The 72,089-nt window shown below is 40.1% G+C and overlaps 2 protein-coding genes across 5 annotated transcripts in view; both read right to left on the bottom strand.

Annotated features, from left to right (window-relative positions):
* Positions 1-4,294: 4,294 nt before the first annotated feature.
* On the bottom strand, positions 4,295-22,426 carry IL22RA2 (interleukin 22 receptor subunit alpha 2). Of its 2 annotated transcripts, XM_015137361.3 has the most exons (5): positions 22,301-22,426; positions 18,965-19,100; positions 15,594-15,772; positions 8,112-8,281; positions 4,295-6,243 (listed from the first exon to the last, which is right to left on the bottom strand). In XM_015137361.3, the coding sequence occupies exons 1-5, from the start codon at positions 22,359-22,361 to the stop codon at positions 6,094-6,096; spliced, it is 696 nt and encodes a 231-aa protein (XP_014992847.1). In that variant the 5' UTR covers positions 22,362-22,426; the 3' UTR covers positions 4,295-6,093. The 2 variants fall into 2 exon arrangements, with proteins under 2 accessions (XP_014992847.1, XP_028702987.1); XM_028847154.2 differs by lacking the exon at positions 8,112-8,281.
* Positions 22,427-56,134: 33,708 nt separating this feature from the next.
* Positions 56,135-72,089, bottom strand: part of IFNGR1 (interferon gamma receptor 1) — a 20,032-nt gene continuing 4,077 nt past the window's right edge. The window contains exons 2-9 of one of the 3 annotated variants that reach the window (XM_077998269.1): positions 71,873-71,911; positions 70,556-70,636; positions 65,691-65,805; positions 64,677-64,849; positions 62,881-63,053; positions 62,037-62,223; positions 59,244-59,371; positions 56,135-57,292 (exon numbers count right to left, since the gene is read on the bottom strand). In XM_077998269.1, coding sequence (XP_077854395.1) covers positions 56,687-57,292; positions 59,244-59,371; positions 62,037-62,223; positions 62,881-63,053; positions 64,677-64,849; positions 65,691-65,805; positions 70,556-70,595 — 1,422 coding nt within the window. In that variant the 5' untranslated portion in view covers positions 70,596-70,636; positions 71,873-71,911 and the 3' untranslated portion in view covers positions 56,135-56,686. 3 annotated transcript variants of the gene reach the window in all.

Raw genomic sequence — 72,089 nt, forward strand, 5'->3', positions numbered from 1 at the left:
TGGAATATTATTCAGCCTTTAAAAAGAGGAAAATGAGGAAATCTTGCCATTTTCCATAACATGGATTGACCTGGAGGACATTATACTAGGAGAAATAAGCCAGAGACAAAAAGAAAAATATTGTATAATTTCACTTATATGTGGTATTCTCCCCAAAAGATCAAATATATAGAGAGAATGAAACAGGGTTACCAGTGCTGAAGTCTGGGAGCAGAGAATGGGGAGATCTAGGTAAAACGTTACAAAGTAGCAAATATAAAGAATAAACAGGTCAAAAAATGTGATGTACAACAACATGTGGATTAAAATTAATAATAGTGTTATATATAGGATTTTTTTCTAAACTAAGTAGATTATAGTTGCTTGCCACAAGGGGAAACATGGAATATTAGCTCATTTTGCATTGCTATAAAGGAATACCTGAGGCTAGGTGATTTATAAATAAAAGAGATTGATTTGGCTCACCATTCTACAAACTGTACAAGAGGCTCATGGTTCCACACACGGCAGCTTCTGCTTCTGATGAAAGCTTCAGGAAGCTTTCAATCATGGTGGAAGGTGAAGGGTAGCAGGTGTGTCGCATGATGAAGGTGGGAGCAAGAGAGCAAGGCGTAAGTTCCCAGGCTGTTTAAGAATCAGCTTTCATGTGAACAAATAGAGAAAGAACCCATTCATTACTGCAAAGAGGACACCAAGCCATTCATGAAAGATCCTCCCCCAGGACCTAAACACCTCCGACCAAGCCTCACCTCCAGCACTGGGGATCACATTTCAACATGAGGTTTGGAGGGGACAAATTATATCAAATGGTGACTGAGAAGATGAATACATTGATTTGTTCCACTATAGTAACCATTTTACTACACACATATATCTTATAACATCACGTTTTAGACCTTAAATATACGCAATACAATTTTTTTTGAAGCTAGTTAGATATGGAGCTTAGCAATGAGTGAATGTTTGCCAGTGATTGTGTAGACTTCAGAGCTCTTTCTAGTGAGTACAGATGGCCTCCAACTTACTATGGTTCGACTTAAGATTTTTTGACTTACAATGGATTCATCAGGATGTAACCTCATTATAAGTTGAGGAGCATCCATATGTACCTCCATTCATGCTGGATAAATAGATTCTTTGTGTTTTTTTTTGTTTTTTTTTTGTATTTTTTTGAGACAGAGTCGTGCTGTGTCACCAGGCTGGAGTGCAGTGGTGCGATCTTGGCTCTTTGCACCCTCTGCCTTCCGGGTTCAAGCAATTCTCTTGCCTCAGCCTCCCGAGTAGCTGGGACTAGAGTTGCAGCTATTTTTAATATTTTTGTATTTTTAATAAAGACAGGGTTTCACCATGTTGGCCCGGATGGTCTCAATCTCTTAACCTTGTAATCCACCTGCCTCAGCCTCCCAAAGTGCTGGGATTATAGGCATGAGCCACAGCACCTGGCCAGCAAATAGACTCTTTAAGGCACTGCTCTTCTTTGTCCCTGAGAGCAGACAACCACCCACCACCTGACCAGCTGCCTTATCAGATCTCCCTGTCCCATGCTCTCTTATCTAACATTCACCCTTCAACATACGGGAAGAAGAGTCCCGGAGTTCAACAGGGCAAAACTGACATTTTAAAAAGGAATTTTAATTAAGAGACTATAGGGAAATCTCTATGTACAAAGGCTGAGAGGAAGTTCTAAAGGGTCTGATAGAAAGAGAATAAGTTGTGGAATTAGACAGATACGGTTTCCAGACCTTGGCAAATCACTCAACCCATCAGAGGCTCACCTGTAAAGTAGAAACAATCATGACTAGCTTGTAGGCAGTAGGAAGAAATAGAAAACAGTGTACGTGCAAGTGTCACCTTGGGCAGGCCAAAGCCTAAACTTGCTGAGAAATATGCCTGAGGAAACGACCGTCACTATATCCTCTCTTACAGCCAGTTTGCAGGATTGGGGTGAGACTCTTTGTCACCATTTGCTTGCTCTTGTGAGCAGGCAGACCTTTAGCCAGACCCCTCAAAAGACAGGTGAGGGAGAACCCAGGGGCTTCAAATCCTTGTGAGGATGGCGAAGAGGGTCTCTCACCTGCCAGAGTGTTATTCCAAGCAACTGGCAGTAGCCACAGCCCTGTCTTCACAGGGGAACGTAGGGACTAGGGGTGCTTAATCCTCACTAGGAGCTGTGTGTTCCCTGTTGAACCATTTCTCCAAATTTCTGTATTACATCTTGTGTGTCTATTGGAATCTTTCCTTCAGTCTCATTGGCACAAAAGAAGTTAGCTCTTTTCTGTTGCCCCCTCCTTCAAACAACTTTGATCTAACCCCAGGTGAAATAGGCTCATCTGCCTGTCGGGTGTATTAGTCAGGGTTTCTTAAGGGACAGGACTGATAGGATAGATGTATACATGAAAGGGAGTTTATTAAGGAGTATTGACTCACACAGTCACAAAATGAAATCCCACAATAGGCCGTATGCAAGCTGAGGAGCAGGGAAGCCAGTCCGAGTCTCAAAACCTCAGAAGTGACGGTGCAGCCTTCAGTCTGTGGCTGAAGGCCTGAGAGCCCGTGGCAAGCCACTGGTTTAAGTCCAGGAGTCCAAAAGCTGAAGAACTTGGAGTCTGATGTTCGAGGGCGGGAAGCATCCAGCACGGGAGAAAGGTGGAGGCCAGAAGACTCAGCAAGTCTGTTCTTTCCATCTTCTTCGACCTGCTTTACTCTAGCTGCGCTGGCAGCTGCTCGGATGGTGCCCACCTAGATTGAGGGTGGGTTTGCCTCTCCCAGTCACTGACTCAAATTTTAATCTCTATTGGCAATACCCTCGTCGACACGTCCAGGAATAATACTTCAATCCAATCAAGTTGACACTCAATATTAACCCTCACATCCTGGTTTTTCTTGGTTTTATCTACTTGCCTCAACCTTTTTAGAGAAGACTCTAAAATTCTTTTTTGTCAATATGGATATGTCTTTTTTCCATACCCAATTTTACTCCCTCTCTTCTTTTGAAGAAAATCTGGGACAGGACTTCTGGACTTGAGCACCAGCCAGGGAGAAGAAACAATACCTAGGAAGTGACACTCAGTTGGAGGAAGAACGATTATTCTAGAATTGCTCTCTGCTGTGGCACCAGAACTGCAGGAGATCTGGTCTCTGCACATGTTGATGTCTGCATCCCGGTAAAAAATGGCTCACTTTCCCACCCTTACCCATGGAGGAAGATGAGGCAGCCAGTTGTAAGAAATTACAAGAAAAGCCTCCCTCCTGACTCCTGACCCACCCCTCTCATGCTCTCAGTGCTTCTACTCTTGCTTCATTAATTTATCCAGCAAATACTAATTGTCTACTAGGTACCAAGTTCTGTTATAGATAATGAAGATATAGCTGTGGAAAAAGAACTAGAAACCTGCCTTTCCATTCTAGTGGAAGAGTAGGAAGATAAACAATAAACAAGGTCAACAAGCAAACTATAGCATGTCAGGTGATTTAAGTGCCAGGAAGGAAACTGAGTGGTACAGATCACTGCAGAGGGTAGGTTGCAATTTTAAATTGAATAGTGAAGTTAGCCTCACTGATAAGGCAGTCTTCCAGCAAAGATCTGACAGAGGTGAGGAAGTGAATCTATGGAAACCTGGGGATACAGCCTTCCAGCAAATAGCAGGTGCAAAAACCCAGAAGCCTAGGGCATTGGTATTTGAGGGCAAACAAGAGGTCTGTGTGCTGGAGCAGAGTGAGCAAGGTGAGAATTAGAGAGTGAGGACGGGGAGATTATGAGGAAAGGAAACAGGTCATACAGTGCCTTGGAGGCCATTATGAAGACTTTGGTTTTTACCCTTATGAGATGGGAAGCCATTGGTGGTTTTAGAGCAGGAAAGTGACATGATCTGATTTATGTTCCAAGGCTCATGCCGGCTGCCCTGTTAAGACAAAACTGGAGGGAGACAAGCAAAATGGGGACACCAGTGAGGTAGCCATAGTGACCATCCAGAGATTTCTGGATGGTGGCCTGGAATAGGTAGTTCTGAGAAGTGTTGTATTTTGGAGGTAGATCAATAGAATTTATTGGTGCATTGAATATATATGATGTGAAAAAAAGTGGGGAGACAAAGATAACCTCAACGCTTTTGGCCTGAGCAGCTGTAATTTGTGATTGCATTTGATCACATGGCAAGCTCAGTCGGGCTCAACACTGTTTGCTCCTTCCTAGTTGGAACTTCGTGTGGGCCTAAGATGTTAAACTAGAATTTCATCTGGCAGACGTAAACATTGTATTCTTCTTTTAAAAGCTCAAATAACAAATATTCTAAAATGCAAAGCAAAAAATTAAAGGATTTATTGAAATCGTGTGACAATATATCCCTAACACAATGAAGAAGATGACAATTATGATTTTCACAGAGTATTTTGCACTTGCCTAAGCACAAAAGCAAAACCAGAGCAAGGCAAACAACATACAAACAAAATTTGATGCTATCTAATAACTTTCATGAAACAACCATAAATGAATTTTGTTTTATTAAATCAGGCTTCAGGACTACTGAATTGCATTCACTAAAATGCTGTTTGAAATTTTACTTACTCCCCACCCACCCCATTACTCTTAATTCATTGCCCTCCCCACAAGAGGACAAAATGCAAAAAAGTTAGTAAGCAAGATATAAATAATAATTCAAAAACAGAGATCAAAGTAAATTTTTTTTTCAGTCTCTGCATCTATGCTCAAATCAATGTTTTCTGAGCATACAGGGAAGCAAGGAAACCAATTCTCTAGCTCTTGCTCTGCCTCTTATTCTCCTCCAGCCCCCAATACATTTCTGAATATTTTTAAATCCATTTATCACTGAGTACTTGTATATAACCAGAAGCACTGACTATATTGTTAATCATACTTTGGAGCAATTTTCATGGGGAATTGTACAAATGTTCTTTGATACGTATCTCCTCACTAGAAAGACAACCTTAAACATAATAAAGACTTAGCCTGAAGTGAAGAAGGCAACTTTCTGTTGACCACACTGAGCCTTAGGTCACCAGATTTCTACTCAGGAGAGGCAGTGGGCAGGAGGGGCCAGTTTGGAGGGCTTTGTTTAGCTCTATAATCTCTGTAGGCACCCACCAACACCAGTCCTTCTCCTACTACCCACTGTGTGCTTCCAGCTTCAAGCTGAGTTCTCTGCATGGACTGCAGCAGTTCCCAATAAACCATCATTCATGGGATCCTCCTGTATAGAGATGAGGAAGGTGCCACAAGCAAGACATACTTGGCCAGAAAGGTTGAGTAATGAGGTCTCTTTTCTTCTTTGTCACTAAAAAAATTACATTTAATTTTGAGGATAAAGATAAATTATTCTAAGACAGGATTAAAAACTAAACAAAACAAAAACAAACATAGAAAAGAAAACCTTAATGCATCTTTTAAATGAGGGACAGTTGTATAGAGTAGACTTCCTTGTTGTTGATAGTTTTAATTCAGATATCAATCTAGAAATCATAAGTTTTTTCCCCCAACACCTGTTCTTATTTACCTAAAGTAGAATTTAAAACAAAATTTCGATTCATTAAGTAGAAATATTTAATAATAATAAATACATAAAAATATATTCATATAAAACAGAAATGCATGAAAAATATTCATCTATATAGAAATTTTAAATTGTCATAGCAATGTCAATTTAATTGGCTCAATAAGAGAGTGAAAACCTATTGCTTCAGGACTGCTTCAGTCTGTAACGCTATTTTAAAAAACTTATTTCAACATTTTCTTAAATACTATTCATTGGTTGTTAAATTTTTATTTTGCTGTCTTAGAATGAAGGTTGTTATTAGGGATGTTACATTCAGAGATAAAGTTCCAAATTTCATAGAACCCTTTATTCTCTGCCTCGTCTTTACATTTCAATTTTTTGGGGGAATGTCGTTCAAATATAGTTTACAAATGAAATATAAAGGATGAAAGAATGGGTAAACAAAGAAGTCCCCAAGGTATAACAGTGAATATTGCTTTAAGAAAATACAAAAACAACTTTAAATAAGATCCTTCAAACACGAGTCATCCCATTCTCAGGGAGCTTCAGAATTTCCACATGGCTGAGTGCCAAATTCCACAAGTCATGGCATTTCCACACATCTCTCTTCACTTCTCTGACTTCTTCTGTCTAACATGGGCTGATATATTTCAGCCACTACACAGTAGCTGGAATGTGGTGGTAGAGCTTCAATTTCAACAACTCTGTGAGCCCCTTCATAAACCTTTTGCTCCTATACACAAGAGAGAAAATAATCAGTTGGTAAATGGCTGTCATTAAGTCACAGCTGTATTTTTGTTTAAATTAACAAGTTGTACATGGTCACAGCGGTAGATGGGTTGTGGGGTTTCTTCCCAGACACACCCTTCTTTCCTAGAGTCCTAGGCCATAGCCTAGGTAAAGGTAAAGGGACAAGGCAAGTAGCTGTGTAGGTGCAACTTGACTTCTCCTTGAGGGCTGCTGGCTGGTTGACCCTGTGGTCCGAGTCTTCTTTTTAAGAATTTTGTTTGTTGTATGAGACACAGTTTCACTCCATCGCCTAGCCTGGAGTACAGTGGCACTATCTCGGCTCACAGCAACCTCTGCCTCTCAGGTTCAAGGGATTCTCGTGCCTCAGCCTACCAAGTAGGTGGGATTGCAGATGCACACCACCACGCCAGGCTAATTTTTGTACTTTCAGTAGAGACGGAGTTTCACCATGTTGGCCAGGCAGGTCTTGAACTCCTGACCTCGAATGATCTGCCTGCCTCAGCCTCCCAAAGTGCTGGGATTACAGGCATGAGCCACCCGACTTGGCTTTCTTTTTAAGAATTTAAAGTATGCAGCGAGAATGGTGTGCAGCGAGATGAGCAGAGATAACTACAGGTATGCAACTGTGGCCACAGAGAGACAGAAAGTCCAAGAGACAGAGCAGGATCCCTTAGAACTGACTTCTGTTTCCCTTCCCAGTCACCACTAAGCCTGCCGGCACTCTAAGTCCTGCCTCTGTCCCTGAGATTGCTTGCCTATCTCCTAATAATCCTTCCCTCCTTTGTTTCTAAACAAGTTGGACTGTGGTTTCTGCTCCTTACAACAAAAACCCCTAATCTTAGATGACACCAAAAAAGGAACAAATTCAATTATCCACCAAGTCCAGACAGAAGCACCGATGGTAGATTAGAATACCACAGCAAGGCCGGGCATGTTGGCTCATGTTTGTAATGCCACCAGTTTGAGAGGCCAAGGCAGGCGGATCAGTTGAGCCCAGTAATTTAAGACCAGCCCAGGCAACATGGCTAGAGCCTGTCCCTACTAAAAGTACAAAAAACAATAGCTGGGTATGGTGGCATGTACCTGTAGTCCCAGCTACTTGGGAGGCTGAGGTGGGAGGATCATTTGAGCCCAGGATGTTGAGGCTGCTGTGAGCTGTGATTGCATTGCTACACTCCAGCCTGGATGACAGAGTCAGACAGACCCTGTGTCAAAAAAAAAAAAAAAAAAAAAAAAAAAAAAGCAAAACTGGCACAAAAATAATCATGTGATTCAAAAGCTATTTTAAAATAAGGTGTGAGGCTGGGCATAGTGGCTCATGCCAGCCTGGGCAACATAGTGAGATCTCGCCTCTACAAGAAAAAAAAAAAAAAGCTGGATGTGATGGTGCATGCTTGTAGTCCCAGCTCCTCAGGAGGCTGAAGCAGGAGGATCACTTAAGCCCATACGTTAGAGGCTACAGTGAGCTATGATCACCACTGTACTCCAGCATGGGTGACAGAGTGAGACCTGGTCTAAAAATAAATAAAATAAATAAATAAATAAAGTATGCGAAGCCCATAAAAATGATTATTTGTGGCAGTCACATGGAATTAAATACTGTTAATACCAATCTTTAGATATGCAGGGAAAACTGTGGAGACAAACCAAAGGATGGAAAGGGCACACACACATTCTGATGGTGATGCCAGCACCAACGGTGGATCAATACTGGTTGAGAGTAAGAAGGAATTAAAGATAAGGAAAAATAAAAGGAGGCAGAGTAGCAGAAGAGGACATCTCATATGACCAAAATACTGGTTAAATAAACAAAAGAGAAAACACTAAATATATCTATTCATCTGAACTTACCTTTTCTAGTGAATTGTTAATTATAAAAACTCGGTATACTAGTTCATAGTAATCTTCTATAGATATATTTTTTTCCTTTTGGTATCTTTGTGGTAAATTTGGAGCATGGAGAATTACCAACAAAGATCCATTGACTTGGGTTATGTTCATGACTGGAGGATCTATTTTTGCTGGAGAAAAAAAGTAAAACTTTGAGAAATCATCAAATGAATGTATTATATACAGACACATTATGTATAATGACAAATCAGCTTGGTGGGAGGATCACCTGAGCCCACGGAGGCTGAGGTTGCAGTGAGCTATGGTCATGCCACTGCACTACAGCTTGTGCGGCATAGTGAGACCCATGTCAAAAAACAAAAACAAAAAGAAAAAAGAAAATTGCACGTGTATTTGAATCTCAAACCTTTATAAATTTAGGGGGTGTTAGATTCTTAGCAGAGTAAAGACGGAAACATACAAATTACTTTCCTCTGTTTATTGGAAGGGCTTTCTTAGTCCGCCTTTTGTTTGTTTGTTTGGTTGGTTGCTTTTGGGTTTTTCCTGAGACAGGATCTCATTATGTTGCCCAGGCTGGTCTCCAACTCCTGTACTCAAGTGATTCTCCTTCAGCTTCCTGAGTAGCTGAGATTACAGGTGTATGCCACCACACCTAGGCTAGTCTGATTTTTTATTGACAGTGTAGCCCTTGGAGGTTCTAAGATTTTTGTGTGGGTATTAGTTATAACTCCCTACCTTGTGCTGGCCTAAAACCTTGTCTTTTGTCTTGGGAGTGGCTGTTACCACTCAGGGTCTAGTTACCACATCCAGCAAACGCCCTCAGGGCAGCTGGGTCACTATGTCGATCCTCTGGTTCCCCTTTGATTTCCATGTACTTTGTTTTGGCCCCCCGAGGATTCCCTTTATTTTCATTATTGCCTTTCTGTGGAGTTTGGAGAATGTGTTTTATTTTATCCAGAATTTCTAAGTGTTTTAGAAGAAGAGAGTTTCCTACTCCTAGGCTATTTAATTTGGAACCATAAGTTTTTAAATCACTTTCCAACTATATTGGAATAATGTGATAGTTAACTTTAAATACACATGTCCTTTTTGTAGTCAGGCACATATTTCAGGCATTGGCCTATCAGTGAGTCAGCTGCGGACATCTCAGGGCTCCTGGCTTATGATCGGTGATGCTAGATTTCTTGACCCATTCACTGGATTGTGATTGTGTTACAAGACCAAGTCAAGATTATTTGACCTCATAGCACTTTACTCGTTAACAGGTCTCTCCTTGAAATATTACCTTCCCACACTATTCATGAATGTATCAGCCCACAGATTTCCTCCTACCTCTTTGGCTATTGCTTCTTAGTCTCCTTTTAAGATTTTTCTTACTCAGGCATCTTTGGGTGAGAATCCCTCAATATCTGGTCTTACTCAAAACTGCCTATCACTACTCTCTCCCTAGGCAATCCTATCAATGCCCACTGTACTGTATGCATGAAATGACTCACAGATTTTTGTCTCTAATAGACTTTACCTTTGAGTCTTGGATCTGAAGAGATTGTCCCTTGGATCTCTCAAAAGCATCTTAAACTTAACGTATTCAAAACCAAACTTATAATCTCTATTGCCTTGCATCCCACCAAACTGGTCTTTTTCATCAAACCCCATCAAAAACATCTCAGCCATTATGCATGCAAGAAAATTAGAAGTAGTCTTTGGCGTGTTCTCTTCACCATTATATTCAATCTATCACCTGGTCCTGCCAATTTTTCTTACTAAATGTCCCTCCAGGAATAAATTTTCTCTAGTCCTTTTCATCAGCCAAATTCTGTCTCCTGTAGACTATTATTAGTAACCTACTACTTCACTTATCCGCATCCAACCTGTTCCCCCAAATATAGTCAAAATGACCTTTCCTATACACAAGTCTGATCATATGGCTCTCGAGTAAAATTACTTTTTTCTGGAGGAAGTCACAACTCTTTAAAAAATTATTGTACATGCCCTACCTTTCCAGTCCCACCTCATTATAGACCCCTTCCTGCATGTTCTTCTTCAATATACTGCTTGTCTTTCAGTCCCTTGCATTTGCTATGCCAGAGAGCCTTTGCAAACGCTGTTCCCTTGCTTGGAATGCTCTGTTCTTTGCCTCAAGTGATCCTCCCACCTCGGCCTCCCAAAGCACCGGGATTACAGGCATGGAGCCAATGCACCTGGCTTTCACATCTATTTTTAATCCAAGCAATTCAAGGGTCAAATAATACTGAAATATAAGTATTAAATGCTGCTTTTAACTGAAGAAAGTTTATTTTGTTTTATTTTTAATGTTTTTAAAATATTGCTTTGTCTCTAGATAGAAACCATAAATCATAACTTCTTAATCTAAGATAATATCCTGCTGCTCAAAAACAGGTGTCAGAGGAGCCAATGCATGCAGCTGGCTCATTAGTCTATATCACAGATGCCAGGAACATGCTGTCCTGAGGACCTAGAAACATGTTTTTTGAAATATGTCCTTCAGAAGTTCTTAGGAGCTGTGGTAAGAGAGTGCAAAGCTGGGGGCGAGGAAGCAGCTGAGTGGGTGATTCTCTCACTATTGCATCAACAAGAGTAGTAGCTATAGACTGGGTTTCTTACTCTTCTACTAAGAGGCCTGAAATCAAATGACTTTTTAAAGGACCCAGTCTAAAGCTTTTTTCTTTTCTTTTCTGATTTTTTTAGGGAGAGTGGTTATACAGAAAACACACAAACCCTTCTTAACTCAATACTATCCCAATTTAAATAGAATTGAGCTAAAGCTGTGTCAGTCAATGTCTTTGGTTATTCTTACCTGACTGGCCTAATGGCTTAGACTGAAGGAAGTTTTGTTTGATAAGTTAATTTGAATGTGACCCTATTTCTAGGCTTGAATATAATAATCAAACTGATCTGTGAATTCCCTTCACTGCTGTTCATCAGTTTAGTCATGAAATCTCCTTTTCCTCACTAGACAATTGCTGGTTGAGTGTATTGGCCTTGAGTTTCAATGTATCCAAGAAACAACGTGAGAGTTACCATGAATTAGTTTGCTCAACTCTATTCCACCTTCTTGCTAATTAGAGAGTTGGGGGGAAATGCATCTAGCATTTTGGACATGATCCAATTAATTTGGTTCTAATTGGACCTTGCACCAGTTAGAAGAGGTGTATGGATGGATCCCTAAGTACTAGGGTACAGAATGTGAATATTTCTGTGGCCATATGAATGCAAGGCAAAAGGCTCATACTGAAAAGCAGTCTTAAAAAATCTAGGTGGTTAGAGAATTGTAAGGAACCCATAATAGTCAAAACAATCTTGAAAAAGACATACAAAGAGGAGGGCTCACCCTTCCCAATTTCAAAGCTTACTACAAAGCAACAATAATCAAAATAGTGTGGTATGGGCACAATGATAAATGTATAGATCAATAGAATAGAATTGAATGTCTGGAAATAAACCACACTTCTATGGTCCATTGATTTTCAACAAGTGTGCCAAGAACACTCAATGGGGATAATTTTCAACAAAAGGTGCTGGGACAACTGGATAGTCATATGTCAAAAAATAATATTGGACCCTTACCTCACACCATATACAAAAATTAACTCAAAATGAATCAGACTTAAATGTAAGACATAAAACTATAAAACTCTTAGAAGAAAATATAGGGTAAATCTGCATGATTTTGGATTTGGCAAAGGATTCTTAGATATGACACCAAAAGCACAAGCAACAAAAGAAGAAATAGATAAATTGGATTTCATCAAAGTTTAAAACTTGGTATCAAGTGATACCGTCAAGAAAGTAAAAAAGACAACCCACAAAATGGGAGGAGCTAGCTGAGAATCATATATCTGATAAGACATTGGTATGCAGAATATATAAAGAACTCTTACAACTCAAAAATCAAAAGATACGATTAAATTTTTTAAATGGGCAAAGGATCTCAATGTACAATTCTCCAGAGAAGGTACAAAATAGCCAATACACATAAAAAAGAAGCTCAACATCATTAATTAGCAGGTAAATGCAAATAAAAACCACTTGAGATACCATTTTATATCCATTAGGATGGCTATAATCAAAAAAGATTGGTAAAAATGTGAAAAAATCGGCCGGGCGTGGTGGCTCAAGCCTGTAATCCCAGCACTTTGGGAGGCCGAGACGGGCGGATCATGAGGTCAGGAGATCGAGACCATCCTGGCTAACACAGTGAAACCCCGTCTCTACTAAAAAATACAAAAAACTAGCCGGGCGAGGTGGTGGGTGCCTGTAGTCCCAGCTGCTTGGGAGGCTGAGGCAGGAGAATGGCATAAACCCGGGAGGCAGAGCTTGCAGTGAGCTGAGATCCGGCCACTGCACTCCAGCCTGGGCGACAGAGCAAGACTCTGTCTCAAAAAAAAAAAAAAAAAAAAGTGGAAAAATCAAAGCTCTCATATATTGCTGATGGGAATGTAAAATAGTGCAGATGCTTTGAAAACAGTCTGGCATTTTCTCAAATGATTAAACATAGAGTTACTTTGAGACCCAGCAATTCCACTCCTATGTATATATCGAAGAGAAATATGTATGCCCAGCTGTGCGTGGTGGCACATGCCTGATAGTCCTTGCTACTTGGGAGGCTGAGGTAGAAGGATTGCTGGAGTCCAGGGGTTCAAGACTAAAGTGAGCTATGATTGTGCCACTGCACTCCAGCCTAGGTGACAGAGTAGGATCCTGTCTTTCAAAAAAACAAACAAGAAAAAAACCAAAAAAACTCCCACACAAAAATTTTTACATGACTGTTTATAGCAACATTATTCATAATGGCCAAAAAGTAGAAACTACCCAAATGTCTATCAACTGAGGAACAGATAAATAATATGTGGTATATCCATATAATGTACTATTATTTGGCCACAAAAAGGAATGAAGTACTGATACATACTACAATCTGAATGAACTTTGAAAACATGTTAAGTGAAAGAAGCTGGTCAAAAAAAAATCATGTATGTTATGAGTCTATCCAGAACAGGGAACTCTATAGAGACAGAAAGATTAATAGTTGCCAGGGCTGCGGGCTAGGGGAATGGCAAGACTGGAAGGTGATAGCCAAAGGGTATGGAGTTGCTTTTTGAGGTGATAAAAATGTTCTAAAATTGACCATGAATGATGGTGGTACATATTTGTGAATATAGTAAAAACCATTAAACTGTATGCTATATGCTTAAAGTATAAGCTGTGTGAATTATACCTCAATAAGGCTGTTTTAAAAAATCTAAGTGGATGCAGTGACAATCTATTTCCCCAGTGTCCTATAGTTGCTCTATGGACTCTTGAACAAAATAGTTACATGATGGAGGATATATATAGACTTAACAATATGGATCTCCTCTTACCAAATTTGGTCTGACCTTCAGAGTATCACTGCAGAGTGATCTTCCTTTCCAGGAAGGAAGATCAATGTTGAACCCCTAGTATAGTGCTATATTCCAGGGGCTCTCATCTTCCATCTCGTTGCAGGTAGGTTTTTTTTTGTTCCCTTCCAAAACGGAGGGGGCAAGAGACACTGGTTATAGTTTTTCTTTACTGCTGGGTATAGATTCTGGTTACAGATTCTGTTTATAGATTTTTATTTACTGCTTCAATGCTTTTATCAGCAGACCCCTCATCACTCCTGGGACCACACATACACCCATAGATGTAGTCAATGCCTTATTCATGAGCATAGTACTCCACAATATATTGCTTATGACAAAGAACTTAAGTTAATGTGAAAAGAGTGAAGTAAGGTCTCAAGACCCACAGGACAAATATATATCATATATTTGTCACTCAGAAATCCATGACTTTATAGGAAGGTGAAATGGATAATTGAAAACTCAGTTTGAGAGATGTCTTGTGAATTGGCATATGAATTGGTAAACGCTCCAATTGGTAAATGCTTCACTAAGCCTGGGGCCAATATATGGTGCTATTTCTTCCATAGACAGAATTCACTGGTCTAGGATACAAGAAGTGGAAGTGAGAGGGGCAACTCTGACTGTTATCCATAGAGAACAACTCATGACATGATGACATGTTTTTGTTTCCCATATGCTTGGCCTTGAATTCTTCTGGTTTATAACAAAAATGGTTTCCAAAAATTGGAAGTTGAGGCTCTCTCCTGACCATTTGGAGCTCCTTGTGCCATTTAGCTAACAAAAAGAAAATGAGGTTCTTATATTGTCTGGGGTGATTCATTCTGATTTTCAAGGCATAATACAGTAATAAATACATTGGGGTCAGGTGGAAGAATTCTTGGTAGCCTCAAGTGTGCCTCTTAGACCTTCTCTATTCAGCAATAAAAAATAATGTAAGGTTAGGTCAAGCTGAGATAGGAAACACCAAAAGGACTGAAACTCCTCATGGATAAAAAGCTGAAGTGCTGGCTGAAAAGAAGATGAATGTTGAGTTTATAATGAGGGAAGAAGTCATAAATATTAACTACAGCTTCATGATTAGTTGCAATTATGAGGACTGTGGTAAATATCTTTATTTTCTTTCTTGTTCTATTTATGCACATCTTTATATCTATACATTAAACCCCTTCTCTCTCTCTCTTTCTTTTCCCTACTATTTTAGCCAATGTCTGTTGGTAATGGTTCATTTTATCACCTATATCTTAGATTATATTATTCTATGATTGTGACTAAACTAAAAGAGGAATAAATATCATTCAGGATGGATACTGAGAAAGCACTTTTGGTCTGCCTTTTTGGGGAGGTGAGACTAAAAGTCTAATTTCCTTAACAGAAAATTCTTCTATTTTCATGAACTTAACCCTCATGTTTGGGGAAGGACTAGGGCACTATGACAAATTCTGCTGTCTAAAAATACTTTTTGGAGGGCTGGGCATGGTGAGTCACACCCATAATCCCAGCACTTTGGGAGGCCAAGGGGGGCAGATCACCTAAGGTCAGGAGTTTGAGACCAGCTTGGCCAACATGGTGAAACCTCGTCTCTACTAAAAATACAAAAATTAGCCAGGGATAGTGGCACACGCTTGTAATCCTAGCTACTTGGGAAACTGAGGTTGGAGAATCGCTTGAACCCGGGAGGCAGAGGTTGCAGTGACCCAAGATCGTGCCACTGTACTCCAGCCTGGGTGACAAAGCAAGACCCTGTCTCTCTCTCTCTCACACACACACACACACACACACACACACACACACACACACACACAGGCTCTTCAGTCAGATGCAGTAAATGTGAACCCTGACTTGTATAATACAGGTCATGAGACTGGACCAATGACTAAAGCCTCTACATCTTGATGTTCTGGGCTAGAAAATTAGGATAATAAAAGCTATCTCCTAGAGTTGTTCTGATAATTAGACCAAATGAGATAACTATGTAGAGCCTTCAGCAAAGCACAAGGCCTGGTCACTAGCCGTGCTCTGGGAGGGCTGTCCAAAAGCAGGAAGAACAAGGGCAAAGAAACTCCATGGAACTCACTTTCCCACCAGGGAGTGAACCGCGGCGTCATGCTCCAGTCTGAGTAGCTCCCAGCCGAGGCCGCCCTCACCCTCCCGTAATAAGGCTCCTGTATGTCTGAGGTTTCACTGGTAAGGTCACAAAAGAGTTCTTGAGTACCCCAACAGTCTTCTTTATTTTTCCATTGTCTCTGTCCATATCTGTAGCGGGGAAAAGGCAAAGATCTGAGTTTCTTTTCTCCACTCAAGGAGTCTTCAATATTTTCAGACTGATAATTCTTTATACCTGATTCTAGTATCAATATCACCATGATAGCTTATGGCTACTTTTCAGAAGCTTTAAAAAAATTCCTTCTTATTAACTGTCTAAGTCCATTTTCTGTTGCTGTAACTGAATACCCGAGACTGGGTAATTTATAAAGAAAAGGAATTTACTTCTTACAGTTTTGGAGGCTAGGAAGTCTAATGTCTAAGAGCCACATCTGGTGAGGGCCTTCTTGCTGGTGGGGACTCTCTGCAGAGATTTAAGGTGGCAGAGGATGTCATAGGCATTCAAGAGACATGGCTTTTACATATATATATAAAAAACAGACCAACTTTTCTTATAACTAGCCCACTTCCTCAATAACACTTTAATTCGTTAATCCATCAATGGATGAATCCATTCATGGGGGCAGAATCCTCATGACCCAATCATCTCCCCAAAGTCCCACCTCTCAACATTGCTGCATTAGGATCAAGTTTCCAACACATGAGCTTTTGGGGGACACATAGAAGCCACAGCATTACCTGAAGTGCTGTCTTGCTGGAAGATAAACATCCCTGACACTTTCTGTATCACTAACATAAGGGTTTTAACTTATTTTTTAATAGTTGGCATAATGTTCTTTCAGGTGTGAGGACTGACTTCCATTTTTGAATACTCACTCTCCACATCCTTAATGCTCTGTGGTTTTGAGTGTTTGTGGTTTTTCATCACTTCTCATCAGCTCGCTATTGAGTAATGTGGCTGCTTCTGAGAAGTTGCTACCACTTTTCATCTCAGGTGCTGCTTACCCAACATACATGATTAATCTCTTTATTGAAAATTGACGGGAAGTTTTAGTGAGGACTATATATGGAGCCCTGTAATTAGAGGTTGGGAGAGGGGGAGTGAAACCCATGAAAAAAGGTAGTGAGGCAAGAGGCAGAGAGGTTGACTCAGCCTGAGGCCACAGGATGGTGTAATAGTCAAAGGGAAGATTCACGCTTTGTTTCCTTACCTGCCATAAATCAGACCAATGCAACAAAGTGATGGTGGGGAACAGAGAAGGAATTGGAGTCTGGGGAGAAAAGTTTCCCAAATTATTTATTGAAAGACTTGAAATCTAACTTTCTAGACACATAATAAGGAAGGTTGACAGTATCTGTACTCAGTAATCTACATGGTGATAGCAATTTCATTCTATCACAATTAAAGCAGTACCACAACATGTATTGAGTATACTTTGATGTTTTAAAATTATTATTTATTTATAATAAGTCTTTAACTTAGCTGTAATGACTGACTTCTCTTTTAACATAATATCTCATTGTTTATCCCATTCTAAATGTGAGGGATATAACAGTACTATAGTCCATGAACTGGATACACCAAAGTGAAAGTTTGCAAAATTATAAATTTGTCCTGTGCTGTTGAAAATCCCTTAGAGACAGGAATGGATTCAGGTATTCTGGGGTCTGAAATTTATATAATCTTTTTAATCCATTTAGTGTTTCTATAACAGAACACGTGAGGCTAGCTAATTGATAAGGAAAAGAGGTTTATTTAGCCCATGTTCTGCAGCCTGGGAAGTTACAAGAAGTGTGCTGCCAGCATCCACTTGGCTTCTGGTGAGAGCTTTTCATGTTGCATAAGAACATGCTGGAGAAGGTCCATGGGGAAAACAGATCGCGTGAAGAGACCAAACTCAAGGGGCATCCTGGCTTTACAACGACCACTCTGATAGAAACATTTCCATGACAAATTCAGTCTGGCAAGAGTGAGAACTCACTCAACTGCAGCAATGATGGTACCAAGCCATTCATGAGCACTCCATCCCCATGATCCAAACACCTCCTCGGAGGCCCCACTTCCAACATCACCACACTAGGGATCAAATTTCAACATGAATTTTGGTGGAGACAAACTCAAACCATAGCAGCTTGGGAGTCCTCTTTAAGGAAAGATTTATAAATATAAAATCCTTGCATGAGGTCCTGAAGTTTAATCTTCATTAGATGCATGGTAAAACAGTTTCTAATCTTCTTAGTACTTTGGTCTACAAATAGGTTCACTTTTGACCTATTTATACTGCTCAAGGAGAAGTATAAAAATAGTACCAATCTTTACTTCCTACATGCTGAAAGTATCTCCAGCTATGCACAAATCTACTTTTGTAATGAAGAAACGATCATTGTAAAGATTTGCAAATTTTACAATTGTTACATAAGATATGTAGAGAGAAGTAGTAGTGGTTAAAGATGGAGATGCTTCTGGGGATATTCATTCTGAAATTAATTAGAGGGAAAATCTGACCTAGGACCTACCCCATGCTGGAGAGACATGGATGAATTTATGGGATAAAAATTGCTATTTTGGCCATAGCTGCATTTGATTTTCTGAATTTCTAGTGAAAAACCATGAAAGTTAAACTGTAATATCTCCTGTCTCACTGTCAGGAGACAGGATTGAGCCTCAACTCCCCTTGCCCCCCAAAAATATATGAGTGGAAAAACCTGACATTTTCAAATCAGGAGTGTTTGTTTCCAAGCCTTGAGCCAGGAAAGGTGTAGATTATATCTGAGTTTTGGCAATGATCCAGTAGGAGTAGCCTGAGTATCACACGAGAGGAACATGCAGCAGCGTGTTCCAGTTTGTGTTCATGCTTACGAGACTCATTAGTTTTTGAACAGAATTTTCTAAATAGTAAATCCACTCTGAAAGTGACTTTTAGATTAAAAACTTATTTTACACATCACCTCCATGTTTGCCACAACTTCTTTTTCAACTATCAATAGTTTCATTCACTGAGTATTTGTTATGTGCTAAATAAGTTGCTTCCAACATTCGCTTGACAAACTTGTATTGAGAATCCACCATGTGCCAGGCTCCACTATGGAGGTGAAGGCTGAGCCTGTGAGGTCTTGGTGCAGGTCTAGGGCTGAAGTATCTGCCCAATGCACTGCATACCATCATGCATTTTGAGTCCCCAGGCAGCCTTCAGGGGAGACAAGTCACTGCTATCCTGACCTTGGCTTCTTCTCAACCCCTCTGAAATGGAGAAAAAGCTCAGATCCTAACACTCCATTGCATTCTAGAACATGTTATCCCAGTGCCATCTCTGTCAGCTGAAGGAGGCTCAATTTACTTACATTTTGTACTGCACAAAATAGACACTGCTGTTGCCAGTAAGTGCCCTCCCAGGCTGCCATTGCAAAATGTTGTGAAAATTTCGGGACTGAAATTGTACCCTCTGAGGCTTCAGAGACTCATGTGCTGGCTGAGTTCCTAAGATAATAAGAGAAGGAAGAACATTGAACGTTGCTAGGAGCACTGTTGTTCCCAGCAGTAGTTTTCAATGGAATACCTGCATCAGGATTCCCTAAAGTAGTTGCTCTATGTGCAGATAGTAGAGGTGGAGCCCAGAAATCAACATTTTGAATCTTCAATGCAATGATTTTGATACACGCTAAAGTCTCAGAATGATGAGTTCCAGATCATAAACATGTACATGCTATCTTCCCACCCTATTTCCCAGGCTGTAGGGGAAGTAAATTGTAGTAAAAAAATATTGCTATTATTTTATCCCCAAATAGCAATGGAATATAATGACTGAGATGAAGGACCCACACTGAGACCAACAACCATCTTCTTAGGAACCACTATATTGGTACTACTCAAGCAAAATTTGCTAGGGACCAATTCTGGCTCCAGGATCTCAGCCCAGAACTCAGTCCCTCCTTTCACAGGTTCTTGCTCAATCGCTGGGTCCTGCTTCCAAGTAGGTCTGCCTTTGCTGTCCCACTCCTGAATGGCTGCATTTACCTGCCTACATCCTGGCTCCAAGTATCCAGGCATAATCCCTCAGATGAAATGGCCATGCTAATGAGGAAAACAGACCAAGACCCTGCTGGGGGGCCAGTGTTTCTGAGACTAATCATGGCAGGGGATGGGATAATTTTGCACTGGCATGACTTGTGCTTTCTTCCTCGAATCATGCAACATAGGTGCTACAACCTCACTTGCCTTTAGTCACATGGAGGCAAGAGAACTTTGGCAAAATTTTGTTTAGGGTTCAAGGTTTCTTATAAGGGATAAGAAGTTGGGCAGAAGGAGGAGGAGTCAGGAAGCATATCTTTTTTTTTCTTTTAGACAGAGTTTCACTCGTCGCCCTGGCTGGAGTGCAGTGGCGCGATCTCAGCTCACTGCAACCTCTGCCCCCCAGATTCAAGTGATTCTCCTGCCTCAGCCTCCCGAGTAGCTGGGATTACAGGTGCCCACTACCACGCCCGGCTAATTTTTTTGTATTTTTAGTAGAGACGGGGTTTCGCCATGATGGGCAGGCTGGTCTTGAACTGCTGACCTCAAGTGATCCGCCCGCCTCGGCCTCCCAAAGTGCTGGGATTACAGGTGTGAGCCACTGCACCCGGCCAGGGAGCATATCTTCTGTTTTCTCCCTGACCTCATCTTCTGTCACCCCGACCCCTGTGTTTGCAGCGTTGACTCCTTCACTTGCTCCACCATGACCCTGATGATTCTGCCTTAGGGCCTCTGCACTGGCCCTTCCCTTTTCCTGGTCTATCTTCCCCTGGATTTCACATGGTTCATTTCTCCACCTCCTTCAAGTCTTTGCTCATTTGTATCACATTATTGAGATGGTTAAAAAAATATTCCCAAGCCCATGGTCTCAGCTCTGAACTTTCAAGATTTGTTATTTTCAAATGAACAAGACTGTTTCCTCAGGCCTTTCTTCTTACCAACCAAATAGTGTGAATACTGTTATTTGCTTTTTAATTTGTTTTCGCTTTTATTGTTTGGACCACCATCAGTGCATCAAATGGTGTTGTGTTCTTGGAAAGAGTCTACAGCCACAATTGATTTTGCTCACAAAAATCACTGCCTGATCAATCATCTTTAGAACATAAAAATTCCAGGAGTTTTCAGGAGATGATAGGCACAATTTCCTGAAGGCCTGCCTAGAATTGATTTGCTAACATGAAGATAGATGGCTTAATGCCCTTTATCTCTCTGTCTATGGATTTCTTCTCTCATTTTTGTAACATCAGTGCTACCACCACCAACAGTAACAACACTGGCCTAGGCACTGAAGGACTTTTATCTGCATTCACTCATTTAATTTACCCAGCTCTTCTATGAGGAAAGTACTGTGCATTATGGTCTTCTTCTTACAGACTGAAAAAACGAAGCCTTGGAGACCCGAAGGAGCTTGCCAGGCAGCAAATGGTGAAGCTGATTTTGTATCCAGTCTGACTGTAGAGCCTGCCTTTTCCCTCCAACAGAAAGCCAAGAGCAAAGCCATGGGAGAGAGGAGCTAATGAAAGAGACAGACCAATTAGAAGCTGAGGGTATACTTTATCTTTTTCCTTCTTCTCTCCTCCTCCTTCTGGCTGGCATTCATCAAACATTGAACATATATGAACATTAACTTATATTAGGCACTATGTTCAAAGCTTTACAACTTACTTAATTCCCACAGTCACCAAGTAAGGTAAATATTTTTATTATCGCATTCTACAGATGAGGAAGATGAGGCTTTAAAAAGTTGCATCTCATACTCAAGGTTACAGGCTTGGTAAGATGCAGAGCCAGGAACATTTTGGTAGCATTTGAATTCCTGCCATATTTTGCTAAATGTGTCCTTGCTGTTACCAAGGACCAGAGTCTTCTCAAATCCAAACATTTCTGCAAGATTAAGGCTTGAATTGCTTTTATGTATAAGTCACTAGACAACTGGCAAGTTACTTGAATCACTTACACTGAGAGGTACCCATCTGTAAACTTGGATTCTTACAGGCTTGCTCAGAAGTATGCAGTGGTGATAAGATGCTCTACACTCCTGCAGTGTCTTCCACAAATACCAGAAACAAATTCTCACCTGCTGTTTGTGGTCCCTATCCTGTGCCAGGCACTTCTCTAAGCATTTGGCATATATTAACTTATTTAATCTTCACAGTGACCTAGAATCCCCATTCAACTAATGAGGAAATTGAGGCAGTTAAGTAAAGTCCCCAAGTTTTCCTACATGGTAAATGGCAGATCTGAAATCCAGACTATGACAGTTTGGCTTAGGAGCCTGTGCTGGTAACCACCAGGATATAGTGTTCCTTCAAGGTAAAAGACATTCTAAGGTGAATGAGAGCCAGAGAGAAAGAGAGGGAGAGAGAGAGGAAGGGAGGGAGGGAGGGAGGGAGGGAGAGAGAGAGAGAGAGAGATGGATGTGCATTTGTTCTGTATGAAGTCTCTGCACCCTCTAGAGAGCCTTTTCTTTAGTGGGTACTCATTAAGTGTATGTGGGGTTATTCAAGCTGCAGATAGACACTAACCCCATGCCTGCTCTGGTCATTTAGTGACATCAAAAGCTGCAGTCTTTATAAAGTCCAAAAAAGCACCAGTGCTATTTCTAACAGATCCTTGATCGGACTCAGATGACAAAGCTATGAGCAATTAAAAAGAAACAAAACACTTACCTGCTACACCAGTAAGGAAGAAACTGATGAGGAAGCCTAGAAAGCAATGTTTAGGCATCATGGTTGCAAGTGTGACTGTTCAGGCAACCAGTGTTCCCTTTAACCAGCTCAGGACCAAAGAGGAAACTAAAATCCACAGACAGACTATCACTCCTGGGTTTAAGGCAGATGGTTCCTTGAAGCAACTACAGTTTTATTTCGATACGACATTATATTATTTTATTTTAGGCAAGTTATGAAAGTATAAAAATCAAAAAGCATTTGCTGCCACTTTTATGTGGAAGCTTGTTTTTAATGGGAAGCTCGTTTTTTGTTGGGGCTTTGTTAGCTGTGGAAAGGCAAAACACTGAGGATGGGCAGACCCAAAGGGCAGGGCAGTGCAGGGATTGTGCAAGTGGCAAGCAGGTGAGTGAATGAAACGACTTGTGGGGCCTTAAGGGAATCTGGCCCCAGGAGGCGGAGAGGCTGCCAAAGACTAGGACTTGGCAGCCAGGGTGATTTTGAGTAATATGCTTGGCAGTTGCAGCTATCGGGCCCACTGGTAGTGGTTCAAAGCAAGAGGTGTCTCTCGTTGATTCACTCTTTTCCTTCCGTTTTGGTAGCTCCCCAATTAATCTCCCTGCTATGCCCCATACCCTCCTGCTGCCTCTAGCTCTCCACAGGGCTCCCTGCCATACTCCTCAGCCTTCTCCACTCCATAGTGGTCCTGGGCTCCGTTTAGCTAATGCCTATTCCTCTTCCATTTTCACATGCAGTCTCCAGTGAGCTGGGAAAAGATTTTGAGCCCGTCAAACTGCATGATTCCTTTAAAAGATGAATGGGGAAGACACTCCTTTTGAGCTACATTAGATCTTTTCCACATTGTCTTTCAAATCTGATTGAACCAGCTCATCTGTTCTCTATGATTCATTATATCATTCTTCTTACCATTTTTTTTTACTACATGTGTTTAGAGGTACTAAAATTATACATGAAAGAACAAAAAAGTCATGTTCCATAGTGAGCGAGTCTGTGCAAACCTACCCTTAAAGTCCAAGGAAGCTGCGAGGCCAAAGAAAAAGGCTGACATATCCAGTTTCTCAGAAAGAAGCATTTAATAGGGACTTATGAACAGAGCCATATGTGTGTCCTGGACAGTGGCAAGACAAGATGGTGGACCCTCATGCCATTGCCCTGTAGACCTGAAGAAGGAATTAAGGAAATCAACTATAACCTAATAGTGGTAGTAATAGAAATGTTAAAATCCTCTTAAAGTTACTGCAAAGTGTGACGCCCCCCGCCCCTACTGTTACACTGAAGTTAAAAGGGAATATTAACAGCCTATCTTCTCTCTGTGAACAGTGGACCTTATCTATACTCCCCAACTCCACATTCCTCAAAGTTTATTACAGGCCCAGCAAGTTCCTGCACGACTGCAGGGTCACAAGACCGATAAGTTTCGGTTGCAAGACACGTCTTTCTCAAAACGTAAGAAATGTTGTAATGCTGCCTTTGTTTCTTGCTTCTGTAACTCACTTCCCACCTCATGTAGTTCCCATCTTAAGATGTTTAAAAGTAGGAAAAGCTCTTTGTTCATGGCTCAGACTTTCTGGACGTATGTCCTACTGAACCGGTGATCACCTTCATAAACTCTCCTGAACCTTCTTCGGTCTCTCCAGTCTTTGATTGTCCCACAACATTTCTGGGGGCCAGTCCAGGATTAGAGATGGCAGATTTTCTGTCTCCTTTGCCTGTGGGCTAGAGTCCCAGGACGTGGGAGATCTGGGGTCCTTGGTCCTGCTGGGAGAGTTTTAGCCCAGAAGGAGAACAGCCGTTCCACATTCCGGAGCCTTCCCCCGACGGCACAACTGGAACCAGTGGAAAGGGTTGCAGGACAGTCACAGGAACAGTGTGCAGACATATGAACCACGGTAAGGTTTGGGCCCTAAGGCAAGACCTGTCCCATAAGGATGGAAGGGGAGCCTGGTCACCTCCCAGGGCATGACAACTAGTCCAATCCAAGGGGGTTGGAACAATGGGAGAGGCCCATCGATTCAGATGAATCTCACACTCTAACTGACACCAGACGCAGGTGAGGCTTGTGAGTCGGTCAGAAAGGAAAATCATTTTGGGGATGGGGGAGGTGTGTGAAAGTGTGTGAAAGATGGTCTTAGGAGAGACCAAGGCAGGGTTGATGTGGGGAGGCACAGATCTCTTAGTGTGGACTGTGTGCTCCGAGGTGAGTGTGGGAAAAACCAGACCTAGGACACTGCATACGGCCCACAGGACCAGCTCCACGGCTGCAGGTAGCTGTGACAGGAATTAAGGCATGCTCCTGGCTAAGCAGTGTCCGAACCTCCTATAATAGGACCCAGTCTGGGGGATCCAAGGGTGAAAGTGAGAGTGAAAGCACGTCGTGAGGGAGGAAATGGGAGGAAAAGCGTCAAAGCCTACTCCGCTGGAGTGCATGCTGAAAAACTTTAAAAAAAGATTTCAATGGTGATTATGGGGTTAAGCTAACTCCACAGAAACTGAGAATCTTTTTTGAGATAAAACAGCCATATTTTAACGTAGGGTGGCCAGCCAAGGGGACAATAGACAGGGAGATAACTGGCTGAGTGTTTCAGGTGGTTACCAGGCTTGGAGAACAGCCTGGGTACCTGGATCAGTTTCCATATATTGACTCCTGGCTAAATGTAGTTCAGACCCGCCCTAAGTGGCTGCAGGCCTGCTTTGAGACCTACTGTAAGACTCTAATGGCCAAGACAAAACCAGAAACAATAGAAAGAAGCTGCAAGGCATCAGGAAAAGAAAAGGAGTCACAGGAAAAGCAAAAACAAAACAAAACAAAACAAAACACCTGTCCTACAGGCCCCACCTGAAGAGTTAGAAATTCCACCGCACTATGCACCAATTTATCCTCCCTTGGCCCCTGGCAAGGCTTAGATAGGAGGCTGCCCTGGCTACCTCCGGAGACTCAGACTCAGAAGGAAGCACCCCTCAGGCAACACCACGCAGAGAGGAGCCAGAGCCCTTGCCTGAAAAGCCAGGGGAGGAACTCCAGGGGGATAAGGTCAGCTGCCTTAGGTCAGTTCGCGTGCAAGCAATGCAGATGCCACTCTGAGAAACCTGGGGACAAATTTATTTGAAGGCACAGAATTAAGTCCAAGGGGGAGAACAGCTCTTCATTTATCAGTCCTTCTCTACTACTGATCTCTTAAATTGGAGACAACATACTCCCTCCTATACAGAGAAGTCTCAGGCTCTTATAGATCTAATGCAGTCCATTTTCCTAACTCACAATCCTACCTGGGCTGATTGCAAACAACTTCTTCTGTCATTATTTAATATGGAAGAGCACTGTAGAGTTATACAAGCCACTCTCCAGTGGCTGGAGAACAATGTACCCACAGGCACAAGAGATATCAGGCAGTATGTACAACAAGCACTCCAGATAGAGGCTGATGCAGGCTGGGACCCTAACCAGGCTCAAGGGCTACAAAGTTCGCCGCGGTATCAAGAGGCACCCCTAAATGGAATAAAGGCTGGAGGGAAAAAGTCCACCAATATCGGAAAGCTCTCACAGGTCCGCCAGAAGCCAGATAAAAGTCCCAGTGAATTTTATGAGAGGCTCTGCGAGGCTTACCAGCTTTACATGCCACTTGATCAAGAGGCTGCGGGTAATCAGTGTATGGTTAATGCGGCATTTGTAAGCCAGGCACAAGAAGACATAAAGCAAAAGCTTCAGAAGTTAGAAGGGTTTGAAGGCATGAATATTACCCAACTTATCTAGGTGGCTACTAAGGTGTTTGTAAATCAGAATGAGGAGGCCAAGAGAAAAGCTAGATGCAGAACTAAGGAAAAGGCAGACTTGCTGGCGGCGGCCTTAGTTGGAAGAGAAACTTGTTTTGTGAGAGGATGTGGTCATGGTTGCGGTCATGATAAAGGACAAACTAGGCAAAACCAGGAAGTTAAGCCAGGACAAGAGGGCAAACCTAGGCTTGAGAGAGATCAACGTGTGAGATGCAAGCAGATGGGACACTAGAAGAATGAATGCCAAATTGTCCAGTGCCCTTGTTAGGAAGAGACTTGCTCCAGAAATTGCAAGCACAAATCTCCTTTGCACCAGAAGGGGACATGACTCTAAATCTAGGTCAAAGAAAAGCCATGATAATGACCGTTACTGTCCCAACAACAGAGGAATGGTAATAATTTGGGTGCCCCAAACAGTTGTTACCCTGATGGAGCAGAAGGGGCATCGCTGGCTTTCTAACCCTAGGATGTTAAGATATCAAGGACTTCTGTGTAAAAACCCCGACATAACCTTGGAGACTGTGAATACTGTAAATCCAGCCACACTGCTGCCAATAGAATGGGCGGAGCACGGAAAGCCCCCATTGTGTGACCCAGGGTATCACTGTTGTGTGGAAACTGTGGATGAAGTTTTCTCAAGCTGAAAAGGCTTAAAGGACTAGCCCTTAAAAGACCCACATGTTAAATAGTTTACTGATGGAAGCAGCTTCATATCTAAAGGTGTCAGATGGGCTGGATATGCAACGGCAACACTGACTTCAGTAGCCGAAGCCTGCCCTCTGCCGGTTGGAACTTTGGCCCAAAGAGCTGAGCTAATAGCTCTTACTAGGGTGTTGCTTTTGGCCAAAGGAAAATCAGTAAACATCTATACTGACTCAAGGTATGCCTTTGCCACTTTGCATGCCCATGGAGCCATATATAAGGAAAGAGGATTGTTAACTACTGAAGGAAAGGAAATAAAAAATAAAAAGTAAGTAGAGCAGCTCTTAGAAGCCGTATGGGCTCCAAAAGAAGTAGCCGTCATCAATTGCAAAGGGCATCAAACAGGAGGAGGTGACAAGGCTAGAGGAAACAGAAAGGCGGACAGAGAAGCCAAAAGAGCTGCAATGACAGAGGTAACTAAGAAGGAAGAGGAAACCTTTGCCATGCCCTTATTGGAGCTTCCCCTTAAGGAACCCCCTAACTACTCCTCTAATGAAAAGGCTTGGTTTGAGCAGGAAAGTGGAAGTTACCAGAAAGGAAGTTGGTGGAAGTTCTCAAACAGGAGGCTCACCAGCCATCCCAGAAGCAATAGCCCCCGGTTCATAAAACAGTTTCATCAAGGAACACATATGGGAAAAACTGCGTTAGAGACTCTTGTAGGATGGCATTTCTATTGCTGCGCCTAACCGCCATCACTCGAGCCATTTGTGAGTAACGTTTAACTTGTGCCCCAAACAATCCATAGCAGGGGCCCTTAGGGATTCTGGAAACTGGAGCTACACCCTGTGAAAACCTGCATGTGAACTTTACTGAGCTGCCTCAGGCCGGAGGCTACCGGTACATGCTAGTGTTTGTCTGCACTTTCCCAGGTTGGGTCGAGGGATTTCCCATCAGGACAAAGAAAGCTCAGGAAGTAACTAGAATCTTACTAAAGGACATTATTCCTAGATTCGGACTGCCTCTAACTTTAGGATCAGACAATGGCCCAGCATTTGTCGCAGAAATAATACGACAGCTGACGCAGAGGTTAAAAATCAAATGAAAACTGCATACAGCTTATCACCCACAGAGTTCTGGAAAGTTGAAAGAATAAACTGGACACTCAAACAGCTTTTAAAAAAGTTCTACCATGAAACGCATCTAAGGTGGGACCAGGTGCTGCCCATTGTCCTTCTCTGAGTCAGGTGCACTCCTACTAAATTAACTGGGTATTCACCCTGTAAGATAGTGTTTGGCCGACACCCCCATCATAACTCAGATAAAAGGAGATTTTAAAAATTGGGAAATTAACCTTAAGAAGGCAAAGCAAGCCTTAGGTGAGGCCATGCAGGAAATACAGGGTGAGTAAGAGAAAGAACACCTGTTAGCCTCACAGATGCAGTACATCCCTTCCAACCTGGAGACTCTGTCTGGGTCAAACGATGGGAACCCAACCACTTTAGAGCCTTTATGGGATGGCCCCCATATTATGATCTTGTCTACCCCCACTGCTGTTAGAGTTGCAAGTATCACACCTTGGGTTCGTCACAGCCGGCTGAAACCAGCAACAGCCACCGCCCAGGACCAGTGGACCAGTCAACAAAACCCAGACCACCCGACATGGTTGATCCTGTGGTGAAATCAAGCCACTGCTGACAAGGACAACTGCCCTGCTCTGACCACACCGGAGGCTGGTCAGTCCACGCACGACTGAAGCTTGAGGAAACATTGAGCCCTGCTCTAGTCACACAAACGGAAGCTGACTAGTCTATGCATGGCTGAAGCCTGAGGAAGTCAATGATACATAAGTAAATGTGGCTTAAATTTACAAACATAGTTACACTCTTACTTGTAGTAATTATTTTGCTGTCCTGTTATCTCTGCAAATGCTGCCAAGCTTGTTGCCTAGAAAAGTGCCCATGCATAGTGTAAGTTTAATCATATTAGTAATACTGAAGCCACTGACTCTTTCACCTATGGTTATAAAAGGGGACCAGGATGACCGTCATCACTGTATGATAGAAGCCTGGTCCGGAAAAGGTGTGACTAAAACTCTGTTATACCAGACCTACTGTGAGTGTACAGGGACTCATACAAGAACTTGTGTTTATAACCAAACTAGTTATTCGGTCTGTGATCCTGGAAACGGGCAGCCCCAAGTATGTTGTGACCCAGAGTTCTTGCTCTATGACTTCTTCTTTGAAGTCCAAATTGGTCAACCCCTAATGCCCCTAAGGCCCGGTGAATTCCTGCATGGCTGCAGGGTCACCAGAGTGATAAGTTTAGGTTGCAAGACATTTCTTTCTCAAAAGGTAAGAAATGTTGTAATGCTGCCTTTGTTTCTTGCTTCTGTAGCTCGCTTCCCGCCTCACGTGGTTCCCACCTTAAGATATTTAAAAGTGGGAAAAGCCCTTTGTTTGGGGCTCAGACTAGCTGAGCCGGTGATCACCTTAATTTAATAAACTTTCCTGAACTTTTTTCAGTCTCTCCGGTCTTTGATTGTCCCGCAACAGACCCAGGGCTTACATACCACTGGGAAGGGGCCTGCGTGATTCAGAAGGGATGTATGTGACAATTGAAGTATGATAACATCAAGGTGCTTTTGACGTACAGGCAGGACTTATGACAAGTATATGTTCTCATACAAGGAACAATAGATAAACCAGACATCTTAGAAGGCTTCCTGGAAAAGGATTAATCAGAAGTCAACATGGCAGATTAGCATCTAAGATGAAGTTGCTTTGGCCTCCACAACTCATAAAGGTTTTGTTGTCGTCGTTGTTAAAAAGAGAGGCTCTTTAGATCAAAAGGGGAAATGTATACTGATTTCTATTTTCTCTTGTATACTCTCAAGTTCTTGGTAGAGTAACTCCTTTAGTAAGGAATAATGATGGCTTCTAAGCAGTATCTATCCGTCCACCTATCCAATAACATTTCACAAATATTTGCTGTCCCACCATAAACTAGGAAATAGTCTTAGCAGCAAGGATGCAGCAGCAGATAAGACAGACATTGCCCCTGCCTTCCTTAAGCTTGCTTCTCAAGGGAAAAGTAGATAATAAGGAGCTACGGCAGGGTTACGACTTCTATTCATCTAGCCGCCTCTGTCTCTTTCTTCTCCTTCTTAAACGGGAGATGAAAAGTTTCAGAAGCCGGCTTGTGAAGCCACTTTGCCTCCCACCCTCCATCACAACCGTTAACCAAGACTAGAATGTGGGAGGGGAAGGGGGTAAAATTCAAGTGCTGAAAGGAGAGGACTGGGTGCTGCTGAAGTGGAGGAGGCAGAGTCTTCAAAGAGAAAGGGAAGGATGGCCTTCCACGTACAGACAGGAGCAGAGGAGTTGTTCTCAAGTGTAGACCCTCCATCCCAACCCCATGACCCAGCACCTGTGAACATTTCTAGACACTTGGGTGCCTGAGACTGTGAGGCCTTGGGTGGAGCTGGGGCCACGCAGGGAAAACTTTATTCCTGATCAAAGGGTCTTAGAAGAGAGCCTGTCAGAAATTTCCTCAGAAACCAGATCCCAGTGGACCAGGCCACTATCATTTGTCATTTAACAAATTTCAGTTATTGGAGGGCAGTTGCAATGCATGCTTTCTGAGGCCAGCTCTATATGGAAAGGTTTGTGAGGATAACATCAGGTTTCCCAGCGCCTCTGCTCTATGTCAGTCTTCTGAATCCAGGCTTGTATCTCCTCCAACTGAAGTTTTTGGTGATTATAAGGTAGCTCCTGCTTTGAAAGAAGAAACATGCAGCACATTTTATGTTCCCTTTTCACCTCCTCATGCTCCTTAGCTTGCAACCTTCTCAGCATTGTTATTCACTTCCCTGCTAATGTTGCCCACTGAGCTCTAGACTTCACATTGACCTTGGTATTTAAATGGGGGATGATAATCTGGGTTTGAACTATTGATGTTCAACAGCTTCAATACCAGTAGATCTCATTTTGAAGCAATCAAACTGCTCCAAGTTCCAGCTAAGAATAAAAGGAAAATATTTAAATTCGAGGTTTTATGATGAGAGCAGCAGTGAATGATATTGAGGTTTCCACTGGGTTGCTGACTTTGTCAAACAAATGAGGGGAAATTAGGGGAAGTGGGATAAGCAAAACGTATTTAATAATTGAATTCTCCCCAAAACATGAGCGTTCATGCTCTGTTAAATTTCACAAACCAGACCAGTTCTGTCACTGTTCAATTAGCTCTAATTGTGTAATAGAACCTGCATAAAAACCAACACTGTCAACAAGGCCTCAAGGTAGATGAAAAGATAAAATTAAATTCTAATTTCCCATCAATCTGGAAGCAGAAGAATTTGTACAGAATTGTTTCAAATGAAATGCTGTTTTGTTTGGGAAGTAAGAAAGTTTTAATCACTAGGGGATCTCCGTTCTGACTCCTTTCAGGCATGAAATGCTGGCTTCATTCCCTGCCCTCCCCCCACCTCAGCCCCACTCCGCAGCAGGGAGAGTCCACCTTGATGGTGACAATGGGTATTTCCATCATCGTGTTGACTCTGGGGAGAACTTGCTTAAACCCCTGTCTTGAACAGACTTGATTCTCTTCTTCCTTTCTTCTTGTGGCTTTCAGTAGACCAACCATTTATCTAATTAAGGAATCATTATTCATTATTTTTAGGTGTGATATGGAATTTTGGGTTTTATTTTTATTATTTTTTTAGAGCTACCTATTGTAGTACTACAGATGAAATGGCATCATGTCTGGGATTTGCTTCAAAATAATACAAAGGCCTGGGAAAGGGGGTGACCGTCCATGAGCTGATAATTGTTGAAACTGGTTGTCAGGTTTATTACACTCTACTTTTGTATATATTTAAAATTGTTCATAACAAAGAAAAAAGATTTTTAAAGTTTATCTACAAGATGTGGCCGGACACGGTGGCTCACACCTGTAATCCCAGCACTTTGGGAGGTGGAGGTAGGTGGATCATTTGAGGTGAGGAGTTCCAGACCAGCCTGGCCAACATGGTGAATCCCCGTCTATACTAAAAATACAAAAATTAGCTGGGTATGGTGGTGTGCACCTGTAATCCCAGTTACTCAGTGGGGCTGAGGCAGGAGAATTGCTGAGTCAAGGAGGTGGGGTTTGCAGTGAGCCGAGATTGTACCACTGCGCTCCAGCCTGGGCAGCGATAGAGCGAAAGTCCATCTCAAATAAATAAATAAATAAATAAATAAATAAAGTTTACCTACAAGATGCTGTCTTCCTTTTGGTAATTTTAATACCACTGTAGTGTCAATAATAAGATCTCATAATTATGGGACACCATGTTACGTTTTTCCCATATTTTGTCTTTGTTAATCCTCGTAAGAAGCCTAGGAGGTTGGTACTATTATTCATTTGATGTTACAGATGAAGAAACTGAGACATAGATAGAGAGGTGGAGAGAACTTGACCAGGGCTCTATAGTGAGTAGTGATAAAGTGAGGACTGAAATCAGGTCTGGTTAGCCTCAGGGCCTGAGGAGTATTATAAAACCGCTATTGTGTTATTCTTCACTTGTAATAGACATTCCATAAAGGGATAGAATGATGTGAAAGAAGATTTGTCCATTGGCTTCTCGAATTGTTTATTCACTCAAACAAATGTTTACTGAGCATCTGTTATATGCCAGGCACTGTGCTAGACATCAGGGATGCAGAAATGCACAAGACAGCAGAGCCAGCCCTCAGGGAACCAACAGCATTTTCTTCAACCGGGTCTTGGTAGCAAAGGGCTAAGTGTTTCTTATTTTTTTCAGAAAAGTCTTTAAAAACTGGTGTTCAGTATGACTTTGGTGCTGTCCATTGAAGGGAAGTCAGAGCGACTGTCTTTCTGCTAGGCCCTTTCCTTCATCCTATGATTTGGTAGGCAGCTGAGCATCTTTTAAAACTTTCATAATGGATGATAATCTGAAAACCACCCTTCTCTCTGGAAAACTACAGAGCTATAGAGCCAACAACAAGGAAACAACTTGTTCTTTCTTATTTGCTGGGACCTTAATAACTCCACCGAGTAATACCTGTGTCCTCTAAGCAGTTCTGCATTCTGGAAATAATTGGCATGCAAAAATTCAAAATAGTTTGTGAACTTGAATTCAGAAAAGAAAAAGAAACATTGTTATTCAAACACAAGTGATAAGCACAATGAATAATCTGAGTCAGTTTAATTCGGATTCGTTTTTGGACTGTGATCACTAATATGTTATTTAAAATCTCCACTGATAGGACTTAGGGCTTCATGAGGTTAACTTTTCCTGCTCTTCACTCTTATTTTTTGGGATAAAAGATGCTATTGATTTTGCTTTGATTATTCTTAAATTTTTTTTAAATTTATTTCTGAAAACCAAAACATAAAGGAGTGGTAATTTTAAAAAAATATTTAGATATTTTTATTTCAATAGCTGTGCTAGTGCAAGTGGTTTTTGGTTACATGGATGAATTGCACAGTGGTGAAGTCTGAGATACTAGTGCACCTCTCAAACGAGTAATGTACATTGTACCCAATATATAGCTTTGATTATTCTTCACCCAAGGTCACCTTGAAACTCCTACTGGATATCATCAATCATTATGCCCATGCACCAGTATGTTTGTATGTATTGTTTGATCCTGAAAAGATCTTCATGGCATTACCAGAATACAACTGGTTGTCACCTCCTCCACTGTACCCATTTGAGTAACCTGCTATCATCATCTCTTGTGTGGACTGTGGCCACAGCCTCCTCACTGGTCTGTCTGCCTCTGTCACTGTTCTCTGCATCAGGTGGAGTGTTCCTATTAAATGTCAGAATAGAACATTTTATTCAGAACCCTGCAATGCCTTCCCATCTCACTCAGATTGAAAATCAACATTTTTACAGTCCCTTACTAAGCCCTATATAACCAGGCTCCATTACCTCTAAATTTATTTCCTACTACTCTCCTCCCAACCCATGGTGCTCCCTCCTGGGTGGTCTTTTTGCTGTTTCTCAATCATATCAGGTGCATCCCCACATTAGCAAGGTTCCCTCTGCTCTGATGCTCTTCCTGAGATGTCCAGGCTTCCTCCCTCACCTCCTTCATGTGTCTGCTCAAATATTACCTTATCAATGAATTCTATGACACCCAAAATAGCAGCACTTCTCCCCACCAGCTGTCCCTAGCACCTTTATCTGCTTGTTTTCCAAAACACTTATCATCATTTGGCAGGCTATGTTTTATTTTATTCTTGCTGTCTATCTCCCCAACTAGAATATAAGCTCCACAAGCTCAGGGATGTTATGTGCTTTGTTCACTGCTTTAACTCCAGCATTTAGGACTAGCCTGGGGACACAGTAAGCACTGATCACATGTCTAGTGAATCAATATAAAGGAATGTGATTTTAGCAACTGCCATGAATTTACAAGAATTAAGCTAAAGGAACCGGAAGGTGCTTTTCTGCTTTTCATGATCTGAAGTAGGAGTCCTGAGTTGAAGGGGCTGAGATTCTCCAGACCGTGAGGTTACTGTGGTCAGATACTCACGAGCTCAGATGCTCATAGGCAACAATGACCTTTGCAAAATCATGTAATGTTGCAGTCAACTCATCAGCTGGATAAATTAATCGAGTGACCTAGGAATTATCTGCTTCTTAAGGATAGATAGATTTCCCTGAGAAATCATCTGGGTGCTTTTGGAAGTTGGGGGCAGAAAATATAGGATAGTATTATTTGACAATTTTCTAATTCTAATTCTTCTATGGTAATTAGTGTGTTTAGTTTTTTTTTTTTATCTCATCTAGGTTCAGTTTCTACAAAGTATATTTTCTTTAGAAGACTATTTTATTCATGCCTTTAAATTTATTGGTACAGAGTGGTGTAAGTTATTCCTTTATGATTTATTTAATTCTGTTTCTGTGACCTCCCTTTTATAATTTCCTGTTTTGAGTAATGATTTTCCCCTTGTTTTCTTATTTTTTTTTCTTAGTAAATTGGTTATTTATCTTTAAATTTCTTTTCAAGGAACAAAATTTTGTATTTATGTATTCTACTTTTAAAAAGTCATGTCTCATTTTTATCTCCTTTACCTTTAAAAATTCCTTCCTTTTGTTTTTCTTTGATTTAATTTGTTGGATTTTTCAAAAAATAAAAACTCCTGAGTCAGATATTTGTTTCATTTGTTTTATTCTTTATTTTATACCAATACAAATTTTTACACTAGGAATTTCTCTGAGATGTATAAGCTCCCTCGTTGGCTCTAAAATGTGATGTTTTCTTTTTTCTTTTCTTTCCTTTTTTAAGTTTTGTTTAGCAATTCTGCAATTTAGATTTTTTTCTCACCCAAGGGTTGTTAAGAATGAAAAGCAAAAGTTCCAAATGGAAGGGCTGTTTAATTTTAATTCTCATTGTTGCTTTTTCATGATTTCCAGAGAAGAAGAAAAAGATGCCTGACTTATGTAACCATGCTCAATTTGGAAATACCCTTTCTTATTGCTTTGATTTCTGGGAGGTGGATTAACATTTACTATTAGATTCACTAGTTAATTTACTCTTTAAGAACAAAGATAACGTGTAGCCAGACAACTGCTTAGGGGTGTATCAGTCCAACAAGATGTACATTGAGCTTCTAAACAAAATTTAAAAATCTTCATGAACCTTAGAATAAGAAAAATACCTTTTACATTTTAAAATAGTGACCTAAATTACTTTTTTTTTACTGTAGCATATGAGCAGCCACCATGACTAACTTATTTTGTATTTCTAGCTTCACCTAAGGCTATTTCTGGATGTGGCTGCTGGCTTGTCAAAGTTAAATAAAGTGTGACACATATTGTTCAAAGGCAAGTGGAAGATCTAATGTTTCTTTTTGAAATATAGGAAACTGGAGACATCAGGCAACAGTGGAAAAGCATGCACTTTGGAGAAAGGTGAAACCTGAGTTCAATTCGCTCGAAACGTACTTTGAGCTTCATCCGTTTGCAATGGGGTCCCCATCCTGGTACTTAAAGGCATGTAGGATGCCATTTCTCTTTCCCCCCAAATGCTCCCACACAAACCCAGAGTACTCACTAACTTCATTTGATTTCTGGGGTCTCTGGACTCTTTAACTGAACCCACTTAAACATCCCATATGCCTTAAAATAGGGGCTCCACCTCAGTCATGGGAAGGATTCCAACCTTTTTCCACATCCACGTTCCCCACTTAGCCCAACAAGACCCTGGCAGAAGCTTTTGCCCAAGGGCCATGCTGGGCCTTGGGCTCCCCTGTCGGCCCTTAGCTGGCTTCTTGTACTCTGAGCTGCACTTGTTCCAGCCTGAGGCATCCCTCCCTCCCACCCTTCATCCACAAGACCCCAGCCCTGCCTCCTCAATGTTTTATTTGCATTCTGAGTTCCTACTATATTGTATTCTCAAGACATATATCTTCTAAATTTCTAAATTACAGTAAAACAACTTCTAAATTTCAAGTGTGATATGTTTTGGCCGTGTCCCCACCCAAATCTTGTCTTGCATTGTAGCTTCCATAATCCCCATATATTGTGGGAGGGACCTGGCAGGAGGTAACTGAATGATGGGGGTGTTTTTTTCCCATGCTGTTCTCATGATAGTGAATAAGTCTTACAAGATCTGATGATTTTATAAAGGGCAGTTCCCCTGCACACATTCTCTTGCCTGCCACCATGTAAGATGTGCTTTTGTTCCTCCTTCTGCCATGATTGTGAGGCCTACCCAGTCATGTGGAACTGTGAATCCATTAAACCTCTTTTTATTATTTACCCAGTCTTGGGTATGTCTTTATTAGAAGTGTGAGAAAGGACTAATGCACTGTGCCTCAGTTTCCTCACTTGAAAAAATTCCTAACTATAAAAACCTTACCAGATAGCTAGGAGGGTTAATAAGGGAAACTTTGCCAACCATCTCCCTATAGTAGAGGCTCATGCACTTTAGTTCTCCCTCCCATTTCTTTCCCCTTCCTGCTGGAGCATGCCCCCAGGCTACCCATAGCTGCTTTGATGTTTCCCAAACTTGCAAGCAGGAATCAAGGTGTGTGGAGAGAGAGAGAGAGGAGTCTCCATAGGTCCCAGGAGGGAGTCATACCTGATTCTCAGTCCTACAGAGGGGAAGTTAAAATAATGGGAAATGAGCAGTTCTACAGATGCAGTAACATAGGTAGAATTGTTGAGGTAAAGTAAATTCACTGAATTTGGCAAGCTGTTATAGCTGGTTTTTTGTTTTTGATTTTATCTAGCTTTTTGCAATCTGACTATAATCCTATACTTTTATCTACATATTTTATTGACTTTTGATCAGTTCTGACTTGCAAGAATTCCTGCAATTCTTCTGTAAAAGTTTTCAAAATTTCTGGAATCACATAAAACAGACGTGTTTCTCTCTCTGTAATACATAAAATAAATTATATTAATATTATAGGTTATATATAATAACATATATAAATAAATATAATAAATTATATATATAGAGAGAAATATATTTTTTATTTTTATAAGTACATATTTATTTGGAAACTATAAAACCATAATAAAGGAGTAAAACTGACACTAATATAAGTGAAATAGAGGGGGTTGTGGAGACAATATGTTTGGTTGACAAATATTTATTGAGCACTTGTCCTGTGCCAGGCACTGTCTGAAGTTCTGGGAATATGGAGGGATTAGACAAGTTCTTGTTCTCATAGAGCTGATATCCTAGTGCCTGTGGTGGGGAGGCAGATAAAATGACACATCACTATTTTGTCAGGTGGCGCTAAGTGCCATGGAGACACACTAGGTGCAGGGAGGGAGAATAATGGGAAGATACCATTGCAGGTAGGGGGTGAGGAATAGCCTCGCTGGACAGGGACATATGAACAGAGGTCTGAGTTGGGTTAGGCAGGATGCCACACAGACATCGGGGGAAGAAAATCTGAGCAGAGGGCACAGCAAAACCCGAAGGCTGAGGCCAAACGAAGGAGTAGGAGGCGATGTGGCTGGAGAAGAGGGAGCAAAGGGCAGAGTGTTGGTGGTGAGGTCAGGGACCCAGCAGCCTGATCCAGGGAACTTGAACATGATGGAAGGACGTTGGGTGCATTCTGAGGAAGGGGAAGCCACTGGAAGGCATTAAGTAGAAAAGAATGGAAGTGAGAGTAATTATATGTGAAAGTTGTTGGAGTCACAATGGAGTGAGGATGAGGCAGCCACTGGAAGGCATTAAGTAGAAAAGAATGGAAGTGAGAGTAATTATATGTGAAAGTTGTTAGAGTCACAATGGAGTGACGATGAGGCAGGACAGGTAGTCAAGGAAGAAAGTACAGTTAACACAATAAGCCCCAGCATTCACATTGTAATCCAGCTCATGCAAGCACAGCTATCTCCTGCAGGGAATATTTCCCGTAGACAGCATTTGCACTTTGATTTTACCTCTTCTCAAACTGACCCTGTTCTCATGATAGTAGTGAAAAACACACCCCTAGGTGGAGATTTAAGATGCTAATGAGTTATGTGATGTATGAACAAGCGTGTACAGCTATTGCATGTATGCTCCCCAGAGGACCACTAAGAACATGCTTACTAGCAACACCTTTTCTCAGCCTTTTATGAATAATCATGTAAGAGTCCCATAAAAGGATTTCTCCAGCAATAATCAATGCTGTCTACTCAGTGGCTCATGCCTGTAACCCCAGCACTTTGGGAGGCCGAGGCGGGCGGATCACCTGAGGTCAGGAGTTTGAGACCAGCCTGGCCAACATGGTGAAACTTCATTTCTACTAAAAATACAAAAAAAGTAGCCAGGTGTAATGGCACATGCCTGTAATCCCAGGTACCTGGGAGGCTGAAGCAGGAGAATTGCTTGAACCTGGGAGGTGCTGGTTGCAATGAGTCATGATTGCACCACTGCACTCCAGCCAACAGAGTAAGACTCTGTTCCCCCTCGGACCCTGCAAAAAAAAAAAAAAAAATAATAATGATGATAAGAGGCAACATTAATGACCACCAAAATTTTATTTTTTCCCATAGCATTGCTGGGGTGGCGTGGCTACCTGCCCTGGGTTCATCCTTTTCCTAAGTGGGACTCCTACGACTGAGGGACTCAGAATCAAATGATTTATAGCCAGTTAATGTTCTAGTCCAGATTCCCAATTAAATGGGCATAGACAGACATTCGTTACCCTTTAAATTATTTTTTAAGTGAAAAGTCAACAAAGCAAAAAAGTCAAAGGTGAGGTTACAAAAATGACTTTTCTTTAACTTCTATGCTACTGTAATCTTGGGTTTAGTTATTGACTTATAGCAATTATTTATACAAAACACAAGAATTGTTCTGAAAAAATTAAAAAATACATACCTGCACGACTCATAACTGGAAATATTATACCAGGAGGCTTTGTCACTTGGTATCTTTATCCTTTTACTTACTATTTTCTTTTAATTCTACAAGAAGCAGTAAATTCTTTATGGTTGGAGTGGATGAAGAGGTGCCATGTAATAGCTCAGAAGGCAAAGTCCCTTGTTTTACCAGCTGTTTAGGCATCCATGTACTCATCCTTGATTTGAAGGGTTTGAGTTAATTCTATCCTTCCAAATCAGCCCTTACAATCTCATGTGCCCACCTCTTCTGCAACAGTCCCTGGCCTAGAGGGAGGACGCTTGCAACACAGGATTTTTTGCATGTTCCTTGTGGCTCCACTGCATTCTCCCAGTGCACATGCAGGCCCTTAGTCTGAGCCCACTCTACATTGATTTATTTCCCTTACTGAGCATGTGTTAAAAGATGGAATTTTTCACCATGGGCATGTTTAGGCAAGCCCCCTGCACACAATGTCCTGGATGGCATTTGGCTGTCTTCTGCCTCTATCATTCCCCCCTCTAAAGAAGTACATCTAACTGCCATTAGAATAAGGGTAAGGATAAAGACAAAGACCAATCTTAACGGCTTCCTCCTGAAAAGGGGCACTGTTTTGGAAAGACAGCAGTTGGGTCTGCCTCAGAGGCCCATCTAAGGGTATCTGGTAAAGGGGACCAACATTCGAGGCTGTGGTTGCATAACTGACTAGAGTTTGATGGCCTGAAGGTGAGAAGACACAAACCAGGTTATTAGAAGACATGTACCAAAATGAAATGGGGAAGGGTAAGGACAGTTCAAAAATCCTGAGGCTGCCGACATGCCCAGATAACTGGTGGCTATAGTTATGCCTGCTAAGATTTGGGTGCATGGGACTTGGCTTTGGTTAGCTCCCGTAGTTTATTTTCCTAAAAAAGAAACCTCTGGGTTATGGGCACCCTATTTACTCCCATTACTTGGCAGGATTCGTAGGATAATTGTTCAGAACTAGAATATTGTTCCAGATTTTTACATTACCCATGCCTTTTGTTTCTTCTGAGCTGCAGCCAGCGATCACCGGTTGGTTCACAGGAATAAGCAGGGTTAATTTAAAATGTAGGCAAAATACTTAAAAACAACTAATTAGTCTAGAATTTAATGACAAATGTATGATGTTTTGAAACATAGTTTCTTTCTCCCCAGTCCTCATTTTTGTTAAAAACAAATCATAATAGGAATGAGTTGTTTGCAAAATAAACTTTGGTCTTACACTTGGTCTGCTTATTTGCACAAAGTGCAACAAGAACAATTATTTTTACATAGGCTTTTTAAATTGGCTTTGATGGAACTCTATTCCACAAGGAATTTCAGATAGGACTTCATAAAGATGAGTCCACCCATGGGTTTGTACCTTCAAATACCTATGAATTGGGTGAATTCCTCTCTTCTTGAGGTCCCAAGAATATGGGGTTCCTTGGCCTGTTAGAAAGTGATATTCTTTACTCACCACAGGTTTAGGAACCCTGTATGGGGTCTGTGTAGACAAGGTATGAGGCTGGTTTACCCAAGGGGCTTTTATTGGCTTTGCAAGTTGAGCTCGATTCCTTAAAGGGAAGCATACCCTTCTAGTCAAAGCCTTGGTAAAACAACCAGTTTCTTCAATTGCATTCTGCTGCAAAAGAAAGTGGATTCTTACTGCACTGATGCAAATAACCATATTGCCCTAAGCTAAGAATACTCACAGATAGTTTCCAAATTCTAGAGGAAGCAGGCAGAGAGGAAAAAAACATGCCAAATTTTGTTCACAGGAGTCTACGTTACTCAATTATTAAAGATTGTGAATAGCTCAAAAAAAATTGATCAGCAATGTTTTAAGCAAAAGTTTAAAAAATATCACTTCAATTTTCTATCAGTTCAGTCTGTTCAGTTAACTCTTGTTCTGCTTGATATTCATGTACATTTCAGCTTTTCATGAGTCCTGTCATTTTTCCTTTATTCCAATGTCACAATCTCCAAAGTTTTCAGAAACCTGCATTTGAGAGCACCTGTTAAATTTCTATAACTGATTATAAATCCTCTTTTGAAGAAGATCAAAACAAAACAACAATTATCTGTGAATAACAAAAATGTCCATGGTAGTTACAGTCAAAAACACAACTGACAAAGAAATTTGGTTATCTCTGTGGTGTATAATCACCTGACATAACATCTTTAATTGTGATTGATAGCATAGACTCAGATATTAGAATTTTAGAAATCCCATACAGTTTTGGAACATATATTACTATTTTTCATTAAAATATAACCCAAGGAAGATTAAACATCATTTTGACAATCCCATGTCCATAAACATGTCAGGTAATCCTATTTACCTCTCTTCTGGATGTTCCAGGGAAGACAACCTTAAAGCTGACCTTTGATTTTGAGAAGCCCATTAAATATGTTAGAGGTTTAAAACAATGTTATCAGGCAGAATTTCAGATTACCATAAGTTATTTATTTTGCCAAAATGATGACTCAAAAATTTTAAAACAAGCCAAAAACTTTTACTCGTTAAGAGGGAAGACTTAGATTTCCAAACAATTCGTCTCCTGTCTTCACTTTCATTTCCTTGGCAGTATAACTGGAAGATAAACTGAAATATTTAATTATCCTTTACTATTACATGAAAATCTTATACAAGGGAGAGAAAGCAAATTTTACCCTCACATTAGTTTACTGTTAATGTTAACCCCAATTTTTTAATAGAAGCTTACAGACAATTCTATCCAATCTTAAACAGTTTGATCATGAGGTAAGATTCTTATAAACTTTTTATAACCCTTTACAAATTACTAATTTACTAATCTGCTAAAGAGTAGATTAGGGCCTTAAGAAAACCTTTTTGTGCTTTCATTTCAATGCTCAGTCTTTGGAAAACCATATAATACAGTTTTGGATTTAATCAATGTTCACACACAGAATTTCTTTTGCAAGATAAATTTTTAGAAACCTTCCACAACTTGTTTAAACCTTTAGCTTTATCCTATCTAATTTATAACTTAGGCAAAAATTTACATTTCCATGCATTTTTATAATCTTTGACTAATAACACATTTTACTGTTCTTACATACCTGGCATGTAAATCTATTTTCAGTGGTCTCAATTACATGTTATAATGGTCCTCTTAGCACTTTTTAATTTTAGTTTAAAACCTGGTAAGTCGTTTTAATTATGCACTAGGTGCTGATAAAGTTTGATTCCTTCCAGCATAGTTAAGGGTGTGGTTAATTCCGTATGTCCCCATGCCTTACCAAGTTGTAAAGCAGGCAGATTGAACAGTCCTCAAAGGCCAAAAAGCAGTTTACAACCTTAAAACATTTAGCAAACCTAATACCTGACTTGCATAATTTAGACCACCCATTTACATTTTAAGAACATTTGCATTTTATCAATTATCTTTAAGACTATTTTTATTTCTCAAAGATTAAAGTCACAAGAACTAAAAGGCATTATAGCTTTTACCTTTCCTCCTCCAAAAATATTTGATCTAAGTGCTTATTTTTCTTTAAGCCAATTAATCAGAGCTCTTTTTTATAACTACACAGATGGACAAGAAGATAGAGTAGTTATAAGATTTTTCATTTGCCAATCTTCTAATTGGATTCTTGGTCTCTGGGTGGGGTCCTTTAAGAAAAGGGCTAAGAAAGCATGCAGTTTCTTTTTCTTTTCTTTTTTTTTTTTGTTTTTTTGAGATGAAGTTTTGCTCTTGTTGCCCAGGCTGGAGTGCAATGGCGTGATCTCAGCTCACTGCAACTTCTGCCTCCCAGGTTCAAGTGATTCTCCTACTTTAGCCTCCCAAGTAGCTGCATGCAGTTTCTAGGGCCTAATAAACAGGCATAGCTGGAAGACAAAAACGGATTTTGAGAGCCATCTATTTGCCTCTAATTCCTGGGGTTCCATGAGGAAAAGAGAGGTTTCTCCCAAAATGGAATCCGTGGTACCTTTTCTGTTTTTCCCAAGGAGCCCTAGGCCATCAGAAATTATCTTAGGGCCTCTCATGTGTACATTAAGAGTGGCAAGACAAGGTGGAGAAAAGTAATTCCGTCAACTGAGAAAAAAACCATTTTCCAGCAAAATAGGATCCAAGAAGAGAAAAACATAAAGGCCTTTCAACTATACCTATAACTGGGATATCCACTTTAATTAAGCTGAGTGCTCTTTAAGAAAGTCCCTTTAAATCGCACATTACCTGACTTTAGCCATGCCAAGCAGCCAATATTTCTGGCTTTGGAAGTTTAGCCAAAGTAACCTCACAGGTGAAACCAATAAGCCTCAATTAAGACATGCAAAGCACACCAGATTGGCTACACCTTAAGACCAGCCTCATAAACCCTTTTTCACTAATGAAAACTTGACAGGGAATATAAACAGTGATCCTTATCATTCTTTTCACCAGTTTGTACAGGGAGAGAGGCCAAAAGTCTGACTGGTTAAAAACCTTTTATCCTTTTGCTGACATCAATGTCAGGCTTCTGGATTCCCTTCCCCTGAGCTCAATTCTAAGCCAACCAGTTTAAGGTTTGGGAAATTGTTTTCTCAGGTTGGAGGATGCATCCTAGGGGAATGTCCTTTAGTACAGGGACACAATTACCCATCTGTGAAGAGAGGACAAAGGAGGAAAAAGTAAAAAAGAGGTTTTTTTCCAAAGGCTCCCCAGGGGTTCAGGATGCATTTGAAAGGGGGACAGATTGAAGACGAATGGCTACTCATCTAGAAAGGAGAGCGAGGCATCCCTGGTTCCTTTCTCTTTCTAGGAAATAGGGTATGTGAGGGAAAGAAGGAACAAGCATCCTTTTTCCTTCTTCCATTCTTATGTCCCCAAGTCCTGACAACCTCGACAGGGTGCAACCCACGGGTGCCAATGTGGCTCTCACCCATGCTAACAGAGGACCTAGGGGGTGGGATTATCCACTGTTACCCACAAACTGCCTTTCCCCCTGCTGTCAGTAGGCTTCAAGTGCCCTAGACCTCATTTATGCCATTGATACTAGTATGACCTTTATCTATGAAACAAGAGGCCTGGCTTGATTGGCAGGAATTAGTCATGCTTACCTGTACTGTGCTTTTTCATTTTTGTTGTTGTCTGCCTCTGGATCCCTCAGATGCAGTTTTCTTTCCCATGGCTTCAACACGAAGCTTGGAATTGAGTTTGGGACAAAAGAACTGCGTCAGTAGGGGTGTGCATGGACTCACCAATCCCCAGGTATCCCTCACCAGCCTGACTGCTGCCTCCTAATCATAAGCTAAGGCTAAGGTGCAGCTGTGAAATTGGGTCCTTCTCAAACAAGGGAGAGAGAAAGGGTGTCCTGTGAATTAGGGTCCTGGTTTAATAAGATGCCTTCCAAAAGGAAGAAAACTTCTGGCATAGAGAAGGCCCCTCTACTCGCAGGGCTGCCTTATTAGGTTGGTGCAAAAGTAATTGTGGTGCCCATCATTCTAAGTAATGGCAAAAACCACAACTACTTTCACACCAGCCTACTCACTCCTGACTTGGCAGACAAAAGAAACCAATAACACCACCACCACCACCAGCAGCTTAAATGTAGGGCTATGTTAACTGCTGACAAGGTGGAGAAAAGAAAAAGACACCTGGGGAAGAAACCTCTTATTCTTATGCAAATGGATTTTTCCAACAGGGAGAGAAACTTTTAATTGCTGTTGGACTGAGCTGGACCCCTTGGCTGGGGGTGGGGAAGACTCTGTGGATACATGGTAGGGGACACTGGCCAGTTGGCTGCATGGGGCCTGGGCCCCTGAGATCACCCTGGGGCTGGGGCAACAGCTGTGGCTCAGTCCTGCTCTGCATGACTGTTGGACACCACATGCATGTGCAGCGGACACAGTCATGTGCCCCAGACAGGAGGGAAGGGGGAATGGGGAGCTGCTATCTTCCTATCCATCCTACACATGTGCCTGTGGCCATTGGGGTGGGAGTGGAACACCCCCAACATTGTAAAAGAAAAGATAGGTGCCATTACAGTTCCCCCAAAAAGAAGGAAAATGCCATAGAAAAGATTGGGTTGGACTGAGGCCGACGTTCCTGACCCCTGAGAGCAATGTGGGGTGGGAGAGTGGGGTGCAATTTCCCCCTCAGAAAACACCTGAGGACAAGAAAGCTCAGAAACAAAAGGGAAAGAAATTTTCTGGGTCCACATTTTACTCATCCAGGCAATGTCAGCTTTCTCATTATAACTTTTGGCTTTTGATTTTTTTTTTTTAATTTTCCAATCTGGACAAATAGTGTTTTAAAGACCTTTGCTTTAACCCCCTCAATTTCCATTCTATTTATTTCATTTCTTAACAACCATCCAAAGATTTCTATTACCCTTCTGGGGCAACTCCTTTGACTCTCTTTTACCTTTCTCATTTTTTTTTTAAATTACTCCAATGTTTTATTAAGCATCTGTAAGACCCACAAGGGACAGCAAATTTGATAAGACGTGTGAAATAATTGTATGGTTCTGTTGGAGGAATGTCACCTGGGATGCCTACGTAAAAGGGACCTCTTTAACCCCCAAATTTACCATGACCTGGGTAATAGGCATATTTAGTGGGAGAATATCCTGGTTATCATAAAGCCAGTACCATGTGGCTTGCTTATGAATCATATCAACTGCTTCATCTGGGTTACTCAACTTGGCATTTTATAGGGAGAGTTGGGCAGTCCCTTTCTTGGGGTAAACAGACTTTACAGTGGCATTTATCCAGTTCACTAGGGTTGGATGTTCTCTCAGGAATAACCTCCTGTGCATTTGGATCACTTATCAGAGATTTAATAGTGAGCTGTGGGTCCTGGATCAAACTAAAGCTCTTTCACTCTGTAGCATTTAAAATTAAGGATTCTGTCCTTAAAGTAGTTATTTTTAAATCCATTATAGTAAAAGTATCTCAGGAAGCTGACGATACCAATCTACAAAATGGAACAATTCCTTTACATTATACCCTCTGGTTTTAACAGTTCTTGTTTTGCCCTTCCCCTACATTTACTGTCTTCTTGGTAACCACAGGTCTGAGAGGTAACTTTTGTTGCCCTGGTTTAATTTTTATTTTGGTGAGTAGCTTGGAAGCTAGAGGCTTGAGCTGGGACAGACCTACTTCTGGGCTTGGTCCACTCTTAAGGACCAACCCAGCACTCTTTTACTCTCATTTCAGCTATTACAGATAATAACCAAAGGATGAAACATTTTTCTTTTTTCCTTATTAGCTTGCATTCCCTTATGCATTCAGTGAAATAACTCCCTGGGAGTATGAGTAGGATCCCTCTCTAATTCCACTGGTAACTTTTATTTTTAGTAACTGACTATAGCTCAGCTGCAGCTCCTTAAGATGGGTGACCACATGGCCACTCAAGAGTCAGGGTTTCTCATTTCACACCCTTTTATTGTTTTCTTTATCCATTTAGTTTTATCTATATAAGTTTTTCCTTTATTTTAGAGTGACTCGTAAATAGTCTCTAGAAAAAAATTACATTTTCTTTAGCAAAAACTACATCCTTGTGTTTTCAGAAACCTCGCCAAAAACACCTTTTATTCACCTACTAGTTTAAGTCTTATTAACCCAAATCCCCAGTGGGGGAAAAAATAACCTAGTTTTACTTAATTTAAACATAACATGACTTTAAGATTTTAAATTACTGGAAAGACTTGAGATTAAAATTTACCAAATTAATCTTACCAAAGATTACCAGTCATGTGAGCTAAAAGGCATCTGAGCCAGCTTCCATCAGTCTGATAAGCATTAACATTCTCTAAGCCAATTGATTAGAGCTCTTTCATACAGCTTGTTAGTGAAATATCACTTCCAAATGACACATGTAAACATATAGATATAACAGACATATAGACAATGGCAAGTCCAAAAAATTTTTCATTTGCCTCTTTTCAAAAATTCTCTCCCCTACTTTAGATTATTAATTTTAAAAAGTCGTAAGACCAAACAGAAGTTGAAGGAGAGAGTTACTATTCTAGGCCTTCTCAAAAGAAAGAAAAGGATTGATATATCAATCTGAATAATTTCAAAAATAAACATCACAGAATTTAAAAGTTAAAAACTTTGTGCATTATGAGTAACTCAATATTTTAAATAAAATCTTGTTCTAACCAATTCTTTAGTTTTGTATTAGTGTGTGTGTTTTTTTTTTTTTTTTTTTTTTTTTTGAGACAGAGTCTTGCTCTTGTTGCCCAGGCTGGAGTGCAATGGTGCCATCTTGCCTCACTGCAACCTCTGCTTCCCAGGTTCAAATGATTCTCCTGCCTCAGCCTCCCGAGTAGCTGGGATTACAGGCACCTGCCACCACACCCAGCTAATTTTTTTATTTTTAGTAGAGACAGGGTTTCACCATGTTGGATAAAAGATTTTACTTGTCACATGAACTTGAAAAGCATTGGGGCTTATTGTTTAATGTATGAGTACCCTTACAACTTTAAATCACCTTAGTACCTTGTGGCCAAAAAACACATAATAAAATACATGTTTGTACACATAAACACACACATATATACTCATACAAAGATCCTGTAGCTTTCACTTCAAAATTTTAATATTAATATAAACATATATTAATATAAACTTATATAAACTATATTAATATAAACTTACCAGTTTGCAAAAACGATAACAAAAAGAAATGGTTGGATGCACACAGTGGATTTTATCTCAGTAGAAATGTGTTAATAATAGCAGACAAAGCAGGAGGAAAAGAAAACAGAGAGAGAACTTAGGAAATTTAGAGTTGCAGGTTGAACTTTAGGTTCTGAATTTTCCTTGATGTAATTTGCCCATCAGTTTAAAATGTGCACAAGAACAGACCTAAACTGTAACCAGCTGGAGTATTAGAAAACCTGGCATGCCCTTCCATTTACACAACTACTTGCAAGTGAGGCACCATAAAACCAAATGAGGTGCCTGAGAGAACTTGTTCTCCTTGTTTTTCCATATCCTTAGATAATTTGTTCCCCACATTTTTTCTTAAAAGGAGGAACTGAGCTGTGGCCTAGGTTTTAGTTCAGTGGGTCAAAATGTGCTGATTCTGGGTGGGGCTCCACAGTGTGTTACCACTAAGTCATTGCCGCCCTTTTATGTATCTCAGTTTCTCTCTCTGGAGGTTTAGACCTCCGAGCGCTCAAAACACAGAGTTCCTAAATGAGCTTCCTGGATGAAGCTTTTTAAACTAATTTTGCTGGGGGTTCCCTGTAGGGTGGCTGCATTTCATGGGGTTGGTAGTCAACCTCCTAGGCTCCACCCCAGTCACCCAGGGATGTCTTTTGGCTGGAAGGAGCAAAATGCCCTATCTTTTCAGAGCTTAGGAAACTCAGTCTGACGTTTATCTACAAAAGCAACAATTTAGTTGCTCTCACAAATACACAGACAAGCCAATTGAGATTAATTTTGGGAGAAAAGGCAATGAGAAAACTCTTTAGAATGCACCTCTGAACTACAATTAGGATCCTAAACAACTACTTTGTAGGACAGCGGGCGGGGAGAGGGGAAGCTAAGACCAGCCGTAAACTGTCCTCAGTCACTCCTAACTTTGTAGCTCTTGTCTGCCATTACACACTACAAGGACAAATCTTCTCACAGTACAAGGTAATCTGGTGCCCCCAAAAGCCAAAAAGGTCAGGGAATGCAATACAGGAAAGCAGAGCTTTAAATCTTAGAAAAATCTGCCCATGACCCTTGAAACTCCACAAAGAAAACAGAACACCCCAAAAGGGGGTGGGAATGGTGCCTTTGTTCTGAGTTCTTTAAGGGGTCTGAGTCATTAGAACCCTCTTCTAGATTTTTTTTGGTACCGGAGATGGTGAAGGGGGAAGGAAGAATAGAGTGGAACAAAAGTAAACAAAAAAACATTTTTTTTTTTTTTTAGGAAGGAAGTGAACACAGAAGAAAGTGAACACAGAAACCAAGCACATGTTTTTGTTTTTGTTTTCGTTTTTGCAGCTGCCAGGAATTTTGGCCAATTCAGAGGCCTTATTTCCCCTAATTTGGAATTCTCATTGAAATTTGACCAAGTCTGTTATAGTTGATCAAATCCTACGGGAGAAAGATCAGAACAACAAAACCCCCAACAATATGATTACTGAGTGCTCTAATGGTAAGGAGAAATTAAAACCAGCTGCTTGTCAATTTCAACTTGTAGTCATTAAGGAGAATTTCCAAGACAAAAAAATTCCAATTCAGCTACTTACCTAGGATTAGAGCCATGGCACAAGATTGCTCTTTACCATCTTAGAAGCAGGAAAAAAATCTGGAAATGGGCACAGAACACAACGTTTTTGCCTTCCCTGTCGGAAACTAGCTGAAACTCCAGAAAGGAGTTACCTGCTATCCTTCATCATGGAAGCAGAAAAACTTGCTTTCCTTGTTGGAATCAAGTAAAACTCCAAAAAAGGAGTTGCACAGCAAAATAAGCTTTAGATCTCGACCAAATTTTGAGAGATCAGGGATTCTCTGAGCTCCCAGGCCTCTGCAAATTATCCTTCTGGTTTGAGCCCTAAGGATAACTCAAGCTGGTACCAAGCTGTATTTATCAAAGGTCAGGGGCACCTCCACTCAGAATCCCTTCATCACCAATTTGTGAACTCAAAAGTATCTGAGATAGGTCTCAATAAATTTAGAAAGTTTATTTTGCCCAGCACTTTGGGAGGCCAAGACGGGCAGATCACGAGGTCAGGAGATCAAGATCATCCTGGCTAACACGGTGAAACCCCGTCTCTACTAAAAAAAAAAAATACAAAAAAACTAGCTGGGCGTGGTGGCAGGCGCCTGTAGTCCCAGCTACTCGGGAGGCTGAGGTGGGATAATGGTGTTAAAACCTGGGAGGTGGAGCTTGCAGTGAGCCGATATCGCGCCACTGCACTCCAGCCTGGGTGACAGAGCGAGACGCTATCTCAAAAAAAAAAAAAAAAAAAAAGTAAGTTTATTTTGCCAAGGTTAAGGATGTGCCCATGACACAGCTTCAGGAGGTCCTGATGAAATGTGCCCAAGATGTTTCTATATATTTTTAAGGAGGCATAATACATCAGTCAATTCCTGTAAGATGTACACTGGTTCAATCTGGAAAAGCAGGACAACTTTAAGTGGGGCTTCCAAGTTATAGGTAGATTTAAGAATTTTCTGATTGGCAACTTGTTGAAACAGTTAAGTATTATCCAAAGACCCAGAATCAATAGAAATGCCTGGGTTATGATGATAAGGGGTTGTAGAGATCAAAGTTTATCAGGCAGATGAAGCCTCCACGTGTGTCCAGAATTGGTGGGTTCTTGGTCTCACTGACTTAAAGAATGAAACTGCGGACCCTCGTGGTGTTACAGTTCTTAAAGATGGTGTGTCTGGAGTTTGTTCCTTCAGACGTTCAGATGTGTCTGGAGCTTATTCCTTCTGGTGGGTTCGTGGTCTTGCTGTCAGGGGTGAACCTGCAGACCTTCATGGTGAGTGTTACAGCTCTTAAAGGCAGCACATCTGGAGTTGTTAATTCTTCCCGGTGGGTTTGTAGTCTTGCTGGCTTCAGGAGTGAAGCTGAAGACCTTTGCGGTGTTACAGCTCATAAAGGCAGTGTGGACCCAAAGAATGAGCAGCAGCACGATTTATTGTAAAGAGTGAAAGAAAAAAACTTCCACCCTGTGGAAGGGGACCCCAGCTGGTTGCCGCTGGCTGGCTCAGGCAGCCTGCTTTTATTCCCTTATCTGACCCCACCCACATCCTGCTGATTGGTCCATTTTACAGAGAGCTGATTGGTCCGTTTTGACAGAGTGCTGATTGGTGTATTTACAATCCTTGAGCTAGACAGAGTGCTAGACAGAAAAGTTCTCCAAGTCCCCACTAGGTTAGCTAGATACAGAGTTAGCTAGACAAAGAGTACCAATTGGTGTATTTACAAACCTTGGGCTAGACACAGAGTACTGATTGGTGTATTTACAAACCCTGAGCTAGACACAGAGTGCTGATTGGTGTATTTAAGATCCTCTAGCTAGACATAAAAGTTCTCCAAGTCCCCACCAGATTAGCTAGATACAGAGTGCTGCTTGGTGCACATACAATCCTCCTGCTAGATATAAAAGTTCTCCAAGTCCCCATTCGGCTCAGGAGCCCAGCAGGCTTCACCCAGTGGATCCCGCATAGGGGCTGCAGGACGAGCTGCCCACCAGTCCAGAGCAGCGCCTGCACTACTCAGCCCTTGGGCTGTCCATGGGACCTGGCGCCACGAAGCAGGGGACGGAGCCCGTCGGGGAGGCTGGGGAGGCTCGCGCCGTGCTGGAGCCCACTGCAGGGGGGTAGCTCAGACATGGCGGGCTGCGGGGTCCCGAGCCCTGCCCCGAGGGGAGGCAGCTAAACCTGGCGAGAATTTGAGTGCGCACTGGGGGGCCGGCACTGCTGGGGGACCCGCTGCAACCTCCAGCAGCTGCTGGCCTGAGTGCTAAGCCCCTCACTGCCCTGGGCCAGTGGCGCTGGCAGGCCGCTCGGTGTGCGGGGCCTGCCTAGCCAGTGCCCGTGCCTGCCTGAACTTGCACTGGCCCGCGAGCGCCACGTGCAGCCCGGGTTCCCGCTCGCACCTCTCCCTCCACACCTCCGGGCAAGCAGAGGGAGGCAGCTCCGGCCTCAGCCAGCCCAGTGAGGGGCTCCCACGGTGCCATGGCGGGCTGAAGGGCCCCTCAAGCGCCACCAGAGTGCACGCCAAGGCCGAGGAGGCGCTGAGACTGAGGGCTGCTAGCACATTGTCACCTCTCACAGGTAGCAGATTTCAGAGAGAACAGATTGCAAATGTTTCTTATCAGACTTAAGTTTAATACTGGTCAGCTTTTCCTGAATTCCAAAAGGGAGGAGGGTGTAATGAGTTATGTACAACTCTCCCATCCCATCATGGCCTTAACTAGTTTTTCAGGTTAACTTTACAATGTGCTTGGTCAAGAGGGAGCGTCCATTCAGATGGTTTGAGGCGGGGAGGGCTTACAATTTTATTTTACATAGTAAAGGTTAATTATCTCAGTACAATTAGGTCATCTTCATTTTTCTTTTAAAAATTTTGTCTTCCTTTATCTCCCTGAATACACACACACAGTATACTATTGTCTTATTGCAAGACCCATTCTCAAATACTATTTTCTTTTAGAGAGACTCTTGCTGTTATTTAGGTTCACAAAATGGTGTCAGAAGTGAAATAAAAGGGGCCTCACCTCAGATGAATCAGTGGCCCCTCGAATTGAGTGAAGTACCTACTGACCCCTTTGGTCCTCACCTCTTTTTATACCAGGAAAGGGACTGGCACATCTCTGGTTATGTAGCAAAAATCTCCCATAGCCCAAAGGCTGGGGTCTGACATCCAGTCTGACTATATACCTGTGTTGTTCAGTTCCATGAGTTTTCCTTAAAAAGGCTGTCTGCAAAGCCAATCTGTGAGTGCTCTCTACTATTCACCTTTTATTGCTATCTGCTCAATATTTAATTTTGGAGATACATTGTGCGTGTTATAGTATTTTATAATTAGCTCTAGTAAGGATACTCTGGGAACATGCTAGTCAGAACACATCTCTGCTACTCTTTCCTCTCAATTAAATATCTGACACTTATCTCCTGAGCAGAGGAGCTACTGGAGCAAAGAGAGCTCGCGGTACGTGATTAAGCCTTAAAGCCCTGTAACAGTGCCAGTGGAGAGACCAGTTATTATTTGTAGGGCGGTGGAAGGTAGAGTAAGTATTGCATCTCATAAATGAAGCTAACTAACGACGATACAAACAAAGCTGGCACTTATTATCTAAGTCATCTACTTATATTCTTATCAGGCATAAGAAGTTGTACCTTAAATCGAACCCAGGCAGTAATCTGAAGACAATTTTTCTTGGCATGAATAATGGTTCAGTAACATGAATTTCTGGTAACCAGAAATAATGTAGGGGAAAAAAATTAAGTTTAGACACAAAACTGTGTTGGAAAGATGATGCTCTTACCAGTTAACACAAACGGAAGCAATGCCTCTTAAGAGCCAAAAGTGAGAGAGAATGTAATCCAACTCTCTCATGAGGCTAAGCGATTTGCCCACAGCCACCAGGTTTGGTCAATCATTCTTGGAAAATAGCCTATACCAATTCATCAAAGTTTGAGGACAAGGGAATAAAAAACAAAATATAATATTGGCAACGAGAAGGCAGGATTACTCTTATTTATAGACGTTTGTATACTGGGAAAACCAATCAACTAAAAACCATGGAGGAAAAGAAGTTTAGATGTTGGCTAGATACAAAAACAATTTGTAACAATAGTTTTTGTGTGTTTACATACAGCCAGCCATTCAGGAGCCACAATGCAAGATGACATTCCCATAAGCAACACAATACATAAAATATCAAGGAATAAACTTAGTAAGAAATGCTCTACACCTGTATGAAGTAAACCTCTAATGAGGGATGTAAGACTTGAAGACAGAAATAGTCTCTATTCTTGCAGAACATTCAACCCTTGAAAATATTAGTTATTTCTAAACATTTTATAAAGTCAACACAATGCCAACATAAATCCCAAAGGAGTTTAAAATTTGGGGGAAAACTTGGCCAAAACATTTAGGTTATAGTTCACCTGAAAAATAATTATTGCTGGCCGGGTGCGATGGCTCATGTCTGTAATCCCAGCACTTTGGGAGGCTGAGGCATGCAGATCATGAGGTCAGGAGATCGAGACCATCCTGGCTAACACAGTGAAACCCCGTCTCTACTAAAAATACAATAAATAAATAAATGATTATTGCTAAGAAATATGAGCAATGAACATTGGCTGAAAGTATTCAGGAAAGCCTCAAAAGTCAAAACAGCCTGTAATTGCAGCACTTTGGGAGGTTGAGGTAGGCAGATTGCTTGAGCACAGGCATTTGAAGCCAGCCTGAGCAACATGGCAAAACCCTGTCTCTACAAAAAAATACAGAACATTAGCCAGGTATGGTCATGGGCACCTGTAGTACTAGCTACTTGGGTGGCTGAGGCAGGAGTATTGCTTGAGCACAGGAGGTTGAGGCTGCAGTGAGCCATGTTTGTGCCACTGCACTCCAGTCTGGGTGACAAAGCTAGACTCTCTCAAAAAAACCCCCAAAACACACAAACAAAAACCACATAAAATATACCCCAGTATCAGGTGTATTAAAATAGTGTGATACATAGACGGGAAAAGACTGAACAACAAAACTGTTCCAGGAGTGCTGAGAATTTGGCATGTGATAAATGTGACATTTGAAATCAGCATAGAAAAGTTACATAATTTAATAAACAGTATTTGGGATAACTAATTTGTTAGGGGAAATATATGAGTTGTGTCCTCAAAAAGATGTGTTGAGGTCCTAACCTCTGGTACCTATGAATGTGATCTCAACTGGAAACAGTGTCTTTACAGATGTAATCAAGTTAAGAGGAGGTCATACTGGATTAGAGTGGGACTAATCAATCCAATTGACTGGTGTCCTTATAAAGATCTGGACACAGAGACATACAGGGAAGAATGCCAAGTGACAAGAGGCAGAAATTGGAATAATGCAGCTATAAGTCAGGGAGTATCAAGGATTGACAATCACTAGAAACTAGGAAGGGTCCCTCCTCCCCTAGAGCTTTCAGATAGAATCTGGCCCTATTGAAACCTTGATTTCAGACCTCTAGTCTCCGAACTGTGAGATAACAAATTTCTGTTGTTTTAAGCCACCCAAGTTTGTGGTAATATATTACGGCAGCCATAGGAAACGAAAACAAAATAATAAAGCTGGATCTCTATCTCTGTCCTCATATGAAAAAAAAAAAAATCTAGATGGATAAAAGAATTAAATGTAAAACAATCACCACCAAAGACCAGAAGAAAACATGAGTGAAAACTTGCATCAAAGGGGAAGGGCTTTTTAAAAACACAAGGAAATAAATTTGACTTTATAAACATCTTAAACATCTGTGTGGTAAGTCAAAAGGCAAGAAATTATAAAATAAATCTGTAACTCAGGGCAGATAAAGGGTAGGAAGAAAGATATAAACAGCCCATAAAAAAACGGACAAAGAACAAGATGAGTTGGCATGAAAATATAAATAAGATATAAAAACATGCTCAAATTTACTAAAGAAATGCAAATGCATTTAATGCATAAAGTGTTTTACCGAGATTAAAGACTTATTTCAGTCAATTAGCTAGGGTGTAAAAACAGGTACTTCATTCACATTTGATGGGAGTACACATTGGTATAATTATTTTGGAGGGCAGTAAATATTACCTCTTCCTTGGCTATTTCAATTATTTTCATATTTTTGCTTTTCCCATTCTAATGTATGCATTGTTTATATAAAGTCTTTTTTTTTTTTTGGTAATTTTCCCAGAAAAGAGATCAAAGTCCGTTGAAGGATATTTACTTTCGTGGAATGTGATATGTACGGGGATATCAGTTTGAAAAGCAATTTACAAGACATTACCCCAAAATAAGTGACTGTATCAGTTTCACTGCAAACCACACCACTACTTTTTTCACTAATAGTATCTCATTTGTAATTTGCATTTTTAAGTGAAGAGAAATATCTTTCCAGAAACCAAAGAAATATGATTTGCTACTCATGTAAATGGTATTTCCATTTTTTTGGTGGATTAATTCACAGACTTATATTAATTTCTGAATATTTCTATCCTCTTAGTAATTCCAATAAATCCTTGTGTAACATATATATTAACTCTTGGCTTGCCTCTCACTGGGGATTCTTTCCACACCATGTAATTCTCAAGGTTCCTTCATCCATTTCCATGGCTCTGCCCACCACCTTTATGCTAGACTCTTCAATTCACGTGCTCTACAGCGAAGTCTTTTCTTCTCAAACCACTTAGAACAGTGTAATGCACACTGGGTGTTAAACACTGAAATATAGACCTATAAGGACCATCTAAAAATATTAATTTTAGGGTTGTTTTAAATATTAAATATGAACGATTAGCAAATAATTCTATAGCATTAATGCATGGAAATAAGCAGTGGATATAAAAATATTCTGCTTAACTATGAAAGACTGCCGAAGTGCTTAAATAAATGAATATAAAAACGAGTTTTAAAACTCTTTATTTAAAAATCTCTAACTGTAATGTTTCATAAAAAATATATACATGTTTCTATTTACATATTCCATTAATTCTATTAGTTTGAATTAGATTTTAAGTCCAATTTTGAAAAGCTTGCAGAATTTCTTCTGAAATTAACCACTTAAAATTACTGTATGCATAAAACTTACAAAAACATATGCTATATCAAGGCAGAGAAAAGAAAAAAAGTGAAGTGGCTACAAAGGTCCCTGGGGCATCACCTGCTCACCTAGGAATAAGGAGTACTGGATACTGTTCCTTGTTACTGCTAACCTATCTGGATGTAAAGGGTCATAAATTACTTTTTTTTGTTTAAAAAAAAAAACAGTCTTTGTAGTTTTCAGGCCAAAATTGAAAATGCCACACATCCTCTTTACACTTTTATCTAAACTAAGTCACTCCCTTTGGTTGATACCAGCTAAGATACAATTTCTGAGATCATAATCTTTTCATGAAATTAAAGCAGAAAACTGTCCAGGAAAATGAGACTTCAGAGTTGGTGCATCTTAGCTGATCTCATGAAAATTCTTTGGAACCTTCTGTTGGTCTGTAACCAATCAAGGACTCTTTACGGCCATCATCCACAAGTAGATCCACCAGCACATGCGGTTTATCATAACCAAAGGAGGTGGGGGCTTTTATTACTGTTATGAGCTCTTGTCCTTCTGTTTTTATTTCACCTTTATTATTTGGGGGAAATTCTGAATCAGATGAGTTATGTGATTCCAGACAGCTGGAATCAGTATCAAAACCATTTCTGGAGTGATCACTATCAGAACAATTTCTGGAGTGATAGGAGTTTAAAGCGACGCTGCAGGGTTCAGACTGGTTACTACTTAAAGGTGAAGAACTCTCTCTCTCTATTGGAGTCAGATGGCTGCCCGGGGCCATGTCAGGAATGTTTTCTTCAGTAGTCACCACTTCTGTTATACTAGAAAGTTCTTCTGTATGCTCTACTTTTCCTGGATTGTCTTCGGTATGCATGCCTGGAACTGTTGCTGGAGACAACGGTTCTTCACAGACCACCTCCTTTTCTAAGGAACATGGCTGGTATGATGTGATGAGTGATACATATTTTGATTCAGGTTTTGTCTCTAAAGTAGCACTTCTTACCACAGAGATCTATGGGGAGAAAAATTGATTAAAGATAAAATATTGTTAAGCTTAAGTGCCTACCCTCAAAAAAACAAATGTCTAAAGTAATGGACCACCAAATGGCACATTTAGGATAACGGGTGAATCAGATGGCTGCCTTTTCTTTTTAATGAAAGGTACCATAGTAAGATTAAAAACAAAGTTTTAGCATTTTTAAAAAGCCATCAGATATCTTTTTTTATTATTATTATACTGTAAGTTCTAGGGTACATGTGCACAAGGATATCTTACTAATATACGTTGCTTTTTGAAACGTTACTGTGATGGTTAATAGTGAGTGTCAACTTGATTGGACTGAAGGATACAAAGTATTGATCCTGGGTGTGTCTGTGAGGGTGTTGCCAAAGGAGATTAACATTTGAGTCAGTGGGCTGGGAAAAGCAGACCCTCTGTTAATCCGAGTGGGCGCAATCTAATCAGTTGCCAGCATGGTTAGAATATAAGCAGGCAGAAAAATGTGAAAAGAGAGATTGGTTTAGCCTCCCAGCCCACATTTTTCTCCCGTGTTGGATGCTTCCTGCCCTTGAACATTGGACTCTGAGTTCTTCAGGTTTGGAGCTTGGACTGGCTCTCCTTGCTTCTCAGCCTGCAGACGGCCTATTGTGGGACCTTTGATCGTGTGAGTTAATACTAAATAAACTCCCCTTTATATATATATCTCGATACTTATATATATATTCCATTAATTCTGTCCCTCTAGAGAATCCAGATACAATTATCTTCCACATGTATGCATATTATGTCTGCAAAGTGAGCACATCTACTTAATATTCTCATTACTTGCCTTCATCATTGTAATTTTTAGTGGCTCATATTATTTCTTTATACTGATAAATAATTTCTCTAATAGATGTGGAAATGTTTCCAATTTTTACTAGCTATACAACATGTTAAATATCCCGCACATCTTTTTATTTATGAAATTATTTCCTTATAATACATTTTTTAAGAGTGGAGTGACTATATTGAAGAAATGGCATGTTTATGGCACTATTACACCGAATACCCACTGTGTGCTTTTCTTCTTACCAGGGCTAGATTACTTTTAACCAGCATTTACCCATTATCCTACTACTACTGGATATCCCGGTTTCTTTTTCCTTCTTTAGTGTAAAATGGCATACTGCAAGATTGCTTTGTGCTTAATTACTAGTAAAAAATAAAATATTACAATTCATTTGTGAGTTGACTACTAATTGAGAGTTCTTATCTACTGTACTTAAAGGTAGTTTTTTTAATAGCAAATTTTAATGTGCCCTTTGAGCATCACAGATATTATTCCTGTCATATTTGATTCAAATAGATACTATTCTGTTACCTTTAAATGTTCTTTTCATCAAAGGCTTTGAAATGTTGGACACTGAAATCGTCAAACTCCTATGTTAGTCTCATTTTTGGCCAACTTTCCTTTTATACTCCAACAATAATGAAGTGTTTCCATATTAGCAGATCTTTCAAAGTCATGCTTTCTTGGCTCTGCACCTCGGCACATTCTGTCCCCTAGTGCCTAAACTCCTGTGTGTCTCTCAAGACTGCTCAGGCATTGCCTCTGGAAAAGCCATGACTAACCCCATCCCAAAGCTGGACAAAGTCCTCACAGGCTCAGGTATAAACCTTTGAACCTATCACACTGTATATATCCAATGTATACTTATCTTTTCTTTCCACTAGACTTTAAGATCTTTAACAGAATTGTCTGTGTTTCTGCCCTGAGAATTAAAACAAAACAAAACAAAACAAAACAAAACGTGCTGCATAGCAAAAGACACAGTATGTCATTTTGGATGTGTGGTAGACTGACTGATGGCAGGTGACATGCTGTTGAATATCATTCCACTTTAAAAACATAATTTAAGAAACTATCAAAAATGGTTCAAGTTAACCTTTTAGTGTGTACAAAAAAAATTAAATACATTACCAAGGACTTGGGTAATATTATGCTTTTTTCCTTCAATGGATTAATCTTCTTAATATAAAAACAGATCAATACCAGGCTAAGTACTAGAAAGAGTAGTAAAGCAGCAACAACTGGAATCCAAAGAGAACCTTAAAAAAGGCAGAAATTGCAAATTACAATTAAGATGGAATACTGCTATTGTCTATCAAAAAGTCTTAGTGCCATTCTTGAATAGATTTACACATTAGTGAATATGGCCAGAGTTTTAAAGAACACTGAAGGAAGCAGAAGTTAGGAACTCTGAGTAAAAAATTAGGTATCTGTCTTGGATAGCAATATGATTCCTCCCAGCTCTGCAATTCTAGAACTTTCTGGGACTATTCTGCTATGACATAATATAGTTAAAATAGCTTTTCCACAATAATTTCCTTACAGCCCTACATACAGTATGTTTCCAGGGTTATGCACTTCTTTCAGTTAAAAATGCAAAAGAAGAATTTAAAAAATATCTCTCCTTAGAAATAAATTCTGGCAGCTGGGCACGGTGGCTCATGCCTGTAATCCCAGCACTTTGGGAGGCTGAGGCAGGCGGATCATGAGATCATGAGATCAAGAGATTGAGACCATCCTGGCCAACATGGTGAAACCCCATCTCTACTAAAAATACAAAAATTAGCTGGGTGTGGTGGCGTGCGCCTGTACTCCCAGCTATGCGGGAGGCTGAGGCAGGAGAATCACTTGAACCCAGGAGGTGGAGGTAACAGTGAGCTGAGATTGTGCCACTGGACTCCAGCCTGGTGACAGAGCGAGACTCCATTTCAAGAAAAACAAAAACAAAAACAAAACAAAAAAAAAAAAGAAAGAAAGAAAGAAATTCTGGCAGTGTTTATAGCTCTTAAAATGATTTAGCCCCCACTCCTCAGAATTTTCTGTTACATTTATTTATTTCATGACTGCAAATACTTATAAAGCTTCACAGATGTACATGCACACAGGAATGTTGCACAGGAATAAAGTCCCCTTAATTACAAACCAGACATAAATAATATAAAATAGGAAAGATCTGTGTCCAAGCACAGACATCTAGAATCACCATTGTGTATTTTGCTCTAATGCTGCTTTTTATTTCTGCAGCACAGTCTTCAGTATTTTTTTTTTTCATAGTTCTCTCTTCCAATTAACAGCACTGTAACATACTGTGGCAATGTCTGGCTTCCTTTAGGGCATTTTGTTACCTAGAATTTTCTAACTATGGAAGTTACTAGTTAATGAATGCTTCTATTACGCTTATCACAGGATGTGAAAAAAGTTAAATCATTACAAAAGTAAAAAATAACTACAAAACCACTCCCTTTAGTGTTGTTAGAAGTCCCATGGGCTGAGCAAGTGCTGGCTGCAAGGCATTGAGGCAAGCAGGCAGGGGCTGCTGCTCAGGAGCCACAGCGATGCTACCGTGTGGCCATATTATCAGTGCAGTTTATAATTCAGGCTAAAAACAAATCTGGGGCATTTGCAGTATTTCAAATTTTGAGCATTAAGAAGGGTTTTATTTTTCAAATAGCATAATGAAAATTAGCATAAATGTACTGCACTGCTTTAAGTCACCTATTTGAAACCTTCATATAATGGCTGGAAGTTATTATTATTGAATTTTAGGTGTTTGTTCTGACTCTTCAGCCTATATTTCCATTCTTCGAAAATATACTTTTATCATAAAATTTTAGTAAATTTTTAAACCTATGAAATATATTCTAAAAAAATCCTAAGAAAAAATGTATATATATCTATATATATACACACATATACATGTGTGTATATATATACACCCATACACACAAAGATAATCATCAAAGCATGAGTTGTCATAGTGAAAACTCCTATACTCTTAAAAGTCCAAAAACAATAAAACATTAAATACATAATTTATATAGTGAAATATTCTACAGACATTAATGAAGTATCTGAAATAAAATGGAAAAATATTTATAATATATGCTTAAAGCAATAAACAAAATCATATATACTATACAATATGATCATGTCTATGTAGAAAAACTAAAGAAAATATCAAACTGTGAGTAATGGGGTACTTTTGCATGGTAAAACTACAGATCATTTTATTTTCTTCTGGCTTTTCATATTTTATAAATTATCTATAATGAACACTTACATTTCATAACTACAAAGAAAAGCCCAAACTTCTTTAAGATACCTGACACCTGAGAGTAACAGTTCTAAAGTTCAAGTTCTAACATATATATCTCTACCTCCCAACCCCCCATATTAAAAGATGAAATAAAATTAATTATTGTAAAATGCCATAAAAATGATCCATTATTTATTATTTAAACCCATCTATAAAGCTTTCTGGATATTAACCACAAGTCTTTGTCCAGTCCACATCATACAGTTGTAATCAATGAGCGTTCCTGCTCTTCAGTCTTTAAATTACAATCCCCATAGAGAACATTTTAGTGGATTCATAACATCTTGCTATGGTGAAGTAACAAACTGACTTATAATTCATAATCCTGAAATGCAAACATTTGTGCAGTTTTATGTACTTATTATATTTTTTTTCTTTCCTGGGTCAAGGGGCCATCACATGGCTTTCCAAATTGGTTGTTCTGTATCTTTTAATGTGTGAGAAACTGCTTTATTTTTAATTTTGAACTTTTCTAAGGAATGGAACTAATGGAACTGAATATTGTTAAAACAGATCTTTTGAAACTGCAAATGAGTTTGCTTTCCTCACATGATCCTGTTTTAGTTACTGCTCCCTCTATATTTAGAAAAAAAATGGCAAGAATTTACCTTTTATGCTGCTATTGAAAATGGTAATACAAACTTCTTTTGACTTTTCAGTTGTAACACCCCATACATGTAAGACTCCTTCTGCTGAAACACAGTACTGAGAATTCAGTGAGGACACTGGAATCACTAACTGGCACTGAATCTCGTCACAATCATCTTCCTTCTGCGTCAGTATTTTATACTGGATCTAGATGGAAAAAGAAAACAGCGAAAATGCACAGCTTCTTTTAATCTGCATTAAAAAAAAAATCACCATACTAGTCCTGGTCAAACAACTGAAGAAAACATATGTGACTGATTTGAACCTGTCTAAAAATAGCTTTGATATCAATAAGTCAATTTGTTACTTCAACATAGCACGATACTATGCATCTGTTATATTCCTTATAAAGACAGTTAATTTAAAAACTCAAATTGCAGGAATGTTTATTGTTAGTTGTTAAACTAACAAATGTTCATTTGTCCTACTCATTTGTCCAGAAACTTAGCTGGTGAGAAACAGAAGTATTAATATTACTTTACATCACTGCCAATGAGGAAGAAAATCCTCATTTTACCAGTGGAACAATGGAGGTGTACTGGGAAAAATCCTAGATTAGAGCTGTTCTGCTAAGTGAAGCAAATAAAAACGTAAATGTATTCATGTAGTCAGTGTTAGTGACTAACTCCGTATCATTTTTGCTTTAATAGCATTCACATATTTTTTTCTTATCAAAATCTATGATCTGTGAGTCTTGCTTGAATATTTATAAGCATTGTATTTTCATTACATTACAGAAAGAAACAACTTTTGCTAGCTACACAAGAATTTCCATTATGAAAAATGTGAAATAGAAACACATACCTCACTTCCGTTCATTCTCACATACACATTGTACACCTTAATGTAACAGGTAGTTTCTGGATCATAATCGACTTCCTGCTCTTCTCCATTTACAAAAACTGAAGGGTGAAATACGTCAATGATGATTTGCTTCTCCTCCTTTCTGATATCCAGTTTAGGTGGTCCAATTTTTCCTGGGGAAGGAGGAGGAGAAAGTATAATAAGTACTTGGAACTTCATGGTACTTTCATAAAATTACCAGAATCTGTCAATCAGCCTATTCTTTTTTTGTTCTGGTTGTTCTAAAGCAGGACCACATTTAAACCACTCCACAAATATCTAGAAGATAGTCTCAGTGTCCTTTATAAACAAATGTTTCATAAATCTTAGGAAATAAGTACTCTTATCTAATCTAAATGCCTCTTTAGCAGTTTAATTTCATTTCTAGTTATAAACAAAAATAGTTATAAACTTTGGTTTAAAAAAGACTTCACATAATATAAACTCTATTAAGTAATTTTTCCTTTATCTTTGCTTCTGTGGATTAAGAAGCCTGGTTTCTAAGAAACGCTTCAGAAATGGCATTAGTTACCTTCCCTCACCAAAACTTTTTACTGTGAAAGATGAGAACTTACTCCATAAATGTTTATTAGGTCTTTGATGTTTGAGACTTTGTTGGTGAACCATTTATCTAGTCTTCACATATTACTGTGTACCACTGTGTGCCAGGCAGGTCTGTTTTTAACGCATTACTGTATCCTCAGGGCCCGGTATACTTTCCGGCACATAGTAGGCCCTTGATAAATCTATATGGAAAAAAATCTAACATGCAGATGGTGTGGTAATCAGATGACAAAAGTGTGGACTCTGGGGAAGAAAAGTATTTAAAGGGCAAGGAGAGGAACAGCCTGTAGAAGAGACCAAAGAGGCACAATCTGAAAGGCAGGAGCAGAGCAAGGAAGTGAGGCTAGAAGGAAAGGGACCCAGGGGCTAGAAGACCAGGGAGGAGTCAAGTGACTAAAGGTGTCTTTCACCCAGGAGTGAGGGTCTGAGAGCTAAGGCAGGATGTCATAGTTCGAAAACAGGAACTGGCACTAAAGATTCAGGAGTTTGAGGTGACAGCAAACATCAGGTACACTATGGGAGTGGGATGCTGGAAGAGTGAAGACCTGAAAATCACCGTGGCTGAAGAGAATAGGGAACTCTGCAAATTTTAAATGTATTAAGGTGGTATTCAAGCTCCCCGGGCATTAAGAATAAGAGTTAGCTGCCAAAGTCCTTAGTGAATATAACTTACAAATGAATGACAAAAGATGGGAAGGGCAAGGGTGGTGCAGGGGACCGCTGGGCAGCACAGACCCATAATTGTATGAAGTGGAAATGTCATAGCATAGAAGCAGCAAAGTGATGGCCACCTGTTAGCCCTATTTTGTGGGGCTTGAAAGAAGGGGAGGAGGATACAGGTTGAGTATCCCTTATCCGAAATGCTTGAGACCAGTAATGTTTTCGGTTTCTGAGTTTTTGTTTTCTGGATTCTGGAATATTTGCATTATACTTACCAGGTGAACATTCCAAATCTGAACATCCAAAATGCTCCAATGAGTATTTCCTTTGAGTGCCATGCTGGTGCTCAAAAAATTTCAGATTTTGGAGCATTCTGGTTTCCAGACTTGGGATGCTCAACCTGTACTCTCTAAATACCTCCAAGTGCTTCTTAAGCACTGTGATAATTTTCAGCAACTGCTAATAAAAGCAAATATATAGAAGACATGTATATTTTCCAATTTAAAATTTACATGTGTACACATTCTACTCACCATCTCGGCACACAGCAAATTCTTTTGACTTTGCATAGGCAGATTCTTTTTGTCCAACCCTGGCTTTAACTCTGACCCAAAGAGAATTTGATGGATCACCAACGTGATCAGAAATATTACAATAATGATGAGAAATACTGATGCAGGCATCAATCCATTCTGCATTCTTAACACTAAAAAGAATTAAGAAATGTGAAGATAACTTTTACTGTTATTAAATAAACTCAAACCATTTCTGTCTGTGCTTTGCTTTTTATTCACAGCACAAAGCAGTAGAAAGAGCAGAGTAAGAATAGGATGGAGACGCTAAAGAAAGTAGGAAGCCCTTACTCTTTAGTTAGAAGAACTACAAACTCCGTTACAGTAAAGAGGCTCAATTCAAAATGTAAGACGTATGCAAGCCACATTCCACATTCAATTTTTTAAAAATCTGCTTTTTTAAACAACTCTAAATTCCATTAATATACATGTTAATTATAGGACTAAGCACATTACAAAAACTAACAGTTGTCAAAAAAGTTTTTTGAAATTTATATTGTTCTACTAAAAACTACATACACTATAGGAAGACAACATACTAACTACGAGACGGAGTCTCGCTCTGTCGCCCAGGCTGGAGTGCAGTGGTGTGATCTCGGCTCCCTGCAAGCTCCGCCTCCCGGGTTTACGCCATTCTCCTGCCTCAGCCTCTCGAGTAGCTGGGACTACAGGCGCCCGCCACCATGCCCGGCTAATTTTTTGTATTTTTCAGTAGAGACGGGGTTTCACTGTAACTATTAGCTTTATTTGTCATGCTAATCTCAGTTTAGTGATACTTCTCTACTTCAATACTGATAAGGAAGAGGAAATAAGAGGCAAGAATATCTGGCAAAGAATTTACATCTTTAGCACTTTTGGACATCTACAAGCAGTTCAGGATGTTTTGCCACGTGGGAAGGATGATGAAAGCAGAACACAGTTGCGGAATTTGCAAGGACCTAAACAAAAATGGATAAATCAAAGAGTGACACTCACCCATAGTTCTTTACCTCTACGGTAAAAACAGGGTCCTGTGGCATGTTCTGGTACTCCCAATATACGATGGTGTTCATGTTATAGGACTCAATTGTAACATTAGTTGGTATAGGCACTGTAAGAGAATAAAAAAGTAAAATGGACAGTTGTAAGAAACTAACATTAATATTGGAAAACCTTATTGTAAGATGCCACATTAGTCAGATACGTATATTTGAAGAAAAGCAGAATTCACCAGGATACCAAAATTATTTAAATTAAGAGTAGATATCCAGAAGTTAATTTTATTGAAAAATCTATAAAGAATTCTGATTCATTTTAAATTATGGAAACATTGCAATATAAAGGAAACACAAATACATCATGAAGCAATAAATTCTCATAATATGATAGAAGTTTTATAATCAAATGCACTGACTACTGTAATAATCATCCTCATTTCATCACTAGACTTTTCAATATTTGATACTGCAGATTGTATTCAACATTGATATGGTTTGGCTGTGTCCCCATCCAAATCTGAACTTGAACTGTATCTCTCGGAATTCCCATATGTTGTGGGAGGGACCCAGGGGGAGGTAATTGAATCACAGGGGCTGGTCTTTCCCATGCTAGTCTCTTGATAGTGAATAAGTCTCAAGAGATCTGATGGGTTTATCAGGGGTTTCTGCTTTTGCTTCTTCCTCATTTTTCTCTTGCTGCCACCATGTAAGAAGTGCCTTTCGCCCTTGCCATGATTCTGAGGCCCCCCAGCCATGTGGAACTGTAAGTCCAGTTAAACATCTTTTTCTTCCCAGCCTTGGGTATGTCTTTATCAGCAGCATGAAAACAAACTAATACAAATGTCTACAGAGGAACTGGCTACACTAAGGATGGCCTCTAAAATACCACCAACCTCTCAACTCTACACATAATACTATTATGCCTTCAACACTTTTTCTGTAGTACAGGAATAGATACCTAAAGATTGAATAATGGAGCCACACCTTCATTTCATAAACATTCTGCTCTCTGGGGTGTGCAGGGCTTTTTACAAAACATACCCAACATTTCTTCTTGCCTTCACTCTTTTAAACCTTTCAGAAAACATCTGTTGATAAGACTTGAAAGAGTCATGCAAGAGGACAGACAGAAGTCATTTTAACATCTAATCAGACACTACCAAAATCTAGTCATTAAAAATAGTCACAGGCCAGGTGCGGTGGCCCACACCTATAATCCCAGCAGTTTGGGAGTCTGAGGTGGGAGGATCTGTTGAGCTCAGGAGTTGGAGACCCCATCTCCACAAACAATTAAAAAATAAGCCAGGTAAAGAGGCCTGTGCCTGTAGTTTCAGCTACTTGGGAGGCTGAGGAAGACTGCTTGAGCCCAGGGGGTCAAGGTTGCAGTGAGCTGTGACTGTGCCACTGCATTCAGTTCTCTTAAAAAAGACCAAAAAAAAAAAAAAAAAAGGTAGTCATTTTTCCCCACTGTTCAGTGTAAAAGGTTGTTATCCAACACCCCTTGGAAAACTGAACACATACACTTCTCCTTTCTCCCTTCACTTCTTTATAAACATGAATGTATACAGTTAGCGATGTGACCCCAAATTTATGGTTATTCAATCTCACCTAGCTGGAACATTCTTTTAAACATGATTTACTTATATAATTAAAACAAATAAATGAATGGCAATGTGGACAGGAACAGTGGCTTCCAAACATAACTTATAATCATCCTCAAAAATTGAGAGAGGGACAGAAGTTTCTATTTTTTCAAAGTGCCTTGGATGATAATGATTATTTATATCAAGCAGACTGCTTAAATAAGAAAAATACTCCCTGGGTCAAACATTAATAAACTTGGGTTCTTTCTTGGCCACACTGCTAAATACTTCAGATTTCCTGATCTTTCAAGTGAGGTGTTACTTTCATATCCCTAAGATATTTGCTTACTGATGAAGGGAAAATCTATATTTTCCCCGAAACAAAAATTCTAATATTCAAGACCAAACTGGTATATTGCCTTAATTTACAGTTATTTAACATACATATTATATTTTCAAAGCAGAACATGGATCAAGAGTTATTTAGGTAAATAATTGGCACTAATGAACCATTAAATGCTATCATCATTATTATTTTCTTTTTCTGATTATTTTTTCCTTTATTGCAGTGGTTCTCTGTGGGAAGTGATTTTGTTGCCCAGGAGACAGGCAATCAATGTCGGTAGACATTTTTGGCTCTCACAACCTGGAGAAGAAATGCGGGGGGTAGGTACTGCTGGCATCTAGAGGGCAGAGACCAAGTGTGCTGCTAAATATCCTAAAATGCACTGAACAGCCTCCACAACAAAAAATAATATAGCCCAAAATGCCAGTAGTGCCAAGGTTGAGAAACCCTGCTTTATGTTTACAATTTAAGTGTTCTTCTTTAAAAAAAAAAATTATGAGGAAAAACTAACTTAAAAACAGAATGCTTTACAGTAAACCAGTATATTTCATGGCTCCCCTCAAACAAATGAATAGATTTGGTTACTGCCAAAATATCTAACTTCTATATTATTTACCAAAATGGTGTAATAATTTGGGCCAAAAGGTTGAGATGATAAAGCTGGGAGGGTCTGAAGATTCAAATACTTCATACTACTAACTTGACCTTTTTGTGGCCAGTGACCAGACACCTAGTTTTTCTCCTTCTGCTTCCAGAAGTGCTGCTGAAGGCTGTTGGTACCTGCCATCTCTGGTTCTCTAAGCAACTTCCTTGTAGGTGATTCCAACAGCACTGCTCTCGCCAGAGTAGCCTTGGCTCTTTGTTTTTTGTAGAGTTCCCATGGCTATTCATAGCAGGGTATACTGAGGCTTCCTTAAGAGCATCTTTTTTCTATCACATGCTTGCATCTCAACCTCCTGAAACAACTCAAATACTTCATAATCCATATTTTAGGTAGTAATAAGTCACTCCTCTTCACCTGGGTTCAATCAACATTAATATCAAATAATAATCACACATATAAACACACTTTTTCAACCAGAAAAGAGAGGTACTTGATGCTAAGAAAACTCATACTAAATCTGAGCCTTCCTTCAGAGGCCATTTCTTCATTTTGGCATTTTTTGCCTCTTGAGAGGCTGAGAATTTTCAGACCAGGTGGTCCTGGTTTCTTTTTAACAGTTCTTCCCATGATTGAGCAGGCTCACCTGTTACCATAAGACCCAAGAAAAAAACCAGGTGGCACTTTCAGCACTTTGCTTAGAAACCTCCTGAGCTAGATCACACAACTCCTCAGACATTCTCTACTTTTGGTGTCACTGAAAGCTACAGTGTCACTCAGCTTTCTGCCACTACATAGCAAGGATCGCCATTCCTCTGGTTTCCAAGACTGGAAATCCTTCCCTTCCTTTTAAGCCCCATGCCTCCACTTTTTTTTTTTTTTTTTTTGAGATGGAGTCTCACTCTGTTGTCCAGGTTGGAGTGCAATCTCTGCTCACTACAACCTCTACCTTCTGGGTTCAAGTGATTCTCCTGCCTCAGCCTCCTGAGTAGCTGAGATTACAGGTGTGCACCACCACACCCGGCTAATTTTTGTATTTTTAGTAGAGATGGGGTTTCACCATGTTGGTCAGGCTGGTCTCAAACTCCTGACCTGGTGAACTGCCCACCTGGGACTCCCAAAGTGCTGATATTACAGGTGTGAGTCACTGGGCCCCGCCTAAGGCCTTCTTTTTAATTATTCCCAATAGGAATGGCTTTATAACGGTATCTACTCAACCTGAAATTCCTGTATGTGTCAATCTGCATACCAGAATATCAAAAAAAGTGCATTTGTACTTAGGAAGGGGCTATTGAATCACACAATGGAAAACTACAAACAGGAGGAGGCTTGTGCAGCATTAGATTAGTTTTTAATGGGAACCAAAGTATGTTTCCTATAATTTAAGTAAAAGCCTGATATGGTTAGACTAGGACAAGGACTTAAATCATAGCTTTCAAAGCAAGACAGACAGGTGGTAGGAAGAAAAGATTTTAATGATTTATAGAAAAAGAAATTACTACTAGGTTAAAAGAAAAACGTACACCCAAAAGATGTAACCTGTGGTTTTTAATGCTACCAGAGGAGAAACTACGTGGTTATGAGACATCTGCCTTTGTTTTGCCAAATATTACTTTTTGTCAAATATTATTTGCCAAAATAAGATGACAGACATAAGCAGTTTTCTTAAGCTTCAGAATTTTGTAATGTGAGGTTTAAATTGTTATATATTCAGATTAAATTAATTAAGGCTTACAATAAACTTCTAATATATTTATACTATGTAAATAAAAATATATGCAGAAATAGCAAAAGAGTATTATTATCTCTGGGGCTTAAGAAAAGATCTTACCAGAGTGATTTCATGAAATAAGATCATCTTACAGATTTTCTCATCTCTTGAAAATGCCAAGATAGATAGTTTTGTGTAGCTCATGTTGCTTTTGGAAACGGGCTCAGAATTATTTAATGTATTACATCTGCATACTATCCGGAGTAAACTTTAGGTATTTTAAGATCTAATTCCCAGAACTCCTGTACAACTCACAGCTAAGAATTTAAGAAAACCAAACACAGGAGAGAAGAATTTGTTTTTCCTAACACTTTAATTACAATGCAGAAAAAAAGGAGGGCCCTGGTTAAAGCCAACTGTTTCCTCAGACAGCTGATAAGCCAGAAGAGACAGGATATGAAAAAAGAGAGACAAAATAAAGGAGCAGTGAAGATCAGCAGGTGATATAGAGCAGTGCTACCGATAGGACAATAAGAATGTCACAAAGGACCAAAACACAGCAGTCGTGATAGCTCTGCAATAAATGTTGGTGAATGTAGGGTGGATGGCAAACTCCAGATACCTGCAGTATAGTCTGAGGACACTGGCCATTTCCTCCGCATACATGGGTGACAGGAACCAGGGCTGCTACCTGTGCTCCGTCCTGTAACCACCAAAAGCATCTGTGTCTCTTCAAAACACGACAGCCCGAGGAGTTCATCACCCATCTTAACACACTAGTGTCAAAAGACTGTATAAAAGTTATGTACACCTATGGTGGAACGGGGCTATGGACTCTACAGAAATCATCCGACAACCTGCTCACCAACCTCTTTCATGGAAGAGCACACTGAGAAGCATAAGGAAGTGAGGATGAAGTAAACTGTTGTTCTGGATTTTAAGTCATCTGACGCTACAACTCAAAAACAAATGTTTCAAATTAAAGCATCTGGATCTTTTCTGAAAGAACAACCCTCAGAAAAGATCTAACACCTTCTCCATGTTAAAGATACAGGGACAGGAATGGGGACTGTCACAAAGGTTTCATCTGCATGGCAAACAGAACCAGCATAAGAAATCCACACCGAATAAATGAAAAGTACCAAATCAAGGCCTTTGTATTTTTGTCAGAATATATTTGATTACAATCTACCTCCTGAATGGCTTCCGGTGCTGATAAAATGACTATTTTTCTGAATGCTTTCCAACTTTCACCTTAGCAAGGAGCCGCATCCCCCAGGTTTAAGCTGAGTAGGACATTTTGGGAATTCTTGCATGTGATGTTTCAGGTGTTCACTGAAATCTTCTAATTGAAATTTTTCTTTTTAAAGAGCCAGGCATAACACATAGTGGCCTGCAGTGAACTTGTAAGTAACTAACCTCCCCTATGTTTTTCCCTCACACCACCACCAAGTTGGGGCTTATCCAATAAATATCTGCTCAGCCACTTTTCTGACTTGAAATCCAGGACTTTATTCTTACTCCTATTTATCCAATTTAATCTAGTTGGGTTTGGCCTAGCATTAGTTATGACTGGACCAGACCCATCTAGTCCCTGAGAGAAGTCATTTCTCAATACTACTTGTCTTTTGGACTAACTCATTCTGAATTGAGAAATAGTTTAAGAAATGAAAAAACAATGCAGGCTTTTCCAGTCTACTAAAAAAAAAAAACTATTTTTGTCTGCTGGAAGAGATGGAAGAATGAGTTAGATGCTGAGCCTATTTTAAGTTTCTCATACTGATCTGGTCAAGTTTGTCTTTTTAAAAGCCAACGCAATTTCTCACATAAGACTAAGGGAATTTAATGTTTAAAGATATAGTTGTTAAAATAATAATGCACATTATTGAATAATCCCTAAAATATTAAGTATTTACTACAAGACACAAAATGTGCTCACCTTTTTAATGCATTACCTCAGATATTCATCACATCCATCCTGTGAGGGAGACAATGTTATCATACATATTTTACCAACGAGAAAACAAAGCCTTAGAGAAGTTACGTAACGACTTGACAATATGCAAAGTTTTGTTGGTTTTAATTAAGAAAAATGCTTCCAACATCTTTGTGATCGTTTAATAAAATAAGGGGTAAATAACCTCCATATTTAAACT

This window comes from Macaca mulatta, chromosome 4 (genome assembly GCF_049350105.2).
Source record: "Macaca mulatta isolate MMU2019108-1 chromosome 4, T2T-MMU8v2.0, whole genome shotgun sequence".
NCBI classification, from domain to species: domain Eukaryota; kingdom Metazoa; phylum Chordata; class Mammalia; order Primates; family Cercopithecidae; genus Macaca; species Macaca mulatta.

Excerpts from the sequence above, each read along its gene's own strand:
- IL22RA2 (XM_015137361.3), bottom strand. The coding sequence starts at position 22,361 with ATGATGCCTAAACATTGCTTTCTAGGCTTCCTCATCAGTTTCTTCCTT. Across the intron at positions 19,101-22,300 it reads CTTCCTTACTGGTGTAGCAG|GAACTCAGCCAGCACATGAG; the intron begins GTAAGTGTTTTG and ends TTATTATCTTAG. Across the intron at positions 6,244-8,111 it reads TTAACAATTCACTAGAAAAG|GAGCAAAAGGTTTATGAAGG; the intron begins GTAAGTTCAGAT and ends TCTTGTGTATAG.